Source organism: Cyprinus carpio, chromosome B21 (genome assembly GCF_018340385.1).
Source record: "Cyprinus carpio isolate SPL01 chromosome B21, ASM1834038v1, whole genome shotgun sequence".
Taxonomy (NCBI): Eukaryota; Metazoa; Chordata; class Actinopteri; order Cypriniformes; family Cyprinidae; genus Cyprinus; species Cyprinus carpio.
The window spans coordinates 5256113-5317060 of NC_056617.1; the positions used below are offsets into that span (position 1 = coordinate 5256113).

A 60948-nucleotide genomic window follows, 5' to 3' on the forward strand; every position below is an offset into this window, starting at 1 on the left:
CGTACACACCGCAATTACAGTTCCTCGTAAGGTATTGTGGGTAGCGGGTCTACTTAATGGATTCAAAACACTGAGATGGCAGATTGAAAAAGGGCAATCAGAACGTCTTTGTTCTTGACGTAGAGCCGCTCGCACGCTTGCAAAGAAGATATTCACGCTTCGGCATAATGAGAGGCCACTTCTTTAAGCGTGAAACTCACCATTAGTGCTGTCTAATCCATCATTTGGATCACTTTTTTGTTCAAATCTTTCAGTGGAGAAGCAGAGGGATGCAGTGGATCTCACAGGGCCTGTCAAGAATATGGTTATATTTCAACCCCCCAAAATTATATTGTGCTAACACATTTGCTGTCTTTTTATTATGAAATGTTGAAAAGAAATGTTGGCAACTAAATGAAATAGTTAAAGTGCTCACTAAAACTGAAAAAATGTTAATATAATACTTAAAAACCAAAACTTATAAAAATGCGCAAAACACCAATAGCACATAACAACTAAAAATAAAATTAAAATAAATTAAAATAAGAAATGACAGGAAAAATAAAAAACACAACAAAAAAGATATTTCAAAATACTAATAAATACTATAATACTATATAAAAATACTAAAATATCACTTTGCATACAGAGAATGGAATGATCACAGAGAGTTAACTCTCTTAAATAGTTAAATATTAATCACTAACAAGTCTCATCCTGCTTATAAACATAACATTTAATTTCAACACTTACTCTCTCGAGCCAGTCCATGCTGGGGACTAACATAACCAACAAAAAATGTCTGCATTCTATAAAAATATGTTGCAATTTTTTTTTTTTTATTGGAGTGTGAACATGTTTTTGTGAGATTCACCTAAATAAATTTGGTATCTGAGACAACCAGATACTCAAGTTAGTTAGATCATTTAGAGCCTAATTTTGTGAGGATCTATTTATATCCTTTATTGAAGTCTGTGTCTGATCAATTGGATAAATTCACCGCTGCAGGTTTTTCTGGGATGCAGAGCTTGTTTCCACACTATCTGTGGTTATCAATCTTGGTCGTAAACCTTTCTCTGTTTATATTCCTGTTTGCTGTTCGTATCTCCACTTCCACTTCCACTTCCACAAACACACACACACACACACACACACACACACACACACACACACACACACACACACACACATATATATAACAAACAGTAACACACCAACTATTTCCTGCCGGCTGAATGAAGCAGCATTCATTGTGAGCTCTTATCGGTGCGGTAAACTGCATCTTCCTATCTCAGGCACTGAGGGAATAAAGTTCGTCTAAACTGCAATGAACACACACAAATCCAACACATATACTCATAGGGCCAACTTAAATATCCACTTTATCTCATATGTGTCTCCTAAAGTGACGTGACATACAGCCAAGTATGGTGACCCATACTTAGAATTCATGCTCTGCATTTAACCCATCCAAAGTACACACACAGCAGTGAACACACACACACACACCGTGAACACACACCCGGAGCAGTGGACAGCCATTTATGCTGCGGTGCCCGGGGAGCAGTTGGGGGTTCAGGGCCTTGCTCAAGGGCACCTCAGTCGTGGTATTGCCGGCCCGAGACTCAAACCCACAACCTTAGGGTTAGGAGTCAAACTCTCTAACCACTAGGCCACGACTTCCCCCACGACTGTTTTTATTTCCTTAGAAGAAATAAAAATAAACAAACGAGACACTTTTTCACATATAGTAACACTAATATTCACACAGTAGCACTAATATGGCTAGCATGCACTACAGTTCAAAAGTTTGGTGTTGGTAAGATAATATTTTCAATGTTTTTGAAAGAAGTCTCTCTTATGAGATTCTTATGCTCACAAATACCCCATTTATTTGATCAAAAATTCAGTAAAAACAATAATATTGTGAAATATTATTAAGAATTGTTTTCTTTTTGAATGCATTTTAATATGTAATTTATTCATTTGATGCAAAGCTGAATTTTCAACATCATTACTTCAGTCTTCAGTGTCACATGATCCTTCAGAAATCATTCTAATATGCTGATTGGCTGTTCAGGAAACATTTCTATTATTATCAATGCTGAAAACAGTTGTGCTGATCAGGGTTATTTTAGTTAACTAAGTAATACTAAAACCATATATATATATATATATATTTACTTGAAATAAAATAAACTTTTTGCCAAAATAATAAAATAAAATAAAAATAAAACTTATTTCCCCATAATAACTATAAAAACTATAACTTGATCTTAAATTAAAATGAAAACAGAAAAGTAGTACTCTTTGTTACTAAAATTACAATGGTGATGCTTCATATTTTTGTGGAATTTTTTTTCCAACAAGATTCAAAAAATAAAAAAATAATTCAGCATTTATTTTAATATTTTATTTTAATATATATCAGCATTTATTTTTTAATAAAAATGTCTCTTTAATGCATCCTTGCTGAATAAAAGTATAGTTTCTTAAAAAAAGAACCCCAAACTTTTGAACAGTAGTGTAGATAATTTGTAAAAATGTGAAATGCTTGATATTGAGAAATATTTCATATTGAGATGTTTGACTTTTGTTTGCAGACTTCCTGGCAAATCTTGGCACAGTTTGACACATCTCCTGAAACTCTAAAGGAGATTAACAGGGAAAAAAATCTGGGAAGCAAACGTCAACATTTCAGAAATAATTAAAAATTTTAAAGAGATTTTTTTTCTTCCTGTAGCTGAATGAGAGCAGCCATAACGGTTTCGCTAAATGAATAACAATCTGTTCCTCAGAAATCACTGCAGTGGAGCGTCTTGAGCAAGTCCTTCTCACAATCCTGCTGAGATGGCAGCCGACACATAAGCCTCAGGTGTGTGTGTGTGTGTGTGTGTGTTCAAGGAAATTAGTGTGACGTCCGCTCATGTCCACAGAATGGGATTCTGAGCATAACATTGGACACTCAGTCAATTGTATGAAAGCCATGAGTGATGCAAAGCCTTTCTGAGTCGTTTAGCTTCAGCATGACAAACTCACACACACACACATACACTCTTCTGCAGTCCACCTGCTGTGAAAGTCTATAAAGGTGTGAAAGACACTGGTACTAACTCAGGGTGACGTGACGTTGTTGGCGCTGATAAGCGCTTTCATCTCATGCCACTGGAGGGCAAACCCCACAGAGACGAGCGTCATCCTCTTCGTCACACTCATCATCCTCACGTCACTTTGACAAGTTTTCTTTAGAGGACGTTTGAAAGTTGTCAATTATAGCGTGTCTGCATAGAAATGTTCTGTGGGGGAAATATCAGGGTTGAGGAGATCTAATCAATAGAAATGGACCTCATCTGATTTAATTTGTGAAGCAAATCAACGGATTTGGGTCAGATTCAGCTCAAATGCTGAGAATCAGATTCATCTGCTGTTTCATACTCAATGGACCCAATATTATTTATATATGATAACAGACAGTCTTATATATATATATATATATATATATATATATATATATATATATATATATATATATAATATATATATATATATATATATAATGACAACAACAACAAAAACACAATAACTCACTGATTTATAGAATATAAAACTTTGATATGAACTCAACTTGTTTTTTTGTGGAACAATTGAAAAAAAGGATATTTTAATAAATAAAAATTCCCAAGAACAGCATTTATTTGAAATAGAAATATTTTATAACATGGTAAAATCTTTTAGTCACTTTTGATAAATTTAATCCATACTTGCTGAAAAGGATTCATTTCCTTAAAAAAACTGTTATTGCCAATTTACAGTAAACATTTAACTACACACTCAAAAGAACTGATTTTCTTCAGATACTGATTTTTATATTTTTAGATACAGTTTTAGTCATGCATAAATGATGGTTTCAAGGTCAAAGGTCATACACAAATTGATGTAGGAATATAGTTAAATGACATCAGCTGAATTTATTTCACAATGTGGTCTGAAGGGTTAAAAAAGTCTGATTCTATTTTACACGTCATTCCCTTCATTCCATACTCCATAATTATAATCATCAGTCAATCTCAGCCGAGTTCTGTCTCAGGTGCATTGTTCGTGTGCATTGTGATGACGTTTCCTGTAGTGAGCTACGGAGGCTCGTCTGCTCTTCAAATAGCATGTAAGTGAATAATCCTCATTATTTTCGGCTATAAATACCATTTCTCTCACAGCGTAATGACCCATCTGTGCAGTCTAGTGTGCGCGACAGGACGCAGAATGAGTTTTACCAGAACCTGCTCTTCTTTAGATAGAGCAGCGGGCCGTAACTCAGGTCTAAAACAGATTACAGATGTCCGGAAGGATGGGCGTGGGCAAGATGGATGAAACCGCCCAGCTCTCCGACATATCACTCACTTCTAATGAAGAGTCGGTGGATGATGGGAGTGACGCAATGCCTGACGGAGGAGTGGAGGTGTATAGAGAGTGTGCGAGGAGAGATAAGGAGGTAGTGAGGTGTCTGAAAGTCTTCTAGATAAGGCCGAATGAGGGGTGGTGATTGTGATTATCCCACGGGAACACGCCGGAAATGGATCTCAGAGTGGAGTTTTAATAGGGCCGTGCACACCCTTTTTCATGCACCTCTCTTTTTCCTCCGTTCAAGCACACTGCAAATTCTCCTCCTCCTCTTCTTTGACCCTTGTGTCTGTTGAGAACCGTGATAAATGGCAGGTTCGGCGGGAAGGAGAGCGAGAGGGGGCGTAATCGCTTCCGCTGCTCGTCCTTGTTTCGTCTAGTTTTCTCTTATCGTTGTCACTGGTAAACAGACGGAGCTTCACTGGGCTGGATTTGTCTTTGTGAAGGCCGCTGTTGACGCAAGCATCTCTCTTCTGCAGACGGCTGGAGACTGATGCAGCGGAGCAGAGGCCTAATCTCAGACACCATCTCCCAGAACTCATTCGCTGATAGCTGACTGAAACAGCAACAAAACCAGCGGGATTACACCCAGAGCGCGGTGGAAGAAATAACGCTTCTTTGCGAAACTGAAATGTTCTTATATTACATGATAGGAACAAACAAGGGCTCTTCTAAACTAAAATGATTATTTTATGTTTCTTCTATAACATCACATGGAATTACATGTTCTATGACATGATTTTTTAAAGGTTCTTATGTGGTTCATATAAGGAATATCGAATTTAAAAACTGGATAAAATTATTTTCTTGCATCATATGGAACCCATAATATCCATATATGGTTATTTTATTGCATTATATAGAAGCAAAAATGACCTACAAAAGTGTTTTTCACATGGAGCCTAAAATGTTATGTTGTCAGGGGGAACTGGAAAAGGTTCTTTTGTGGCATGAAATGGAAGTTCCACAAAAGAGCATATTTATGACATACTGTGCCATCATAGATAATGTAAAAAGGTATTTTTATGGCATATAAAAAATGAGAAGATCCACAAAAGAACATTTATATTACACCATTATATTACACCATATGAAAATATTCAAATATGACTCTTATATTTAAAAGGTTCTTTTATGGGATCATAAAGAAGAACGCCATTAAGTTGTATGGCATCATACAGAAAAGTTCTTATGACTGAATGAAAAGGGGTCCTTCATGGAATCTAAAATGTTCTTTCATGGTTCTTTTATCCATGAGATCATAAAGAATCAAATTTTTTAATGGTTCTTCTGTGATATCATATGGAACTTAATGTTCTTCTGTGGCATCACATGAATGGCATTTATAGCATTTCAATGTTCTTTTATGGTTCTACCATGACAATATCAGGCGGTGTGAAGAGTGCATCACATAAAATGCAAACTTGCGTCGTTGTGCTGTTTCTCTCTTTACCATTCATCCTGCATAAATAACCAGGCCTGTGGTTTGAGAAAGCAAATGTTTTGTAAATAATTATGTTGCTGGGTGGTTTGGATAAAGCTTACGTCTGTACATTTTGAACAGAACATTAATAAACAAACCTCGAAGACCCTGCGTGAAATGAACTGATGCATAATAGAGAATTTGTATTACTATCTAAACACTAACATTAAGGCATTAAGGTGCCATTTACTCAGCGAGACCTTTCACTCGGGTGTAATGGAAGAGGATACAAATGGAAGGGGGAGAAAAACAAGAAGCAATGATGAATCGCCAAAAAGAAAAAGACAGAGAATTAGAGGCCATTAAGAGACAACATATAATTATCACATCTCTGCCATCACTGTCAATCATGGCTGATTTATCCACAGAAAAAGCAACCAGAGAGAGAGAGAGAGAGAGAGAGAGAGAGAGAGAGAAGGTGGACTCGTGGAGCATTTATTTATTTGTTTATTTGTTTTTTGTTTTCGGTCTGAAACGTCTCAGGTAACAGCGATCGTCCGGCTCATGAAGGACGTTTCATAAATAGCAGCATGCAGTTCATCACAATGAAACGCGATATTACGGGTCGTGTCTCCGCGCTCAGGTTTGCAGTCACGCTCCTCTGCCGAGATCTTCATTTGTCCTTTATAAAAATACCCGGGCTGATCGACAGCCCTTGGAAATGAGGTCGTGTATCATTCTTACATCAAAAAGCATCATTGCCGACATCACTCTCAGCTCTCCCGAGTGTGAAACATCAACTGTCCGTTAGAAGAAGACACCTGAAGTCCACTCCAGTCAAAGAGGACGGAGGACAAACGCACATCAAACGCAGACACTTTAACCTCCATAGCCTTTATTTGACCGAGGTGAGATCCACAAACAAGCCTCTTTTACAGCAGGGTCATTATTGCGAAACCAAATGCAGAGATAGTGACTTATAATTTAAATAAAAGTAGCAAAAAAAAAAAATAAAAAAAAAAAACACTTGATCTGATCTTTTCTAACAACAACATAAACCTTCAGTTCAAATATGGTTACAATAAATTATAATCACTCAATTATGTATTATTAATTAATAAAACTACATTTTGTTTGTAATTGTATTATTCTATGAATATTTTATCGTTTGTAAGGCTATAAAAGTGGTCATACATTTAAGTATTTAACATAAATATTAAAAAAATTGCTAATCCAATCAACAGTAATAATATCTATTTTTCATGAATAATAAATACAATACTAAAAACTACTAAATCAATGAATACATTTATATATAATGAATACAAAATATGTATTATTATAAATATAAATAATAAATGTAAATAAAAAACAAGAATAATTGAATTATTTATTATTATACAAAATGTAAAAAATAAAGGAAAATATTTATTATGTTATGATTCTATAAATATTATTTTATTATTCTATTTTATTATTCTAGTTTATTACTTTTAAGGCTATAATCTGGGCATGATTTCAGATATTTAACATGGAGCATAATAATACATGACAAATATTTATTATTTTAGTATTCAAAGGTTATAGAATGGACACATACATGTGTGTACACACACACACACACACACACACACACACACACACACATATAGAATATTAAAATAAATGAATACATTTATATATAAATAAATAAATAATATATATTTTAATATCATTATTCAAATATAGTGGACATATATTTTTGAACTGTAATAGTTAAAAAAAAAAAATATATATTTTTTTTATAAATTTTTTGGGAACACTATATTTTTTTTTTTGTTTTTAAATGTGAAGAGATGTGGTAAAAGCCATAAAAGTTTTATTTTAATCAAATTGCATCCAGTCTGAACTGGTCATTGAGCTGAAAAACTGAGTATACGCACCTCAGTCGGAAATGTGCACTCATAAAAATGAAACTCTCTTATCCAATAATGTCATAATGCAATTACAGTATGGTCCCTGTTAATTAAAATGACATTTTTCACAGAGAGCTTCATTATTAGCACACTACACTTATCACTGATAGTGCATGGGACAGATACGGTAGACGCTCAGGAGAAAATGCGTCATACAATGAGCCTAGCTCTGGAGAGAATATCAAGTGCTCTACAGAGAGAAGATGAAGCGCACTGCTGAGGGACAGACAACAGAAATGAAATGTTTCTGAAGTCATTACTGAAGCACAGCAATGTTTGGAGGGAAAACAAGACATCTGTTAAATATCGTGCCTTTTGTCCGATGTATTTCCCAACACAGACACTTCAGACCTTTATGATGGACTATAAAGCACAAGAACACATGGTCATCTAGTGCATGGTTTAACTTTATAGTACTGATACCTGAGGGATAAAGTATTATGTGTTCCTGAATCAATATCATCTAAATGGACAAAATTCCTGTCAAACCCCATAACCATAAAAGTGATCATTTATCCAAAACTGAAAATTATGCCATCATTTACGCACACTCACGTCATTCAAAAGCTGTATGACTTTCTTCTGTGGACAACAAAAGATACATTTGGTCAAAATGAAGAACAGCACATCAACACATAAGTCATGTATCCCACAATGCAATGCTCTTAAAATTAACATTCTATTTACAGTGTGATGAATAAAATTTGTTCATTAATTGACTCACACACACACACACACACACACACACACAGGTTTAAATGCTAATAATGGTAGTTTTGGCTTTAGTTCAGATTTTAATAATTTTCATTTAGTAATTTAGAGCTTCAGCATTCAACATTTTTTCAGTTAGTTGCCAAGGAAATAGTTCAATCTATTTTGTTTAAGTTATTCATCTCATATATATGCAATTTTTTAAAAAGCAGTATTCAGTGCATAATGTACTTGTGAAATGAGAGAAACCACATGATTCAGCTTAGGTTTTATGATTTAATGAATGAAAAAAACATAAATGGAACATAGAAGCAGAAGACATACACACTATCAGATCCACTGTATTCTACAGATATATGATAATAAAGTCCAGCTTTCAGTTTATAAGTACATCCTATAATCTCAGAAAAAACATAATTTTAAACAAATTAAATACATAATTTATTGTTATTTATTGGTCAGTTTGCTTTTGATACAAACCAAGGATTGACATGTGGTCTGGTTCATAACAAACAGTTTAACGCATCATAGAGCATTACACGTGCAGGTTCTTTCATGCATCCGTTTCATTTGCCTTTCTTTTCATCTTTGCCTTTCCTCTTCTGTTGTTCCTGGAAGAAGTCATTGCATGCAACCGTCAGCGCTGCCACCAGCACCACAAACTCATTAAAGTCGACTTCGTTATCCTTGTTGGAGTCCAGATCGTTCATGATCTTTTCCACTAGATGGGGGTCCTTCTGAGACTAAACAAAGGCAGAACAAACAAAACAACTCAGCACAGCATGAAACATATGAATGCCATATTGTGCATTTACACACAAATGATTCTGGTACTGGATGATGATTGGACAAAATGTCCTGAAATAGGATATATATTGAATATTTATATATATTTTTTTATTTTATTTTATAATTGTATTACTTTTATAACGTATGTATGTATGTATATATATATATATATATATATATATATATATATATATATATATTGTTTAGTTTCTCTGCTTCCCATTAACTGTTATATATTCACTGTAAACCACAGCTTATTGGGGCTTATTGCTTTATTGCTATATATATATATATTAGGGCTGTCAAATGATTAATCACGATTAATCACATCCAAAATAAAAGTTTTGTTTACATAATATATGTATGTGTACAGGGTATATTTATTATGTATATATAAATACACACACATAAATTATATATTTAGAAAATATTTACATGTATATACATTTACATATTTATATTCTTATATTTTATATTATATATAAATATATTTAATATATAAACATAACATATTCTTCTTAAATATATACATGCATGTGTGTGTATTTATATATACATAATAAATATACACAGTATACACACATATATTATGTAAACAAAACTTTTATTTTGGATGTGATTAATCGTGATTAATCATTTGACAGCCCTAATAATTATGTATATATATATATATATATATACTGCATATATGACATACTTCAGAAATGATTAAGATCAGACCCTTTTTTCACATATAATGATTTGAGTTATGCTAAAATGCTTTTTAACTTATCTTAATATTTATAAATTAATAATATATATTTTTATTATATTTATTACAATTTTATAAAAAGGAATGCATTTTGATTTAATAAAATATTTATTTTATTTTATATATTTTTTAACATGTTTTATATAATATGTTTCTCCAGTCTGAATTATTTGTTATATTCAGCCTTTACAATAGAATAACGATCACACTCTGATAAAAGCTCTGTGGAACATATTCAAATACACTGATTTCTTATAGAAATTGCTTAATGTTGGGTATATGTTTGTTTTTATACGAGCACTAGTGCTATGTCATTGATACTGTTGTAACAGTCTGTTTCCAGACCATTCAAAAAAGATCATCAGATCCATCTCATGGATGTCCATCCATCTATCCTGACTCCATGTGAGGACTATTGGGCAAAACCCAGTGGCTGTTCGTCCCAGTAGTGACACTGGTAACCGATGAACCCATGAATGAGTCCATCAGCCTGTGGCTACACTGTATGTGTGTATCTGAGTGTGTGTGTGTGTGTGTGTGGTTAACACGTGAAGCCACCAGACACAGTTTAACATCTCACTCATTACTCTTTCTACCTCCTAACGTTACAGTACACACTCCCTGGAGAGTGTGTGTGTGTTGTGGCGAGGGAGAGGTGCGAGTCTATATTGGGCTGTGTTCCAGCCAGTAATTGATGATGCGTAAGCAACAGCCTCCTTCTGATGATGCGTACACAGCTGAGACCCACATCTCACGAAAACACAGCCAGCTCATATTTCATCCCAAAAATTAAATGAAGAAATTAAGAAATTGTGTTACGTAACGGAAAAAAAGCCTGTTTTTTGAACCATTAAAATGTTATTGCATATAGACGTTATTTGCATGACAATTAAGCACATTTGTCCTCATAATGCTAATGCAATCAAAACATTTTACTTTGCAGTTTTCTTTTTTTTCCAGTTGCATTTAACTGTATCATTAGTATAAATTAGCATAATATTTTATTTAAAACTGTATGAACACACTTCAATAAAAACGAACCTGTCAAAATGTTCTATTCAAACAAAATACACACACACACAAACAATTTTTTAAAATGTGTACTATCTACCTATCTGTCTGTCTGTCTACATTTATAGATTTATGCTAAATGCTATAAATTATTAATTATTATTAAATGTATTAAATAATTTTAAACTATAATATATATAATAATATTTATTTATTTCTGCATTAAAATAATGAGAATGTGAATTTTTACATCACAATAATGAATATATAATGCAAAAGTCCTTATAGTCCTAAAAATAGTTTTTTTTTTTAAATAATAAATAATAATAATAAAGTAAAATAAAACAATTACAATTTATTTACATTTTGGTATGATATGATCTAGGTGTGTTCTTTACAGGTTTATAACATTCACTCTAAGAGGGAGGAGAGGCAACTTATTTTCCTCTTGAGACTCACACACACACAGCTCAAATCCCCAAAGATCTGCATGGATACGTCACAGAGACACACCAGGACACTGTTTGACCCAAGCGCTGTTTTCTTGAACTTTTGTCTCATTGAGATTCAGATAAAGTTTCCTAATCATGAATGGGGTCAGTTTTATGGAACGATATTGTATCTGATGGGAAAGGAATAATTCATTTAATGCATTTCCTCAGAATTTTTGCCAGCTCACCAAGTGGCCTGTCCCAGTGTGAGAGCTGGAATTAAACGCCTATGCACACAGGAAATGAATTAAACGCAAACACAGTAAACAACATGAAACGTTTATTGCGAAATTAACCAAATCATTATCACTAGCCAAAAACTCACTCACACGCGCACATATTAATGCTTGCAGTAAGAGCAGGGTGTGTGCTGCATTTCAAGATGAGATCTCAAATCTTAATAGATGGCATTAAAGCATTATGTATGGTTGACTAGCAGTCAGTGAAGTGATGTTATGGTCTGTTTTCTTGAAGGAAAGAGAGCGCTTTGAACTCCACGCCAAGAGATTTCCCTCTTGCTGTCTGTGTGTGTTCGTATAACAACTCTCATGTTATATGAAGTCAAAAGACTACACATGATTTAAATTTATTTCCTGATAAGAAAACCAAAACAAACCTCAATTTCCATAAATGCTTGCAACAAACAGAATTGCAAATGCATTTATAAACACCCATAGTGTAATACATTTGATTTCTATACACACTGCAGAAATCCAAAATAAATCTTTAATATGAAAAATATTTGTTTCTTTGTCAGGCAACTTACTGTAGTAGCTTATTTTATTAATTAAATAAATTTTGATTAACGAAAGTCATTTTTTAAATGTCAGGTCATACATTATATTTATTTTTTTTATTAATTGTTATGTATATATATAGTGTACATTATTTTTAATAATAAATATACAAATTAATATAAGAATATCTTTTAATTAAAAAAATACTGATATATTTTTTAAAATAATAAATAATCATAATTATTATTATATTGTATATATTCTATTTATCAATTAAATAATTGGAAAACAATATATATATATATATATATATATATATATATATATATATATACACAAAATAAAATGTTTAAATATTTCATATAATAATAATAATGCATATATTCAATTCCAATGTATTGTACATTCTTATAAATGTACAAACATAAAAATGTTGTTTTTGTAACTCTCTTTGCTTTTCCAGTTTGGATTAAGATTAGTATTCATCTTACAATACAGGCCCAGCCCATAACAAATGAACTCTGATAAAAGCCAGATCTATTTAAGCTTTGAAATATGTTGTGAAAGTTCTGATCACTAACTGTGAGGAAGTCGGTGAGTTCGCTGTTGAGAAGTTCCTTCAGCTCTCCTTTACTGAGTTTGTATTTGTCTCCCTCACTCCCTGAGTAGTTGTGAAAGACGGTGATGAGTGCATCCATGGCTCCCTCCAGTTTACTGGGCATTACTGCTGCAGAGCACCTGTGGAGCAGACAGGAGACACGTCCAGTTCAGACTGACCTGCTGCAGGTCATGCATAAGTATTTCGTGGCCATATTTACAAACAAACTCTTCAAAAGTATCACAGTATTTTTTTTCTGGACATAGCAGCATGTCTAGACTAGGGCACACAATATAATAATCATTCAGTAAATCAAAGTGCAATCACTCTCCAATGGTACTCCCACAGCCCAGTGACCAATTTTCAGTTTTCAAATATCTAAAGAGGTCTAAAGTTTGCCGGCAAAGAGAAAAATGTGTCTTACCTCGTTGAGAGCTGAGAAGTGAAGTTCTGTGGGTTGGTGAACAAACTGTTTTTAGGAGTGGATGAAATTGTTTTTGAGTAACCTGTGCAGGAGGGACCCTCCTCTGTTGTCGTGACGATGTATGATAGCTCAGGTGTTGCACCATAGTAACCCCGTGATCTCAGTCCGCACCCTTACATACACCTGCACTGAAAACACATTCCAAATAAAAGAGCAGCGGCTTCCCAAGAGCCCTCCACACACACACACACACACACACACACACAAAGCATATGCAGAAATTTACTTTATGAGCCATTTTTTATGAGGTCTTTTAACCTACTGTTGTTTTTGTGATTTTAGATGGGTGTTTTAGGTATATGCGATGGATGTCAGATGTACAAGTGTTCATCGCATTAACTGAACCATGATCCATTAAAGGGATACTCCACCCCAAAATGAAAATTTTGTCATTAAACACTTACCCCCATGTTGTTCCAAACCCGTAACGGATGCGCTGTTTTCGTTCAAATCAAAGCGTAAATACACATAGAAAACATACACAGTTTGCGTTTAGCAGATATTCTCCAAAATGGGGCTACGGTGATGCAGACAGACACATAGGAGACGAATTGTTGAATAAAGTCATTATTTTTGTTTTCGTCGCATACAAAAAGTATTCTGGTGGCTTCATAACGTTACGGTTGAATCACTGATGGCAGATGGACAATTCTGATGATGTCTTTCATACTTTTCTGGACCTTGACACTGTTATTTATTTGGCAGTCTATGGGACAGTCACAAGCCTCCCGGTTTTCATCCAAAATATCTTTAATTGTGTTCCGAAGACGAACGAAGCTTTTATGGTCTTGGAACGACATGGGGTTAAGTGAAATTTTGGGGTGGAGTAACCCTTTAACGTCACAAACACAAAACAGTTTCTCTTCATTGTTCTTCATTCAACATTTTGGAATTTTGAAACAGATACCAAAGGTGCCATTTTCCCTTAAAATAAATGACCATAATCTATTATATAATGTAATGACATATATTCACTATCATTCAGAAGTTTGGGGTCTTATTTAAAGAATAATTGACATTAAAGAAATTTAGAATGTTAAAAAAACTTTTATTTAAAATAAATGCTGTCTTTTGAACTGCTCTTTCCTGAAATAAATGTATCACTGCTTCCACAAACAATATGAAGCAGCACAACTGTTTACAACATTGATAATAATAAGAAATGTTTCTTGAACAGCAAATGAGCACATTACAATGATTTCTGAAGGATCATGTGACACTAAAGACTGGAGTAATGATGCTGAAAATTGAGATTTGCATCATAAGAATAAATTACATTTTACAATATATTCAAATAGGAAATAGTATTTTAAATAATAATAATTCACAATTTTACTGTTTTGGTACAGCATTTCTGATCAACTTAATGCCGCATTGGTGGTCAAATGAAACTCAGTCAAAACCAATAAAAGATGTTACCGACCCCAAACATTTACTAGGCTGATTTACTAGCTTAACCAGCAAGATATTCTTGGTCAATCTGCTTCATCAGAAATATCACGCTGGTTGACAGCACCAAACTATCTATAGCAAACAAACCAAGAAATTCATGCTTTTAAGACTGAACTAAAGTAGAACAGAAGCTAGAAAAATGCAAAGCATTAAAAGAGAAAGGAACAAGACAATGTAATTTTTAAACAGAACTTATTTATAGGAAATGCCTTTGTGATTATGTTGATGGAGATGGCATGACATTTTGGCAATTAGGAATGGCAGAGGCCCCCAGGCATCTCTGGGACCCCACATGGGGCCTCAAAAGGAGTCAAAAGGGCCCACCCCTATGTGTCAATACGGATGGAGTCGTGGAATCTGACATCTCACATGATTTGATTTCATTCATGCCCACAGCACAAATGGTACAGGTTTAATTAAATATAATTTGAGGGAAGCTTTCCTTATCCTAAGTCCCTCTAAAAGCATTTAATAAGCATCTCTGCTGTAGATGGATAAAAGAGCTCTAATTCTGGTCATTAAGTCATTGCAACTGATCAAATAACAAGGCCTATTACCTCTGCCTGGGGAATGAGAGAGTGAGCAAAAGAGAGGATAAGAGACTATTATTAAAATTCTGTACTTGGCTTATCACTTGACTGGAGCTCATTTATTTAATCATGTGATAATTAGTGAATCATAGTACTAGAAGACCAGTACAAGAATCTGAATGCAGAGAGAAGGATATGCTTTATGGTTGTACTTTCAGTTGTGATATATATAGGGTTAATTAAGGATAACTGGGCCATTTCCCCCCTCAGTCACCTCAATGGCAAAAAACATCCCAATTTACCTGAATTCTCCCTATATGGTTGGGTATATGTGACTTAATTCTTAAGGCCCGTTCACACAAAGAACAATTGCTAAAATCATTACTATATTAACTTCAACATGATAGCATTGTGTTTATTATAAGTTTGCGACTCAGTTTCGATGTCTGCCACTTAAAAAGTGTATTTTTGTGACTTTGAAGCCCCTACAGTTAAGCGAGTGGAATTCACTGTCGTAAATATATCACAGTGGATAGCTGTACACGTGCATTTGTTGTGGCTCTAAAGCAACCTGCACTTTTCATGGAATTCCGTACCTGCTCAACATTTGTCTAAAACAATTGTTTGGGGAGAACGCTGGAAAGAAATAAAAGCCATTCGCCATATTAGTTACTGTACTATTCTGAAACTGTTAAAAATTACTTGAGATGCTTGAGCTCTTTAAAGTGACTGTGTTTGGATACTGATTGTATTTATTATTAATCAGCCGGAAAAATCATTCTAAAAATTATTCCGACTGTCCCTTACGAAAATTAACCATGGTTTTATTAGGCCTATAAGAAAAGTGTAGTAACCATGTTTTTTTGGCATATTGATCACCATTTGTATAACCACATTTTTACCATGGTTAAACTATGGCTATAGTGTAGCAAAAACATGGTTAAGTTGTGATTGCCATTGTTTAACTACCATGGTAACCATGCTTTATTTGTAGTAAAATACGGTTATTTTTTGTAAGGGGTGGCTATACCGTTATTACGATGGGGGCTTCCCTCTTGGTAAATTTTAAAGGCCTAGCTAGTTATCATAGTGTGAACAGGGTTGTTATTCACAGTCAGTGTGAACGGACTGTTTTTGTTCTGTTCTTTCTGCATGATTGTCTGGTTCAGCTTGTTCAGAAAGCTTCAGTGCTTCGATTGGAAAATCCAGTAACATCCTCCAAGCAAAGGGGTTTACGTCATGACTATTATTGCTCGAAGGAACAGGACTTGATGACGTACGCAGTGTTCTTGTTTTCCTAAAACTACACTATTAATCCCACAGAGTTACTCTTAGGTCTAAAAGAACTTCAAACCTAAGACTATTAATTTGTTAAAATCAATATTTAATTATTTAATATTGCGTTTCAGACAGTTTTTACCCCCGTAAATGATAATAGTGTTTCGAGATCTCTCTTTCTCTCCAAGGATGAAGTTAAGTCTATTTTTAACTCCTGATCTCACGGGAGAGCAGGGTGGTGTCAGGACGAGGCTCAGGTGTGTTTCACCCCAACCCTGCAAGCAAAAAGTGTTTTCCGTTCATTAAGATGATGAAACGTTTCCCTTCTAAGTAGGCTACTGTGTGTATTAGAGTGAGAGAAACCTATTGAATTTACTGTGCTTGGAGGCCAATGACCCTTATAGTCACACACAAATCTGTAATTTGTTCATATAATATCTCAGTATTCATACTACTGCAGCTGTCTAAACACCATTAAAGTAAACAGCATGGTAGTGTCATCACATCTTGAGACAACAGGCAGCTCCTTGCAATCTGCTGTTTTAATGGCAATGTGTTTCTGACCTCTAGTGGCTCAGCTTTGGTAATACCAGTGATACTTCAGTATCCTTGATACACTCTGGAAATTTGTATTCAAATTTTGAATTGAAAACAACTGACACTACCATTCAAAGTTTGTGGCCAATGAGATTTAAAAAAATATGTTTTTAAAAGAAGTCTCTTATGCTCACTAAAGGCTGCATTTATTTGATCAAATATACAGTACAAACAGTAATACTGCGAAATATTATTACAATTTAAAATGTATTTTTAAATGTAATTTATTCCTGTGATGCAAAGCTGAATTTTCAGCATCATTACTCCAGTGTCACATGATCTTTCAGAAATGTGCTGATTTGCTGCTCAAGAAACAAACCAGTTATCAAGTACATAAAGTCTGTTCATCTACAAAGACAATCTGTTTTACCATGTAAGAGAACTTGGTCCCATAACTAACCCATAATCCTAATTTAACAACCTAATTCTCGTACAGGTAAATAAATATTGCTACAGGTCTTTTACAGTGTAAATACCTAAACAGCAAATGTGAAATGTCTGTATCATACTGCATGTTATGTAAGAGCTGCATGCTCTTGTTTATCGACAACTCACTGCAACCAGATGATGATGAGCAACTTGAGCAGCTACAGGCCCGGACAGATAATCCTGGTGCTCCTGAAGGCTCTTCCCAGAAATTTAACCAAGCTGAAACCTCCGTCAAGCTGTAGTGGCTTTGACTGAGCATCTGTGATGAGAAACAATGCCAATTCAAGTCTCACCAGAACACAAAATACTGAAAACTTCACTTTTATGTTAAAGGAATAGTACTCACCCTCAGGTCATCCAAGATATACACGAGTTTGTGTTTTCATTAGAACAGATTTGGAGAATTAGCATTACATAACATAAGCATTACACCAATGGATCCTCTGCAGTGAATGGGTGCCGTCAGAATGAGAGTCCAAACAGCTGATAAAAACATCACAATAATCCACACCACTCCTGTCCATCAATGAAATCTTTTGAAGTGAAAAGCTGCCTGTTTGCAAGAAACAAATTCAAGACATTTTTAACTTCAAACCATGGCTTCTAACTAAAATATAACTCGTCTGTCCATAATATTGATTTCTCCAGTGAAAAGGTTGTCTTGTCTGAATCAGTAGAGAAATATGCACAGATCAAGGACTGTTTATAACTGTCCAACAGTTTTACATGAATACATTAGTGGATTTTGAAATGAGAGGATAACTTTTAAATAAATTTTTAATGGATTATGGACTCGTATTTTGGCCAGGAATGATAGTTTAGAGTTAAAATGCCTTAACAAACACAGCCTTTCAAAAAGATGTTAATTGATGAACTGGAGTGGTGTCGATTACTTGTGGATAATTGTGATGTTTTTATCAGCTGTTTGGACTCTCATTCTGACGGCACCCATTCACTGCAGAGGATCTATTGGTGAGCAAGTCATGTAATGCTCAATTTCTCTAAATCCATTCCAATAAAGAAATAAACTCAGATGGCCTGAGAGTGAGTACATTTTCATTTTTGTGTGAACTATTCCTTTAATGCAAAAACATGTATACATTGTTATGCATTATAAAGGAACAGCTGACTTGAAAATTAAATGTACTTATTTCAAACCTGCATACATTTTATTTTATAAAACAATAAATAATATATTTTTATACTTCATATGTTCTGGCTGGAATACACAGTCCATGCAAATTAATCACTATAATTTATATGCACTGATATGAATAGCTTACATCATGTCAATTAAAAGCTTAAAAAAATTACACTTCACCTTTAAGCATTAACGCACTGCATCTCATTGTCAATCAGCCTGTAAATGACTCACAAATGATTCACATTTTTATTCAGTGTTTGCATCCAGCCTTTCACACAGTTTTCTGTGATTTATTCATGCATCCTGTACTAACAATTAGTTTACATACATATACACTGAAAACAAATCATACAAATACAAAAAAATGCTGTTGTCTCTATCATGGAGGATGTTTTTTTTTTGCATGAGAAGTGGATCATTAATGACTCACAGAGACCAGCTCTGTGGCCGTCTGCCCTGTCCTGCTCTCAGCTTCTTTCTGTTCGAACAAACCAACTTTATTCTGTAGAGAGATTTATGCATGACCACAGTGACACCCAACTGCAACTTCCTGGTCTGAAAACATCAAAACATAAACAAAGGCTTTTTATCTCTGTGAAGGTCTGACAGAAAAGTTATGATTATGAGAGAGAGACAGAAGAGAAAAAAGCGAGAGAAACTAGGCTGCACAGGCCTACTCATCCTTATACAGAGATGATGTTTTGGAGAAACTTCTGAAATGCTGTAATGTTGAGGTCAGTTGCTATATATGCTTCAACATCCACCGGTTACATAAGTACAACTTAAAGCAGTTAAAGGAACAGATCACCTAAAATAGAAAATGTCTCACAAAATGCGAAAACAACGTCTAATACGTGAACAGGTTCATAGTAAGTTCTGAACTATTGTTTACTGAAAATCATTATCTTAGCTCTCATTGGTGCATTCATGACAGAAGTAACAAGTAAAAATTTATGTTTCTCATGCAAAACTATCGTATGCCTTCAGCTAGGACTTGAAATACAGTGCACGAGTTGTATGTACCAGTTTTCTAATACCTTTGTGGTTCTTTTGCATTTTTTGATGCTTAAAAACTCTAGTCTCTATTCATTGCAAGTGCATAAAACGAGCAAAGCCTACATTAATAGGGACATCGTCTATTAAGGAATTCACCTTATCCTTTTCAAAGATGAAATTTAAATAGGTTTAGAAGAAAAAAACATTTTAAAGTGTGCTATAAGTGAACATCTCAAGATCTAATAAGTATTTTTTACTGTTATTTTTTGTATTGTTTGTACTATTATTGTATTTATTCATATTTTGAATAAACTTTTATTTTTAGATTTTCAATAACAAAAAAAGAATTCACTTTTAATAATTTTTTTTTTTGCCATTTTTATAACTTTTTGTTTTTTAAATATTTCTATATAGTTTTAATGTATGTTTTTTTCGTAGTAATTGTAGTACTTCAAATGAAACTTTTTTGAAGTATATAATTATTTTTGTTTGTAATTTACATACATTTTTGCACATCGTTTGAACAGCAATGCATCGATGAAATCAATGTCCATCTCTGGTTATTAAAACTAAATGCAGATGATTCAAATCAAATAGACACTTCACAGATTATTGAGACATCTCTGCATTTTTCTCCCCACTTTCTAGGTCAGAAATGAGTGGCGCAGGAATGTTTTAGCTGTTCAAATGTTGGATCATCCTCAAACTACCAATGAAAAATGCGTCCTCACACAGACACACACACACACACACACACACACACACACACACACACACACACACACACACACACACACACCATACCAAGAGAAGAGGAGTGGGGGGGGGGGGGTGAGAGAAAGAGAGAGAGAGAGAAATGCTACAGATGCAGGAGGTGGTGCTTGGACACATTTTAGAGGCGTAAAGGCCTGCCTCATTTGGCGCAGATCAGATCTTTTACAAAAAGCCACATCCAGCACTCAAAACAAGAGAAAGTCGCCGCCGGCCGCTGCCAGCATCCTCACCCCCCGCCCGCAGGAGTAACAGCGGTCTGGCTGTTGCATCAACAACACATAGCTGGACATGATTCCCGGCAGTCTGCGTGGCGTGCTGGATGTCAGCAACACAACCTGGGCTCTGTCGGAGCACTCCGTGCTGCAGCCCATGTGGGATTACCTTCAGCAGAATCACGAGAGCACCTTGCGCTCTCCGCTGTTTCCCGTCATCATCTCAGTGTCCATGTACCTGGTGCTAGTGTTCTTCTACACCGTGCTGGACCTGCTAGCTCCCACCTGGCCCTCCATCCGACGCTTCCAGATCCACCAGGACCGCACCGTCACCTGGTCCAACATCGGCTCCACTTTGGCGCTCACCACGTACAACCATCTGCTCTACATCATCTTCCCCGCCGCCATAGCCCAGTGGCTCTGGCGGCCGCCCGTGCCGCTGCCCCGCGAGGCGCCCACGCTCACCGCCTTCCTGCTGGGAATCGTGGGCTGCACCGTGGTGTTCGACTTCCAGTACTACTTGTGGCACCTGCTGCATCACCGTGTCGGCTGGCTCAACCGCACTTTCCACGCGCTCCACCACCAGTATCGCCAAACCTTCAGCCTGGTTACACAATACCTGTCCGCTTGGGAGCTCTTCAGCGTGGGCTTCTGGACCACCGTGGATCCTTTGCTCCTCCAGTGCCACTGTCTCACCACCTGGGCATTCATGCTGTTCAACATCTGGGTGTCCACTGAGGACCACTGCGGGTATGACTTCCCTTGGGCGATGCATCGTCTGGTTCCCTTCGGCCTTTGGGGTGGAGCGCTGCGGCACGATGCTCACCATCAGCAGCCGGGCACCAACTTTGCGCCTTTCTTCGCTCACTGGGACTGGCTTGGGGGAACCGCAACCATGCCGGCTCATGTGAAGACAAAAACGCGAAAAGAAAGGGACGAAAAGGAAGCCTGAGGCTCTGCTTTCCCTTTCACACCCTCGCTCTCATCTCTCTCTTCACTCCATCTGTCCGCCCTGTCTCGCACATTCCCCGGCGCTATTCATCTTCTCCCTGAACTGCAGATCAAGTGTCTTACTAACAAACCAGTAGAGAAGCAAGCAGCACATTCCCGGCGAAAGCACCCTGCTCTTTGAATGTATAAAGTATCTTTTCTTGCAAATCTCTCTATTTTTCTAAATAATAATAAAAAAAAACTCTTTAGCATTTGATGGCCAATTTGTGGAGTTTTGTGGCATATCTCAGGTTTGTAGTTTTGGCCCAATGTCTTTCAAAAAGATTATGCGTGTTCAAAATGGCTTGTATTCCAATGCTTGTCATTTTTAACTTCAAACCATGGCTTCTAACTAAAATATAACTCGTCTGTCCATAATATTGATTTCTCCAGTGAAAAGGTGGTCTTGTCTGAATCAGTAGAGAAATATGCACAGATCAAGGACTGTTTATAACTGTCCAACAGTTTTACATGAATACATTAGTGGATTTTGAAATGAGAGGATAACTTTTAAATAAATTTTTAATGGATTATGGACTCGTATTTTGGCCAGGAATGATAGTTTAGAGTTAAAATGCCTTAACAAACACAGCCTTTCAAAAGATGTTAATTGATGAACTGGAGTGGTGTCGATTACTTGTGGATAATTGTGATGTTTTTATCAGCTGTTTGGACTCTCATTCTGACGGCACCCATTCACTGCAGAGGATCTATTGGTGAGCAAGTCATGTAATGCTCAATTTCTCTAAATCCATTCCAATAAAGAAATAAACTCAGATGGCCTGAGAGTGAGTACATTTTCATTTTTTGTGTGAACTATTCCTTTAATGCAAAAAACATGTATACATTGTTATGCATTATAAAGGAACAGCTGACTTGAAAATTAAATGTACTTATTTCAAACCTGCATACATTTTATTTTATAAAACAATAAATAATATATTTTATACTTCATATGTTCTGGCTGGAATACACAGTCCATGCAAATTAATCACTATAATTTATATGCACTGATATGAATAGCTTACATCATGTCAATTAAAAGCTTAAAAAATTACACTTCACCTTTAAGCATTAACGCACTGCATCTCATGTCAATCAGCCTGTAAATGACTCACAAATGATTCACATTTTTATTCAGTGTTTGCATCCAGCCTTTCACACAGTTTTCTGTGATTTATTCATGCATCCTGTACTAACAATTAGTTTACATACATATACACTGAAAACAAATCATACAAATACAAAAAAATGCTGTTGTCTCTATCATGGAGGATGTTTTTTTGCATGAGAAGTGGATCATTAATGACTCACAGAGACCAGCTCTGTGGCCGTCTGCCCTGTCCTGCTCTCAGCTTCTTTCTGTTCGAACAAACCAACTTTATTCTGTAGAGAGATTTATGCATGACCACAGTGACACCCAACTGCAACTTCCTGGTCTGAAAACATCAAAACATAAACAAAGGCTTTTTATCTCTGTGAAGGTCTGACAGAAAAGTTATGATTAATGAGAGACAGAAAGAGAAAAAGCGAGAGAAACTAGGCTGCACAGGCCTACTCATCCTTATACAGAGATGATGTTTTGGAGAAACTTCTGAAATGCTGTAATGTTGAGGTCAGTTGCTATATATGCTTCAACATCCACCGGTTACATAAGTACAACTTAAAGCAGTTAAAGGAACAGATCACCTAAAATAGAAAATGTCTCACAAAATGCGAAAACAACGTCTAATACGTGAACAGGTTCATAGTAAGTTCTGAACTATTGTTTACTGAAAATCATTATCTTAGCTCTCATTGGTGCATTCATGACAGAAGTAACAAGTAAAAATTTATGTTTCTCATGCAAAACTATCGTATGCCTTCAGCTAGGACTTGAAATACAGTGCACGAGTTGTATGTACCAGTTTTCTAATACCTTTGTGGTTCTTTTGCATTTTTTGATGCTTAAAAACTCTAGTCTCTATTCATTGCAAGTGCATAAAACGAGCAAAGCCTACATTAATAGGGACATCGTCTATTAAGGAATTCACCTTATCCTTTTCAAAGATGAAATTTAAATAGGTTTAGAAGAAAAAAAAAACATTTTAAAGTGTGCTATAAGTGAACATCTCAAGATCTAATAAGTATTTTTTACTGTTATTTTTTGTATTGTTTGTACTATTATTGTATTTATTCATATTTTGAATAAACTTTTATTTTTAGATTTTCAATAACAAAAAAAGAATTCACTTTTAATAATTTTTTTTTTTGCCATTTTTATAACTTTTTGTTTTTTAAATATTTCTATATAGTTTTAATGTATTTTTTCGTAGTAATTGTAGTACTTCAAATGAAACTTTTTTGAAGTATATAATTTTTGTTTGTAATTTACATACATTTTTGCACATCGTTTGAACAGCAATGCATCGATGAAATCAATGTCCATCTCTGGTTATTAAAACTAAATGCAGATGATTCAAATCAAATAGACACTTCACAGATTATTGAGACATCTCTGCATTTTTCTCCCCACTTTCTAGGTCAGAAATGAGTGGCGCAGGAATGTTTTAGCTGTTCAAATGTTGGATAATCCTCAAACTACCAATGAAAAATGCGTCCTCACACAGACACACACACACACACACACACACACACACACACACACACACACACACACACACACACACCATACCAAGAGAAGAGGAGTGGGGGGGGGGGGGGGTGAGAGAAAGAGAGAGAGAGAGAAATGCTACAGATGCAGGAGGTGGTGCTTGGACACATTTTAGAGGCGTAAAGGCCTGCCTCATTTGGCGCAGATCAGATCTTTTACAAAAAGCCACATCCAGCACTCAAAACAAGAGAAAGTCGCCGCCGGCCGCTGCCAGCATCCTCACCCCGCCGCAGGAGTAACAGCGGTCTGGCTGTTGCATCAACAACACATAGCTGGACATGATTCCCGGCAGTCTGCGTGGCGTGCTGGATGTCAGCAACACAACCTGGGCTCTGTCGGAGCACTCCGTGCTGCAGCCCATGTGGGATTACCTTCAGCAGAATCACGAGAGCACCTTGCGCTCTCCGCTGTTTCCCGTCATCATCTCAGTGTCCATGTACCTGGTGCTAGTGTTCTTCTACACCGTGCTGGACCTGCTAGCTCGCACCTGGCCCTCCATCCGCCGCTTCCAGATCCACCAGGACCGCACCGTCACCTGGTCCAACATCGGCTCCACTTTGGCGCTCACCACGTACAACCATCTGCTCTACATCTTCCCCGCCGCCATAGCCCAGTGGCTCTGGCGGCCGCCCGTGCCGCTGCCCCGCGAGGCGCCCACGCTCACCGCCTTCCTGCTGGGAATCGTGGGCTGCACCGTGGTGTTCGACTTCCAGTACTACTTGTGGCACCTGCTGCATCACCGTGTCGGCTGGCTCTACCGCACTTTCCACGCGCTCCACCACCAGTATCGCCAAACCTTCAGCCTGGTTACACAATACCTGTCCGCTTGGGAGCTCTTCAGCGTGGGCTTCTGGACCACCGTGGATCCTTTGCTCCTCCAGTGCCACTGTCTCACCACCTGGGCATTCATGCTGTTCAACATCTGGGTGTCCACTGAGGACCACTGCGGGTATGACTTCCCTTGGGCGATGCATCGTCTGGTTCCCTTCGGCCTTTGGGGTGGAGCGCTGCGGCACGATGCTCACCATCAGCAGCCGGGCACCAACTTTGCGCCTTTCTTCGCTCACTGGGACTGGCTTGGGGGAACCGCAACCATGCCGGCTCCTGTGAAGACAAAAACGCGAAAAGAAAGGGACGAAAAGGAAGCCTGAGGCTCTGCTTTCCCTTTCACACCCTCGCTCTCATCTCTCTCTTCACTCCATCTGTCCGCCCCTGTCTCGCACATTCCCCGGCGCTATTCATCTTCTCCCTGAAACTGCAGATCAAGTGTCTTACTAACAAACCAGTAGAGAAGCAAGCAGCACATTCCCGGCGAAAGCACCCTGCTCTTTGAATGTATAATGTATCTTTTCTTGCAAATCTCTCTATTTTTCTAAATAATAAAAAAAAAACTCTTTAGCATTTGATGGCCAATTTGTGGAGTTTTGTGGCATATCTCAGGTTTGTAGTTTTGGCCCAATGTCTTTCAAAAAGATTATGCGTGTTCAAAATGGCTTGTATTCCAATGCTTGTTATTGTATTTTGACACTTTTTACTAAACTTGAGTCAATAAAATGATGTGTTGTTTGTTAAGTTTACCTTCAGCTGTGTTGATATGCATTCAAGGATGTGTTGTAACCTATGGATTGCTCCACAAAAAACAAAACAAAAAAAAAACCACACTGACAGTTATAAACGTTAGAGAAGAGGAGTGTATGAAGTAACTGTGTGGCATGTTGGCTAACACAGTTGGCTCACTGTGATTGCTAGAAAGATCTAAGACTACTTACATCATCATCCCTGCTGCTGTTTGCATTTGTTAATATAAATTCAAAATGTTCAAAATACAGACAGCATGAGTAAATTTGAGCATGATAATTTTGACACAGTCATTGTAAAGTTTAAAGGCACAATTTACTAATGTCATTCTTTCTTTCATGAAACACAAAATGAGATGTCCGAGCTGCTCTTCCAGCAAAAGTGGACAGTGATTTATTGGTAAAAACAAGACAATATGCACTACATTCCATGCCTTCTGAAGCCATACAGTATATGTGTATGACAAACAGACCAGAATTCAAGTCACCAGAGCTCTGAAGATTGTGTTTACTTTAAAAATGATGCATCATACCTGGTTGTACATCATTGAGGCTTAATACTATCCGTTCTTGAACATCACATGACCGATCAAGTAAAAAAAAAAAAAGTGACTGTATATAACATTTGAGACTTGCATAAGGCTTAAAGGAATAGTTCATACATATGTCATAATGAAGAGTTCAGAGTTTTCATCTTAAATGAGTATTTTTATCAGGCTCTTATGTTTAGGTTCAGTAATTTTACTGAAACATTCTGATGTTTGAGCTGTTCTTACAGTGAAAATAGATAGTTTTACACTGCCAAGGTGTTAAAAAAAAGTCTTTTGAGCCATAAGATAGATTTGTGTGAGAAACAGACCTCACTTTTTGATATATCATGCCAAGTGGTATGTTACAATGGCTGAACAATATTGGTTGACACTTGAGAACTGCATTAAACTTAAAGAGACCCAAAAATGAGCCAAAAATTTGGTCATAATTTACGCACCTTCATGTCATTCCAACTCTATATCCTTCTTACTTCCATGAAACACAACATGAGACATTCAGCAAAATATCTGAGCTGCTCTTTCATTGAAACTACATGGTGATATTTTGCCAGACTTTAAAAAAAAAAAGACAAAAAAAGCACCATAAATTGATAGTTGTGCACCATATTATGAGACTTCTGAAGCCATACCATAGATTTGTGTCCAAAAGAGAGCTCTGAAATCTCATTTGCAATTATGGTAAATATAAAAAGGCACTTTTTGACTTATTGGATGTTAATGCTATTGGTTCTCATATATCACCCGACCAATCAGGCAACCGCAAGTTTAATAAAAACTCATTTTAATATTTTGTTATTTTTCGACAAATAAGATATTTTAAAGAATGCCAGAGTCCAAAACAACATTTTATCTCATTGACCTTAAAAGCACAGACAAAACACTGTAAAAAATATTTTCTTAGTGTTTTGCAGAAGAGAGTCTGGTTTGGAACAACATGAGGGTAAGTAACTGAATTTTTATTTTTACTTCAAATATTTCTTCTTCACACTAAGGTATCACATGGCTTCAGTAGACTTGGAATATAGAGTATGATTCATATGGACTACTTTAATGGACTGAAATGAGCACAAATTAAGACCAAATTCTAGAACTATAGAAAGAAATGTGAAAGTGTAAATGTCTTTAAACTTTAGGATATGGATGTCCGACTGGCCTGAACATACTCCACAGCATGCATTGTTTGTTTTCAGCCATCATTCGGTTCTATGCCACACTGTGTTATTCGACAGTTTTACATAAGAGAAGCCCGTAGAGAATCTGGGCTGAGATCAGTCTACAGCCAAAGCGGAGAGGCAATGCTAATTAATCATCTTCTCTTTCAGCCTCCTACTGATCCCTCTGGCACATGGAGAATAGCTCTCCATGCTTTAAAAGAGAGCGGGAGAGAGAAGAGAGAAAGAGAAATTCAGATCAAGTTGGCTTATGACACCAGGAACTGAACAATTTCTGATATGATTCTGATTTTTCAGTTTAAGATACCAGCGTGCAAAGTCATAAAACACAGATGACCTTTCGCATAGGGGGCGGTGGTGCTATCTGCAACCTTTGGCTCGCTCGGAGGAGGCCAAACAAACATGAAAGTCGGAGCTTTGCGGCGTTTGTGCATGCGAGGCTGAGCGGTACTTGGCTTTCGTCCAGCAGCTCAGTATCTCTGAAGACCTCAGGCTGAGCTCTCTGAACAGTTAGTTGTTATCTGCAGCTCAGCACAGGAAACACTGGAACATTTCCCATCAGGCACTTTTGTGGACGCCTCCCCCTCTGGCACTGCAACAGAGGGGTCCTTGAGGAATGTGGAAACTGGGAGAAAATGTGGACTGTGTTTTAAGCAAGTAGTTACGCAGGAGAGATAAGACAATGCTTAGACAAATCAACGAATTGTCTGTGAACATCAGAGAGCTCACAATAGAAATGATTGCATTCACATTTACACTGAATAAGATGCATCAACCACCTAAGTTGACAAGAACTAAACTCAGTTCTTTACACTAAATAATATAATCACAGAATAATCATCACAGCTCACCGTGCTACTTTTATTATTTCTGCATCATATAATATGTATATTTTGCACAGTATGCATATTTTATGTATGCAACGCTCTGATTACCTATTTTCAATAAAAACTATAGCCTACCGTATGTAATGCACAATGTAATGCATTAGACTTGACCTTCCAATTCCACTGTGTAAAATGAAGTAATATTAGTCCTCATCTCCTACCAAAAGTCATTAAAAGACTTTTTTTTTTTTTACCCCAAATTGTATTAAAAAGGCAAAATAACTTTATAACTTGCACACAAAATGAATTGTGCAACAGAGATGCACAAATCTGCAGCAGACAACCATTTGAAACGTTTATAGTTCAATATTGCATACTATTTTACACATTACTTAAAAAATAGTACGCAGAACTAATACTTCATTCTGAACAGCCACTGAATAGGCTACAGGAGTGCTGCACTTACCAGATCTGTACAGTAGATCTCGCTGTGTTCCATACGCTTCCATCAACGTTAGAAACGGAACTCCAGTCCTCGCGCCCCCCTGCTCTGCACATTTTGTATGTCTCTGCTTATCACTTCAGACATTTGTTCTATTCAAATGTAAGTTCCCTGCGAAGTGGACATCACAGGATATTCCGCCATGATTCAAGTTCGAAGTGAATGCGAATCTTTTTGGAAAACTGGGACGCCATGTCATCCGGACTAAAGAGGACAAGGACAACCCAAGTTGTTATCAGCGCTCAGTTCAGAAGCCTGCATCTCTGATGGTATGGGGTTGCATGAGTGCGTGTGGCATGTGCAGCTTACACATCTGGAAAGGCACCATCAATGCTGAAAGGTATATCCAAGTTCTAGAACAACATATGCTCCCATCCAGATGTCGTCTCTTTCAGGGAAGACCTTGCATTTTCCAACATGACAATGCCAGACCACATACTGCATCAATTACAACATCATGGCTACGTAGAAGAAGGATCCGGGTACTGAAATGGCCAGCCAGTATTCCAGATCTTTCACCCATAGAAAACATTTGGTGCATCATAAAGAGGAAGATGAGACAAAGAAGACCTAAGACAGTTGAGCAACTAGAAGCCTGTATTAAACAAGAATGGGTCAACATTCCTATTCCTAAACTTGTTCAACTTGTCTCCTCAGTCCCCAGACGTTTGCAGACTGTTATAAAAAGAAGAGGGGATGCCACACAGTGGTAAACATGGCCTTGTCCCAACTTTTTTGAGATGTGTTGATGCCATGAAATTTAAAATCAACTTATTTTTCCCTTAAAATGATAAATTTTCTCAATTTAAACATTTGATATGTCATCTATGTTGTATTCTAAATATTGAAATTTGAAACTTCCACACCATTGCATTCTGTTTTTATTCACAATTTGTACAGTGTCCCAACTTTTTTGGAATCGGGTTTGTATTTATATCTATTGTATTTGTCTTATGGTTTGTAATTTGCTTCTTTATTTAAATATATGTGGTACATATAGTGGTCATATGTCACGACAGACAGATAGATAGATAGATAGATAAAACCAGTTGAGTTGAGCATGTTGAAGATAGACAAACAGACAGACAGACAGACAGACAGACAGACAGATAGAGAGATAGATAGATAGATAGATAGATAGATAGATAGATAGATAGATAGATAGATAGATAGATAGATAGATAGATAGATAGATAGATAGATAGATAGATAGATAGATAGAGTGTAACTGGGACATGACCACAACCAACAACAAACCTGCTTCAACATGCTCAGCTCAACTGGTTTTACCAGTCGTTGTGTTTTTCCTAAACACAGACACAAAGAGCTTCACAGACTGGTCCTTTTAAAATACAGGCCAACACACATCCGTCAAAGACTCAAGACCCTGACAGACACAGCAGTGAATAATAGATAATTGTGTCTTGAGAAGTGATCCTGAATCTTAAACTGCAGGTGGCGGTGCATGGGCACATGCAATTGAACAGCCGAATGAAAGACAAGGAGACTGAGGTGTACTGTTTGCACAAATCCACATACATAGGTTATCTGTTCAGGAAGCAATCCAAAATGTCACTCACTAATACTCAACATCTCACAGGTTATCACATATACCTGTCCCGCACAGTATCATGCTTCTTCTACTCTGCTTTATGCATCCCTGAGGTTTGTTCGGGCATGGGAAAAAACATAAAGCTGAATAACAGGTTGTCAGACACATGGAGGGAGTAAAAGGGGGAGTGAACAGACAAAGAAAGAGAGCAGAGGGAGGGAGAGATGACAGAAAGAGAAGTAACGTCTTCTTTTCTGTGCTGTAAGCGTTATGCAATGGGAACTTCTTGCTTTAAACACTGCTGGTCTCTCATAAACAGAAAAGGCCGAAGTCCACAATCTTTCTGTCTTTTAACAGCTAGTTGTTCGCTTCTCACCTTAAAATATCTGTACTGGAAAACTTAAAAGTGGTGTTTTGCTGGGCAAGTGCCACTATTACTCATACCTCAGGTTAGAGATTTGAACAGACATCCAAGTATTAAACTTTTATGCTGTACCCTTTATGCCACAGACTTCAATTATACCTCAAATATGTTGCTTTCAAAGGAAATATTTGCTATTATTATCCTTATTACAGTTGATGATAAAATGGGCTAAATAATCTATTTGCAGTGAAGGAGGGACTGCATCTAAAGAATATCAAAAAGAAAGGTTATTTTGAGTAAGTAACCACTTAGCAACATGCTAGAAATAGCCTACCCTAAAACAAAGAACATAGTGGCTAGTTCTGCATGGGCAATTTTCTTCACAAAACATGAAAATCTAAATTTATTTGAATTATTAAGGTGTGGTCACAGTAACCGATGTTCAGTGAAATTTCCAATCCAGTCATTCACATAGGGAACAGCCAGATAGGGAGCAGTATTGCCAGTGTTGCCAAAGTTCACGGTTCTCCCGCAGAATGTGATATTTAGCCCCAGGAGTGCACATTTTACCAGGGGAACCCCGTAAAAAAAACCTGTATATTTTACCCCGGAACGCGATTGGGCTAGTTTTAAGTAGCAATTGGGCGGAAACCAACTTGCCAACTCTGCTTAATAAAACTAGCCCAGTCACATTTTTCTGCAGGTTTCCACTCCGTCTTGGCTCCAAAATAGCATGTCTAATCACTTACCTGTAACTAAAAACTAACAAAAAATAACCCGTGGAAATAGTATAAAAGTAGCAAAATTCCATAGACATGGCAACACAGATCTGGAGTTTTTCTTGAGGATGAAATTTCGCGATGCAAATTTTGGTCGTGTTCAGGACAGGTGAATTTGCCACACTGACCACCAGAAAGCACCCTGTGCTTCTTACATCTCTATACTACTGACTGTGGACAATATGCATGTTTTTACATGCGAAATTTAACTAATTTCACCTTTATGCTATGTAGCCTATAACATGACATTGTCACTGAGTTTACCACCTTCACCTATACCATAGTATGCTGCAAAAACCCACTTGTCAAATGCATCCTCTTATCACACATCAAATAATTATTCCAATGATGCCAGTAAGAAACTGCAACCTAAATGCCACAAACAAGACCAGTGTAGTATCCATAGCAACGTCAAAAGGCACACACATCTAGAAACGGTCAGGAAGCTGTGAAGTCTTGGATTGAGATTCTGTGTGTGTGAAATTGGATCATCGGAGAGTGAGACAGCGTGAGAAAAAGAGGGAGGGGGAGACAGAGAGTTTGTGTATCTTATTTAAAGCTTTGGATGGTCGCAGCCAACCCGGAGGCTACATGTATCTGACCCCACACATTATAGTCACCTGAGACCGAGGGAAATGTAAATGAGCGAGATGAATGGACACTTTCAGATACTGATGCTACCTGAGGGGCTGGAAGATATGGAAACCTGTTTCCACCATGGGTACAAATAAAACGGTGATTGTGAGCAGGGCCGGCCCGTGGCATAGGCGACACAGGCAGTTGCCTAGGGCGCAGCTGCACGAAAGATTTTTCCCCTCTTGAGACCACCGTGCGCTCCTACGCCCATATATTAAGCAAATAATGACAATTAAAATTTAGTACTGATCAATCATCGAACTGATTCAAATAATGTTAGAATAAAATAAAATTGACATCAACGAAAAATAATCAGATTTGACAACATGTCATGTTGGACTAATTTAAACACTTTCTGCATCATGACATATCTATTATATATCATCATAATGCATTAATTATGCATGGCGCATGCACAGTTAAAAAATGAGTGAAAAAAGAAAATTATCAGGAGCACAAGGCAGGGAGCGACGCAAATAAGAGGAGCAGGGAAAAAAGAGCAATATAGAGGTAAGAATCACAAGTTAATCACTGTGTATTTGCCCTTGATACTTATGCAGTATTTTGAATAGCCTTTTTAGAACATCTTAACTGGCAACACTGACACTGTGGAACGTTTTTTCTTGAGTTAACTGCTTATTTAATTTTACTTTATTTTCTTTAAAATAAATGCAAACTTCTGTAATGCTGTTTTAATTTCAATTACATTGCTGCTTGCTTTTAATTCACCAAAAGAGCACTAAATGTCTTTTGAAAGAGACCATGACTAGCATTCACGAATTTAAATATTTTAAGTTTATGTATGCCATTTTCCACTGTATGCACAAAATGGAAATGAAATGGGTATGCTAATTAGATTATCTAGCAAGCTTGCTGTTTAACACCTACACATAAATTACAATAGGTAACATTGATTTTGTTGCCTTTGTTGTCTGACTATTTTAGGCATTCCATGTTTCTCATATTTCTTTTTGTTGTATTAAGTACTTGTCACTGTAGGCATAGTTGTGGTTTGTCACATTTGTCTGTTTGGGTGTATAGCTTATGTCTGGTCTCTTCGATATTTTAAAAGATTCAATCAGAAAATACCTACAAATGTAATACTTTTTTCTTTTGCACTTTTTTGTTAATTTCTAATTTTATTTTTGTGTTATTCTTCAGGTGACTGTAAGTCACATTTGTTCATTTATTATCACAATTTATTTACTACTTATGTTTATACTTATCAGTATGTTATGTTGTTATATTATAGATAAGTTTTGCATTTTCTGAAATTTATAATGGGTGTGTGGGTGTGTGTGTGTGTGTGTGTGTGGGGGGGGGGGGTTAATGGTAGAAACATGCTCGTACTAATCAAAGCAGTATAGACATTTAAAAGTGCTATATTCATTAAAACAAAAGCAGAATGAATTTTTGTAAATTGTTGTGTAAACAGCTTTGCATTTACATTTAATAATGTTCATGAGGCACATTTTGTCCCCACAAAAGCACAAAATGTTTAAACAAAGGAATGTAACATTTTGTGGCCGAAAGATAACACCATGAAGTCTTACTTCACAAGGTTAAGCTTCATGGTTTGGGTTGATGACACAGTTTGTCATAGTTTCCACAAACAACATATGACTCACTTATAAAAAATGTTTTGTACTCCACATGTGATCCAAGGTACTCAATTATTAATAGGAAACTAACAATTCAGCAGAAAAACAAACTTTCAAAGCAAATAATACTTTTATTTATGAGACATTGTGCCTTTAGGGATAAAGTGAGTAAACTTGTGTTAACAGCTGCATTTCCTTGTTAGAGTGACATCTGATAAACAAGGTGTGAATGAAACACTGAACTGACTGGTTATTCTCTAGAACACCACTTTTGAGATAACAAAGTTACAGTTGAATACAGTTACAGCTGAATTTAGAAAGTGAATCTGAATGAATTCAGAAAAATATAATTCCAACATGTGCATCACAGACAAGAATAGTGACCAAATTACGGCTATATAATACAGTAAGTTATAAAAAGAAGTCATTGTGACTAACAGGCAAAAACAAAAATATCACTTTTTTTGATACAAAAGAAAAAAATATTAAAAACAAAAATTCTGGCTAATAGATTTGTTAAAATAAAGCCTTTTTTTTTTATTAAATTTTTTTACCCATTACAGGCTGGCAAATTCACACTAAATATTTCACAAAGCCCACCTGAACAATATTAAATATAACAACAGAACATTCTGGCTGGAATGCTTGTTGTTTATGAGACTGCTTTGGCTTCACGAGCCCGAGTTTTAGACATGCGACAGAAACAGAGATCGTTCTGTTCAAACTCCTTCTTCAGCTTTGGGGTTTACGAAGGTCTCTGAAGCTAAATGTCTTCATAAACACTTCAATCTGCTCTCAGACAGTTTCAGTATCATCCAATGCAGAACATAGAGCGTGAATATGAAGTAAACTGAAGTATGAAGTAAACTATATTCCAAATATACATAAACTCTTGTCCATCATAGTCCATGTCCATCTGCTCTCAGCAGTTGCTGCTTTCTGTGTTGCCTGTGCTGGACGTATATGTCTTGGTCCTTTGAGAATACTTCATTGAGCTGAACGAGACCCTCATCCTCTTCACCGTTCGACTGCTACGGCACAGTAACGCGTTCTTGACGTGCTCCCTGAATTCATCCGAGACGTAATAGTAGATGAAAGGGTCAAAGCAGCTGTTGAGACTGGCCAGGCACAGTGTCATGATGTAGAAACCATAGCCGTTATTGACCAAGTTGTTTCGCAGGAGAGTGTAATGCACGACCAACATCACATTACTTGGAATGAAGCAGACCAAGAACGTTATGAGCACAGTTACGATGAGAACCACAGCTCGTTGGCGGCTTTTTCCAGCATTGCCCTCAACTGTGGGATTCCCTAGTGAGCGAAGGAGAAGAATATAAGCTGCAATGATGACCAACATTGGGATGAAGAAGACAAGACCTGCCATCACCATAAAATAATAATAAGGCAGCTGAACATCCAGGAACACATTGTCCGATTTAAAGTTCTCCATACTGACAAGATTGACATCGTGGCAGGTGGTGATGTTGAGGTCCGGGAGTTCAACAGTTTGCTGGTACAGGTACAAGGGTGTAGTACTGACCCCAATGAAGATCCAGATACACACAGATACGATGATAGCAAATTTGTTATTTTTTCTTTGCTGGGTGAGTGGGTGAGCGCAGACCCAGTACCGCTGGATGCTCAGACAAGCGATGAAGAGGATGGAACAGTACATGTTGCCGTAGAAGAAACCCACCAAAACTTTGCACATCCCTTCACCAAAAGTCCAGTTATTTCCTTTCAAATGGTAAGCGATCTTGAGAGGCGTCCAGATGACAAACATCAGGTCAGCCAGTGCTAGGTTGCCCATGTAAATGGTACCAGGGTGAATTTTCTTTGACCTGAACACCAAGACATATATAGCCATCGTGTTGGTTGGCAACCCCACAGCCAAAATAATTATGTAAATAATTGGCAGGAAGATAGTTGTGAGACTGCTCTGTAGTGTATCTTTAGCGAGCTGATTAATGGAGAGTTTGTCTGAATCTTCATCCACCCAGATTATTAAACCTCGTCCTTTGCCTTTAGCTGAAACAAAACACATCAATGGTGAATCTGATTGTGAATTCTAAATGACTGAATTACAAACAACAGTAGGACTACATTAGAAAATCAAACAGCCTAAGCTACAAAATTTGTTAGAAAAATACAGACGAGTTAAAGCGACTCACCTGGATCCGCCGAAGCAAAAATTAGCCCTTCACACACGAAAATAAACAAGATGCTATAACTTGCAGAGACAGCCATAATTCGTGTTTTTCAGACTTCTCGGTATTTCCCAAAGTGAAAGAAGTCCTTCTCTTGGAGCGTCGTATGAACTCTGCTGTTCCTCTAACTGAAATGTTTTTGGTCTATCTGAAAGAAGTAAGGACACACCTTCAGAGAGCGCGCGGTGTCTCTTTACCTGCATGTCGTCACACGCTCGATGCACTCCGGTGGGATCCTGCTGCTGCGCGTGAGTTTCGAGTTCTGATCGAAATCAACGTGAGCTGAGCGTGGGAGGACAGAGAAACCGATTAACATGACCGTTTTAACGACAACAGATACTGCTATTTAAAGAGAAGGTTATTTACGTGACATTTTTTAAAGCAAGTCAGGTTCTTGCCAAATGTACTCTTTCTTTTGATTTGTCATCTTTATTTCATCAAAATGACATTACATGGTCACTTCCCTGTTCTCAGACAACAACATATTGTCATTGTAACTACTTATACTAAAACTAAAATGATTAAAAATAGCTAAAATATAACCTGATATTAAAAAAAAAACGTGGAGTAAAATTAGACATGTTGTCTTAGCAACTAGAATATGTTTAATCATGATATTGCTTAAACTTAAACTGAAATAAAAGTAAAGCCTTTTGGAAATATTAAAACTTAAAATAAAATCAATAACAACTGAAAAATATAAAAACAAATAGAATCAAAATATGAATAAATACTATAATAGTATATAAATAATAAATACTAAAATAATAATAATAATAATAATAATAATAATAATAATAATAATAGTATACTAAAAGTACATGTACACTATTGTCCTGAGGCTAATTTAAAATAAAAATACACAACCTTTTCGCTAAGGTTGGATAACTGTCTGTATTTTGTCAAAACCAGATCAGATATTTATAAAAACTTTTATCAGATATTTATAAAAACTTTTAAGTCTTTATCCTGAAGGTCCTTTTTTCCATATGTCACCTACTATGATTTCAACAATGCACACAGGCTCTGGTGGGATTTGTAGTTTTGCATAATTTTAAGTAGTTGTTCTTATATTTTCTTTTCAACCACTCTTTTTTTAATCAAAAATATTAAATTGCTACACAAACTTTTATTTTTGACCTATGTAGCCTTTACTGTCTTTTCAGTAAAGAGTAATTTAAAAAAGGACAATGAATTGTAAATGGTGTGTGTGTGTGTGTGTGTGACAAACAAATGCAAATAAATTTTATGATTTGGCTAGTTAAATAAAAAGTTGCCTTGTGGACTTTAGTCATGTTTTACCTGCTGCCTGTCTCATTTAGAAGAGACATCTAAAATTGGTCACTGGTGTGATTCACATAACATTTCACATTATTTTAGAGATATTTGTACATGCATTTATGCAAACAGGAATAAATGCAAAATGGTTTCTGTAACAGGTGCTTAAAATATATTACAGCTTCAGTTATTCAGTCAACTTCTAGTCTGTTTCCACCGAACTCCAGGTCATTCTGAAATATGCTACTAAACCAAACAGACTAAATAATTTTCAGATCTTTACATTTACATTTAGTCATTTAGCAGACGCTTTTATCCAAAGCGACTTACAAATGAGGACAATGGAAGCAATTCAAAATCAACAAAAGAGCAATGATATACAAGTGCTAAAACAAGTCTCAGTTAGCTTAAACGCAGTACACGTAGCAAGGGCTTTTAAATAATATAATAAATAAAAACAGATAGAATAGAGAAAGAATAGAGCAAGCTAGTGTTAGAGGTCTTTTTTTGTTGCTTTTGTTAATTGTATAATAAATGAAAAGAAAAAAGATAGAATACTAAAAGATTAGAAAGCTAGTTAGTTTTTTTTTTTTAAAGAATAGAATTAGAATAATGAGCGCTAAAGTTAGAGGGTCAAATAAAGATGGAAGAGATGTGTTTTAAGCCGATTCTTGAAGATGGCTACAGACTCAGCTGCTCGGGTTGAGTTGGGCAGGTCATTCCACCAAGAGGGAACATTTAATTAAGTTTTTTAATTAGGTCTTTAAACCCAAAATGAAGCAACCTGTATCTAATGATGTAAAGGCAACACAATAATAAAAATTATTCAATATTTCCATGGTGACCATTTCAAACAGATGGCCAATTTGTAGTTCCAAGAAGTGAGAACCTTTGGATGTCCTTTTAAGGTCTTAAGATCTTCAAATATAGATGTAATTCCCATATTTAACAAGATAAACAAACAAACAAAAAAATAATTTATTTGATTATGAAAAAAAGATTTTTAATTGTTGACTCAATTACATGTTAAATGTTGCAAAGTATAAATCAGTGCATGTTTCAGAAACTTGTTCCTCCAGCCCTTACAATATTTAATAATAAAATAACAAAAGCTTATATAGTTTTCAAGAGGTATTGTAGAGCATCAGAGCATAGCACAGATTCGTTAAACAGTTCTCCAGATGCCATTCTTAGTAGGTACTGCTCTGCGTGTTTCCAGACTCTGATGTGTAGGTACTGCTTTTCTTTGAATACTTCAGTGCGCTGAAAGAAACCCGCATCCTTTGGGCGGTGCGTTCGCTGCGGCAAAGAAACGTGTTTCTTATATGTTTTCTGAACTCATCTGAAACAAAATAATATATGAATGGATCGACGCAGCTGTTGAGGCTGGCCAGGCATAGCGTTGTAACATAGAAGCCATAACCGCTGTCTTGTACTCCTATAGAAAGCAGGGAGTAATGCACCATAACCATGATGTTACTCGGGGTGAAACACACTAGGAACATCACCAGCACCGTGACGATGAGGATGACAGCCTTCCTTCGCTTCTGAACGATGTCAGCGTCTGTCATCGAGCTCTTCAGGGCACGCAGCATCTGCACGTAGGCTACTATACATACTATGCAGGGAACTAAGAATCCAACAACTCCCATAATCAGGAAGTAGATAGAAGGGTAGCGTGACTGGCTGGGGCGAGTGACATCATGGCAGGTAACAATATCCATGTTGGTGACCTTCACGGTCTGGTCATAAAGATAAAGAGGCACAGTAATGACCCACACAATCAGCCACACACACGCAGCAACACCAGTTGCCAATCGGTTGTTCCTTTTCTGCTGGGAAAGAGGATGTACTATGGCCCAGTACCTCAGGACACTAATACATGCAATGAAAGCAGTCGAACAATACATGTTCCCATAGAAAAAGGCAACCAAGACTTTGCACAGGGCTTCTCCGTAGATCCAGTTATTCGCGTTAAAATGGTATGCAATCTTTAGGGGAATCCAGATTACGAACAGCAGGTCAGCCAGTGCGAGGTTGGCCATGAAAATGGATGAGGGATTTTTCTTCTTTGTCCTGAAGAGAAACACCCAGATGGCCATTGCGTTGGTTGGCAAGCCCACACTGAACACAATGATGTACACCACTGGGAAGAAGATTTGCGTGAGCTTGCTGTCCAGTACAGCAACAGCAGTGGATGTCACCGACACTCCATACTCAGTTTCAACACCAGTAAAGCCTCTGACCCGGTTAGAACCTATAGACAGATAGAACGACAGAAAATAAGAAGATCGATCAATGACAGACATACAGACAGACTGAAAGACAGAGACCACAAATTTTCATTCGCTGACGACAGTTTGATAATTACCATTAGGGCTGCACAATTCATTGAAATTAAATCGCAAAGACAATAAATTGTGTTTAGGCAGAAGCTGCGATTGTCATGCGTATGTGATCAGCAGTAAATCTCCATCTGAAGGCCAGAGGGTGCTCTCACGCTGAAAACCCAAATATGCCCCGAAGAAGAAATCGAGGAAATGCTGAATAAACAGAAGATTTAACTGCTTTCATTGATTCACCATGACTAATAAACACAACTATAAAATAATAAAGTATATCTATAATGAAATGCTAATCAACATAGCCTTTATCACTGCTTAAAATACAAGGAAATATTGTGTGCCTTAATTATACTGTTTAAGAAGCCACATCATCTCACAGAAGAATTTATTTTAAACACTCGACTGACGTTATGAAGTGAATTTGGAGTTAAAACATGTTATTAAATGTGGTATTTTCATGTGCTCTCAGATGTAGCAGCATTTACTACACAGAGCCATAGTTCACTGAGAACATACGCAAACAGCTTTCATAATCGAGAACGATTTCATGATCCTCCGATTATGAACGCAATATTGCATAGCTTGTCAGAGAACTATGGCTTTGTGTAGTAAATGCTGCTCCACCTGAAAGCAGGTGATGGAGATTTACTGCTAATCACAGAACCAGCTTTACTGACTAAATGCGCATGACAATTGTTATTAATGCAGCCCTAATTACCATTTCATTTCACTAGTTGAGAAATTAGTGGTGAAGGTATGAGATCAGAACCTGGAAGACGCTGCTGGTTCCTTTTAGATTTTCCAGTGGGGTTTTATAATGGGGTTGTTCAATTTATGAGTACAATAAAGCTTGTGGTAAACATTAAATAGACAATGCAGTGTTGTTTTACTCTAAAATGTAAACTGCACACACTCACATTGAAAATGTAATTTTTGAAGCAGTAACATTTATTTTCAAAAACGTATATTTGTAAAAGGTAACTAGATAAGACAGTTTGGATTGTGAATGTGTGCGGTTTACGTTGTAGAACAAAACATCAACGTATTGTCAAGTTATGTTTACCACAGGCTTTATTTTACTCTACTGAAAACCCTATAGGAATTAGTTTTACATATCATATCTGCACCACTATATTTCTTTTCAATGCACTTAATTCACAAACGTTGAATATTAAGATAATATTAATGTTGGCAACAGATACAGAAGAGTAAGTTCACCCAAGACCGGAAGAGTGTATAGACATTTCTCAATACTTGTCTTTCTTTGGACTGAATAAAGTCTATGCTTCACATAGATAGATAGACTGCACTGTTTTTACAGCAAAACTCAGCGACACCCTTATTTTTATTCTTCAAGCTAAAATTTAGCCTGTAAGGTGATTTGATTAAGTGATTAGATGTTAGACTGTTGCCTTGAACATGAGAACATGATGGCATGGCACTTCTCATCCGGTGTGCATTATATCTGAAGTAAGTGGTTTACCACTGGGTTTCGGTTTTCTGAACAAATTCTACTGAAAGTTGAGTCACTGTATAATTTAACCGTAGACATGTTGCTTCATTACAGTTAATCAGATAAAACATACAAGACTGTTTCAAATTTAGCACATTATACACTTTTTTAAAAAGATTTATCCTTGGCATTTTTGCTTTTATTATGACAGGACAGATAATAACTGACAGGAAGCGAAGTGAGAGAGAGATAGGGGGCCGGATCGGGAAAGGTCCCTGAGTCGGGATTTGAACACAGGATGCCCGTATCATTACACTACTGTGCTAGAAATACACGCAGTCACAGTATCGTGAGAAAAATTGGACCACATTTGCCAAATTAAACTTGTTGTTATGTAAATTATCTCTTCTATCTCTATTCAGGACCAGGGCCATCCTTTGGGGGGTGCAACTGGTGCGGTAGCACCGGGCCCCGCGGCAAACAGATCGAGGCATGAACCGCCATTTTAATTTATTCAAATTCTGAATGGATAATATAGCCTAGAAAGGGCACATAGAGCGCTCCCTTTATAACCACTAAAATCTCTCACTCATCTTAGTTCACTGTGATCATACACAGTTCCCTTATAAATTAAAATGAAAGAACATTAGATCGATTGATGACAAATGGTAGATAGACAGACAGACAGATACTGTATAGATAGACAAACAGACAGACAGATTTACTCCACATGCATCACTTCAGTGCTTTAAGGATTCATACTATATATAAATGAATCATTACAAACTAGTGTCTAGTACAGAGATCTTCGTATAGGGCTCGACATAAACACTTGTCCGGGATAAGTGGATTTTGTGAAAGAGAATTTTAGTTGCCCGACTGGATAAGTAACCTGATAATAACAAACAATAACTAGGGCAGCACTGAAACTTTGGCGAGAATGATTCTGATTTTATTACTTTCATTGTAAACGGTGACTAATAACGGATAATGTATTGACAGTTGAGGCTCGTGCAACCTGTTTGACTTAACCGGCCACCTCCCGCTCTCTCTCTGAAGCCAACAAGGAAGTGACTTAAACTGTAATTCGTCAACTGGCCGCTAGAGGCTGGCTGCAAAAGGGAGTCAATCCCATAGACTTCCCATCTTAAAATGCAGACAAAAAACATGTTTACAGTCTGGTTCAAAAAATAATTTTGGTCTATATAGCTAATTTTGTCGTTCATGACAACTGTGAGGGGGTGAATTTTTTTTTTATAACTCATCCATTTTAATTATATTAAGCCTTAAAAGTTCTGCATAATTAAGGATCTGGCAACTTGAGTGACAGGTGGATTGCCGCTGCTGACACTGCCGTCGAGCTAGGTGGGCATGGCTTCAGCAACCAGCTCCTGCCTTTTTTGCCCATTTTCAATTATTCAATTACTTGCAGAGAAATCAAAACTATATGCGCAACAGCACACACAAGAAACAAACGTAAACAAAGATACTGCGGTAGAAAAAAAAAGATAAATATTCTATATAATATAGGCTATACGTTGACTTGCCACCACCTACTGGTGGTTTAATTTAATATTTAAAAGTATCAGTGCATTTTTCCAACATTTCATATTTGTATGTCAAAAAAGTAAAACATTAATCTTATTAGGGCTGTGCAATTAATCGAAAAAAAAAAAGATTCGATTTCGATTTTGGCCTCCAACGATTATGAAAATCCAATAATCGAGATAAAACGATTATTGTGCTTCATTCCCGCCCCTTTTGCAGAGCTGCGCTTTCGTTCCTCCATAAAAGCCCAATTTCCCATGAAAATCAGTAAAATCATGTAACGTGACATTTGCAAAATGGGACGTGCTTGAATTATCGAAGTATATTTATTCATGTTTTTAAAAGCGTGAAATAGAACTTGCGCTGCTCCTCAGGAAGAGATGCGCTCAGAGACACAACAGAACACGGACATGTAAAGTCATCTTTTAGCTCAAGGTGCGCGCCTAATCGGTCACGTACATGCAAAAATGTGTCAAAATGCTGCGCTTGGTGATTTATTCATGTATACTTTCGTCGGTCATGTAATAAATGAATGTAAAGAGTTGAGAATGAAAATACGCGTGTAACAGTAATTTGGATCCGTGCGGCTCTTAAAGTGACAGCGGGCTATGTTTTATTTTACATTTGATTATTAATTTCTGCAGTAGGCTGACCACTACATGAATCTTTTCATATAAACTGCAATAAATACAAAACTAAAGCCAAACTTGAACTGAAATGAGACATTAATAATAAATGGAATAGTGAATAAATGAAATAATCATAGGCTACTGCTTGAGACTTGCATAAAAAAACATTAGAGCACAGTTTGTTTAATTTGTATCTTTTTATTCTATTGTATTTGTTCCTTTGCTTTTTTATTACTGACAGTTTAATTATTTTCAATAATTTTGATGCCTTTTTGTTTGTTTGAAATTCCGCTGGTCTCTAGCAAGTCAAGTCAAGTCTGCTTTATTGCCAATTCTTCCACATGTACAGTACATACATACAGAGAATTAAAATTGCGTTACTCTCAGACCCTTGGTGCATACAGATAACACTAACAGTAGAACATTAAATAAATATAAAATACAAAGTACCAATATACAAATAGGTAATGTAAAAAGAAAGAAAAGTAAAGCAGCAAAAGGCACATGGCAGACAGAGTGCAAACCAGTGAAGTAAACAGTGCAGATATGATTGTAGCAACCTTATTTACAGGAAATACATATTTAATATGTATCACTATCTTTAAATAAATCACTCATATAAAGTTTGTGTCACATGGCCCCCTCATAATCATGTTAAATAATCGTGATTACAATATTGACCAAAATAATCGTGATTATGATTTTTGCCATAATCGAGCAGCCCTAAATCTTAAAACATTATTTATGCATTTGCAATTTTAAGTAAATGAATTTATGGAACCTCTTCATTAAACAGTCATCTAAATGGCACTTTTGGTGCTGATTATGTTTTTATTGTGAGTTGGAATGTTGGAGTTTGTTGACACTGAGTGATTTCATTTGTATAGTAACAACCATATAGTGTCTTATTATTCTAACTTAATGTACTGATCAAATGTAAGAATTTGATGTAAATGGTGACACGTACATTTAATCAGGTTAGGAAAATACTGTCCTTCATAAAGGTAAAAAGTGTAAAAGCAATTAATTTAAGGTAAATATCACAAATATGCTGATTAAAGCAATACCCGATATAGCACTGATGAGATTGTTGCTTCAGAATAAACTACATTTGCGCAAAAAAAAAAAGAAAAAGAAAAAGAAAAGTAACAAGTAACTTTTTTACTAGGACAAGTTTGCCCTTTATACTTATGCAGTGTTTAGCAGTAGAATTTTTATGTAGTGTTAAATTGAAAAGTTGACGATTTTGTATTTTTTTTATTTTTTTGTATTATTATTTAATTTTAACTTTATTTTCTTTAAAATAAATGCAAGCTTCTGTAATGTTGTTTTAATTTCAGGTACATTACTGCTTGCTTTTAATTCACCAAAAGAGCACTACATTTTTAGTCTTTTGAAAGAGACCATGACTAGGACTATAATCTAGCATTCACAAATTAAAATATTTTAAGTATGCCATTTTCCACTGTATGCACAAAATGGAAATGAAATGGGTATGCTAATTAGATTATCTAGCAAGCTTGCTGGCTAACACCTACAAATAAATTACAATAGGTAGCATTGTTTTTGTTGCCTTTGTTGTCTGACTATTTTAGGCATTCCATGTTTCTCATATTTCTTTTTGTTGTAATAAGTACTTGTCACTCTAGGCATAGTTGTGGTTTGCATTTGTCTGTTTGGGCGTATAGCTCATGTCTGGTCTCTTCGATATTTTAACAGATTCAATCAGAAAATACCTACAAATAAAATAGTTTTTTTTCTTTTGCACTTTTTTGTTAATTTCTAAATTTCATTTTTGTGTTATTCTTCAGGTGACTGTAAGTCACGTGTTTATTATCACAATTTATTTACTAGTTACTTATGTTTATATGTATAAACATCTAGAAATCAAATTTTATAAACATTTATAATCAAATAAACGAGTTTCATATATGGAGTGTAGACACTTCTCTTTAAAAATAAACAAGAAAACAAATTCTTACTTTGACTGGACAGGTTGACGCTGATTAAGGTAAGCAAAGCGTAAATCCAGATCAATCGGTGCGCCATTATTCCTGCGAAATTAACGGGAACGACTGTGTTTATTGAAGTGGACTGTTTCCGTCATGAATATAAACAAAATCAGCTCTTTATACTCAGGTGAGGAACTCACCGTCCATCAAAGACATGTGACTTTAACATTACCTGGGTCACGGTAACACATTTACATTTTATGTAGACAGTTTATGTATATTACCTCAGTTATAACAAACACACAACGTAAACATACCTGACATATGTCAGAAAAGTGCGCTGTTTAGTCACTCTTCATTTTTCTTAGCTAACGGCACTAGGTGCCATAGGAAGCGTTCACGCCTCTTATTTTTTTATGAAGATATCACTCCGCTTTGACGCGTGTTCCGCACCAGAGTGCGATACAGTTAAAAAGAATATCCATCCGCGATGTCAGCTGTAAAACACGACCAGTCACTCAGCTTGTCATCTCACTCAGCGGGGAAGCTACACAGAAAGATGACAATTCCAGCGAATTTGTGATTTGGTTACCAGATCAAGACTGCATTAAAGGCATATAGTCTGCTGGTTATGGTGCTTGGTTAGACACTGTTTTTATACAGTCTATGGTTAGACATAGCTTAGAAAAAACACCGCCACCTAAAGGACTGCTTTATCACAGCTTTTGTGTGTGCTTCTATCACAGCTGCTGTGTGTAAAATAAGTGGTAGGCTAAATATTGTGTACATTGTTTTAATAGATCTGTAAAGCAAATTACAGCGTTAAAATAATAAAGTTAAAATGATCGAATTAAAAATAATCACATTAAAATAATAGACTACGTTAAACAACGGATTTGTCCACCATAAACTGTACGGTTTATTTACGTTGGGTAGACATATGGATAAACATCGCCACCTAGAGGATTGTTTTTAATAGATCTTTTTACAAATAAAGTATTAGAACAATGACTGCGTATTCTCCATTTGTCTAACACAGTAGTATAGTTACAATCTCTGTTTCACATGCACGTTCACTTATTAGAGAGTAGATGAATAAATAATCATTTCTGCAGACTAAGTACTAACTAATGTAACCCCTTAAGGCAGAGCAAGCTGCATTTAATAAAAGTGTCTACCGAATGCAATGAATTTAAAGTGATATCTGCTTTTTATTTAGGCCATTTATTTATTTTACTCTCTTTGCCTTGGATCTGCTGTCTGTACTAAGACAAGCCGTAGTAGTACAGCAGAGGGTCCAGAAAAACACTTGAGCTCTCCAAACACACAGCCAACAGGAAAGCCAAATAGGTATCCAACCCATTGCTTCCCATGGCTATACAAACACAGTGGTACAACAGGAAGCCATTGGATGGTGCAAAGCACACCACAAAGCTTTGCACAGCAGTAGCCATAATCGCTGCTCTCTTTCGGTTATCTGAGGAAGATGTTGATGATGTTGCTGAGTGATCATGTTTAGCATGCTCCTCCAGGTCAGAGAGGCGATCGGAAACACCACGGCCAGCAGCCTGTCCACACTCATGTACATCATCAGCAGTATGGAACAGTACATGTAGCAGTAGTAAGCTGCACTGAGCACACGACACGCCGCCTCACCAAACACCCAATCTGAAGCGTTCAGCTGGTAGTGGATCTTCAGAGGCAGCAGCAGGGTGAAGAGCAGGTCCACACACGCCAGGTGAGACATGTAGATCACAGCTGGTTTCTTCTCTCGAATCATACAGGTGAACATCACTATCGCCAAACCATTTAGGGGTACACTAAGGAGGACGATGAAGATGTAGATCGAGGGCATGACACGTGTGACCAGCAAGCCTTTAAAGAGGAAAACGATCTCATGCGGGATAACCAGCAGCCCAGAGGATGGTATAATTTGGTTATTGCAATTCACTGCACTATTATTTCTTTTAAACATTGTTACAAACGTCTGATTTGCCTGGTTAAGAAAGCCTGATGGAGAAAGCCTCATGAGGCAAGAATCTGTAACAAAACATAACACAGTCAGTCCTTTAATTTACTGGCTTACGTGTAAAACAAAACCCATCTGACAATAGATCTCACTTACTGTAACAACTACAGATCACCAGACTTATAGATACCTGTTGCACTCTTTTACTTAATAAGCTATTTAAACTCATTTTCAGCACTTCAGGAAGTCGCAACTGAAAATCATGTCACTCGTGAGATCACTAATGTACTTACCATTGAATGTATGATCTGTAAATGAAGTAAAGTCCACCATGATTTCTGATTAATTGTCAGTTTTAAGTATTTTACAACTCGAAATCATCAAACTTTAGAATTGGTAGAAGGTAAGATATGGCCATACAGTGTTGTGCTGAAGAAAGTGAACGCTAATGTGCGAAGATTGAAGGATGCGGTTTAATGTGGTGACATCACTGAAGCCTTCAGTTAGTGAGATGAGAAGAGAAAACAGATGTTGATCGGTTTGGGTGTGGCGCGCTACCACTATTTCAATACATTTTCTGCTCTGCGAAACATCCCCTCACCTATTAAAGCCTATTGTCAGTTAATTCATTCTAAAGGTCTTTGTATTAAAAGGATGAACAATATAGTTTGTTTTCATTTATGAGTTTGTTTAATTTCCAAGAAAGATGGTGAAAATTTACTCAGTTTGTGTGTTTGTGAGGGTATTGTCTTTTCAGCCCTGTACAAGAATGGAGTGGAACACATTGTATTATACTACAGGTAGTTCTGCAAAACATATTATACACAGCACAAGGAGAACTTAATGGACATACTGTAAACGATAGCACTTTTGTTAACAATACACACTGAAAACAATAAATAGATAAATACATTACTCAATGCATTTCAGGGTCTTGTGGTCTGAAGCATTGCACTCTTCTAACCATACATTGATGCATGTGGTTAGGACACAAATCTCCACAGAATGTATAAGAGCTCAAGTGGTGTTGCCTGTAATGAGCAGATCTAGAAATTAGAGGCTAATGACTGTTTCTTTTAGAAGCCATTGATGTGTAGTGGGAAACTGTCATTCTAGAACATCCTGAAGTGATGTGCACGTTCATAGTGTCTGCATGTGTGCCAATACCAGCAGCAAGAAATAAGTCAGTTTCAATCAAAGGTTTACAAATAATATTACTATTAATATTCCAAAGTAAAAAAAAAAAAAAGAGAGAATACATAAAAATAGCCTGTCATGCTTTGACTGTGACACTGAGAACTAACTGTTTGGTGAAGATATAAAAGTGGGATGAGGAACATGTGCCAGGACTCAAACTCATGTAGAAACAGGATGAACTTTTACAGCTTTATTATAATTAATGATGAAAGAATAAATGATAAGACAAGAGTACAATCAATCAGCTACACAGCTACAGTCAAATGCTATTACAGGTTTGATTACTTATTATTTTATTAATTAGGATAAATAATATGTTATGCATTATGAAAAACATTCTCCAAGACCTTCTCTGACACAATACAATAGCTACATATTGTTAATAGTGTGCATACAGAGACAATGAACACTTACACTTTATTCCATGTTGGTTACAACAGGCAGATAGTGACATTGTGTCGAACTTGTTAAGCAAACAAAGAATACAGCTCAGAATATGACTAGTTGTTGTTTTAAGAGAGAGATATACTTTTCATTTTTATTTTTTATTGTGCAGCTGTAGTGCAGTGAAAGGTTTTTGTATCTGACTGCGTTTTTGCCCTCTTTTTTGCTTTATTGCACCAAAACACAGAGCGGATTTGCTTTCTGCATTGAGACGAGCCGTAGTAGTACAGCAGAGGATCCAGGAAAACACTTCCACTTCCCAAACATACAGCCATCAGGTAAGCCACATATGATGAATCTCCCTCGCGGCGGCCTCCATTAGCTAAATTAACATAGTGGTACAACAGGATGCCATTGGTTGGAGCAAAGCACACCACAAACTCAAACAGCACAGCAACAGCCATAATCACAGCTCTCCTTCGGTTGTCTAAAGATGAAGTTGATAAGCGATCAGATTTTGCACTTAGTGCATATATGAGGGTGGAGTAGCTCACAAAGGTGATGACCAGAGGCAAGAAGAAGTAGAGGCAGGAAAGAATGGAGAACAAATACACATAAAACACTACTGTAGGGTCATTTCCACGTAGTACATCATGGCAGGTGATGCCCACATCGTTTATCTTGAATGTTTGCGTTATGGAGAGAAGTGGCACTGTACCAGCGAGCGCCAGCAGCCAGACCAGCACACACACACATGTGGCTTTCCTTGTGCTCCTCCAGGTCAGAGAGGCAATGGGAAACACCACAGCCAGCAGCCTGTCCACACTCATGCACATCATCAGCAGTATGGAGGATTACTTTTTGAGGTAGTAAGTTAAGCTGAACACACGACACACCACCTCACCAAACACCCAATCTGAAGCGTTCAGCTGGTAGTGGATCTTCAGAGGCAGCAGCAGGGTGAAGAGCAGGTCCACACACGCCAGGTGAGACATGTAGATCACAGCTGGTTTCTTCTCTCGAATCATACAGGTGAACGCTATGAAGGCCAAAGTGTTAAGGGGCAAACTAATGAGGATGATGATGATGTAGAATGAGGGCATGACGCGTGTGAACAGCAGGCCTTTGAGGAAGAGAACAGACTCTTCTAAGATGTTTAATGTGTCAGAGATTTGTGCAGTTTTGTGATTATATAATGCTGTATCTGGAGTACTGCTCTTATATGATGGTTGAGACTCCTCATTACTGCCTAAAATCACACCAGTGTCATGTACTGAGTGTTCAGGAGCTGTAACCAACACCAAACATCATTAGTGATGTTCACATACTACTACCAGACAAAAATAAAATCAGCTTTAGCACATGAACAGCTACATATGTTGAATGAAAGGACATAACCAACATCAGAGTGTCTCTATATTTTGAAGTGGCAATTTCATATGAATTAACACAATGTGAACTGCATGAAAAAATACTACTGTTAAAAAAACTTAAGGATGAAAACACATGAATGAGACCATACGAATTCATACAAATGTAAAATAGTTATGAACTGTCATTAGAATTGCCATACAGTGTGTTGCATATTACTCTTACCTTCTGAAGAATGGTTCAGAGTAATTCTTATATTGTTGTAAGTTTCAGGAAGCAGAACAAAGTCAGAATCTGTAATCAACACAAAAGACAGTTAAAACCCTCATAATACCATCAGACAATAATTTTAAGAACTTGGACACATTTGCAAAAAAGACTTCGATGGACATTATTTATTGTAAAGGAATTTGTGTTCAAGCAAACTTCCTTCAATGCCAACAAAATCCATCAAGCCAAGAAAAAAAGTTGTCTCATAATATGAAAAATTACAATGTATACGTTTATAACATTTCTATCACCCAACTGTATTATATACAGCACGGTGTTGTTATTGCTAACTAACACTAAAATTAAAACTATTAAAAATGTTTTTCAATATTGAAATAAAGCTGAAATAAAATATAAATATTAGATGAAAAACTAACGACTAGCTGAAAATTAATTTGAAGTACTACAATGACTTAAATGGAATGAAAAATAAATTATAGCAACATAAAAACTAAACCCAATAAAAAGCACCATAATTACTACAAATTAAAATTAATACTGAAATTATTATTACATTCTATAATAGTATATAAATAATTCTAAATTAACACGTCACTTCAGCAAGACATAACTGACAAAATCTTACTAAAAAGTACTAAAAGTACTTACCATTGCTTGCAGTGCATGTGTCCAGAACTATAATTAAAAGCAAGATCGTTTTCACTCCCATGATTTCTGATCAGCTGGCAATTTCTAACTCTATTAAATGTACATTATAGAACAGCTTAAAATGGTAAGATCTGTAAACCCTAGATGGAGGCACAGCTGCTCAGTGTTGTGCTTGATTTCTGAGTGTGAAAATGATGATATCACTGGAAACTTCAACCTCAATCTAAAGAAATTATTAGGAGATAAATTATAAATGATTATGGATGCTTGGGTGTGACTCCTGAAAGACTCTATGAAGGTCCCCTTTATTCATCCGGATGTTGCATCTCCATGAAGAAAGGGTGCAAAATTGCTCAGTCTGTGTGTTTATCAGAGTATTGTATTTTCAGATATATTAATTAAGTTGATTGTTTTACACTGTTTTAACATGGGTTTGCATAAAGATGTAACACAAAACCATTCCAAACTGAAGTTAGAATCCACCATGGCAGTGCTCATTGGTTACTCAGGAAAAGGTGGAGAGGACTGCTTTATTGCAGTCTCTGTGCAAATGTAGAATGAAGTCAATCGCTGATCAAATGGCTTCAGTCAAATGGAATAACAGGTTTTATTTATTAGGTTTTATTTATTATTAATGTTTTTTGTTACATAAAGTGTAATGGATGACATGCAATAATGTCTATAATTACAGTATATGTAAATAATATGCATTATAAACAGTATAATCCAACAACCTTCATTGACACAACACAATAGCTACATAAAAGTGTGCATACAGAGACAATGAACGCAAACACTTTAGGAAGTGGGACCTTTTTTTTCACTTAAAGCATAGATAAAATGGTGAAGTAAATTCTCGAATAATCTGTTTGCAAATATTATTTTAAAATATGCACACATGCACTTAGATGCAAAATGTTTCTTGTAACATTCAGTTAGAAATTAGTCTACATGAATCATGTAGGGATACTGTCAATTCAGTTAAAAACAGCCATATTTGTGAAAAAAGTTGAGCAGTTTACATTGCTAGATATTACTGTTGATCATGTTTCAAGGGTTAGTTCACCCAAAAATAAAAATTCTGTCATTAATTACTCACCCTCATGTCAATCCAAACCCGTAAGACCTTTGTTCATCTTCGGAACACATATTAAGATATTTTTGATAAAATCCTAGAGCTTTCTGACCCTGCATAGACAGCAAGGGGCCTACCACTATCAAGGCACAGAAACATAATAAAGATGCTTTTAAAATGGTCCATGTGACATCAGTGGTTCAACTGTAATTTTACAAACAAAAATAACAAGTAAACAAAAATAACGTCTTCGAAAGGACTTTAAAATGTTCATCCAATCATATCCCTCGGTAAGTAAATATTACACTAGATTCACTGCATTTTTGTTGACTGTTCTAATGTATGATATTTATGAAATGAGAATTTACATTTAATTTTTAACTCTTTTGTCCTCACATTTATACAGTACATATTTTAAGTACAGCAGATTATAAACGGGGAAATTACACTTATCAGCATTGCTACAGAACGCACATTGCAACAAAAATCATGACTGATTGCCATGCTAATTTTACAGGCACCTTCATTTTTGAGATACAAACTAAATGCATTTCAATTGTTGTGTTAAAAATACAATGTTTTCAAGCTTTAGGTGTGCAACATGATTGTATACATGCTATATGCTATTTATATCTATGTACATGCAAAGACCAACATTAAAAACAAACATCATTCCAGTAATTTTAAACTACCACAGACTATGAATTTATAAATGTATCTTTAGTACAAAACAATAACCATCATTTCACACCTTAATGTGAGACTGGGTGTACTCGTAGCTCAGGTTAGAGGATTTTGTTTGACTGTTTGTGTTTGATGGTGTGGTTGAGCTTTTTGTCTTCCTCCACCAGATCAGAGAGCTGATCTGCTGTCTGCATTGAGACGAGCCATAGTAATATAACAGAGGGTCCAAAAAAACACTTGCGCTCCCCAAACACACAGCCATCAGATAGTATTTCCCCTCCTCACTGCTGCCTCCAGTGGCTAAACGAACACAGTGGTACAACAAGATGCCATTTGTTGGTGCAAAGCACATTACAAACTCCATCAGCACAGCTATAGCCATAATCACAGCTCTACTTCGCTTGTTTGTGTATGATGTTGCCAAGTGATCATTCTTTGTAGTGAGCACATATATGATGGTAGAGTAACTCACTATGGTGATGATCAGAGGCAAGAGAAAGTAGAGGCAGGAGAGGATGGAGAACAGGTATGCATACACCTGTGTGTGATACAGCACATCATGGCAGGTGATGCCCACATAGTTTATCTTGAATGTTTGTGTTATGGAGAGAAGTGGCACTGTACCAGCGAGCGCCAGCAGCCAGACCAGCACACACACACATGTGGCTTTCCTTGTGCTCCTCCAGGTCAGAGAGGCAATGGGAAACACCACAGCCAGCAGCCTGTCCACACTCATGCACATCATCAGCAGTATGGAGCAGTACATGTAGCAGTAGTAAGCTGCACTGAGCACACGACACACCGCCTCACCAAACACCCAATCTGAAGCGTTCAGCTGGTAGTGGATCTTCAGAGGCAGCAGCAGGGTGAAGAGCAGGTCCACACACGCCAGGTGAGACATGTAGATCATTGCTGGTTTCTTCTCTCGAATCAAACAGGTGAACGCTATGAAGGCCAAAGTGTTAAGGGGCAAACTAATGAGGATGATGATGATGTAGAAGGAGGGCATGATGCGTGTGACAAGCAGGCCTTTGAGGAAGTCGACAGACTTTTCTGAAATGTTGTATGTGTGCTGTGTAGTCTTGTTGCAATCCACCACATTCAGATCCGTGCTGTTACATGGCTGGTCTTCAAGAATATGGATAATGATTGGATCTGTAAACAAACATGCAAAAATAAACAAACAAATAAATAAAAACAACAACATTAACACTTCTCAACACTACCAGATAAATATACGTGAACAGAAGGCTTTTCATACTTGAAATAGTTAACACGTAGTCAATCTAAACCCCAGGTGTTAGTGTCATTGAATGGATGGTCAATGAAATAATTAATCCTCATATTATATAATGTCGATTGTACTACCAAGTTTTTCTGAATAGATATTTTGCACTTTAAAGGTAAGAACACTGTACAAGTTTTACACCACAAAATCAATGCTAACTCCACTCTGGGCAAAGTTTTATGTTTTATGTTTACTTTTATGTTATACTGCAAGTGTGAAATGTTATTTTACCCAGAGTTAAAAGCAGCTGGGTTTAGGCAAAGACTATAGGATACCCAAGACGTGTCACTTGTATAGTTTTGAATGGAGAAAACTGCAATGCTCAATATGGTCGCTACATTTCATATACAGTAAAAATACTGAATCAGAACCTATGTTTTCTTTGTGACTTCTGTGATTCCAGAATATTTAAAATATCCTCAAATCCTCTTAATACTCAAAAACTGGCCAGTCATTTACTGTAGAATATGCATAGCACTTCCTTTTAGAGGAAAAAAACAAATTGCTTCTGGATGTCTGGAAACTTTACCTGAAAACACTCGTATGGAATCGATAATGAATGGGAATATGGAAAAGTTTTTGGAATAATGTAGAGGATAGCCTCCAACATAGTCTCTGGAATAATTTCCATACAGCTTCCCATCCGAAAAGGAATCATTTTCTATTGTCTCATAGGTCTCTGTCATAACAGAGAAGTTGCGTCCAGATCCAGCTGTAACAAAACAAACAAAACGTTAAAGGCAAGGTAAGAAGATTTGGTTCAAAAACATTTTGGTTATGCTGGTTGAAAATCTCTTCACATCCCGATAGCAATCACTAAGTTAAGTGCTATAAATGTATTTATATCATCTGTGGAAGGCGTAGGATCATAAAAAGTTCTTTGTACTGTGATGCTTTCTCACTGATGAGTGAGACGTGAGGTAATCTGAAGCCCCTTTCACACTGCAATTCCAGAAAATACACGGGTAATGCGACCCAGCAATTGTTCCCGGTTTGCTAGATTTTGCCCCTTTCAAACAGCCAGTGATTTCCCGGAATATGTGCGTGCGTTCACACACAACTCGTAAAGGTCCCAAAATGACATGTGACATCAGGATGCGACGTGTCGAAAATGCTAGGCACGTTAACTTTCACTTAGGCTGGCGAACAATCTCAGCTTCAGCGCGGATAGTGAGGAGCTAACTGATCTCTGCTTCATTACAGTTTGCACATAGTTTTCTTTTTGTTGTGAACGTTGATTTGCCTTCAAAACACCTGGTAAAAGAGTCATCACTACAACACACCCTTTACGGCATTGGTTCTGGCTTTTGTTCACACAGAGCTCGATCCGGGACTAAACCCAATCAATGTTACTAGGTCCCCAACCCGGGTTCGATCCTGGAATCAGTACCGGGACGTGTTTGCATTCACAAAGAAGGCGATCCGGCAATTTTATGGGACCAACATGCAGAGTGAAAGGGGCATGACAGTGTTGCATTCACTCCTCCACCAATGCCATTTCTAATCATGTCGCAGGTTAGTCTCTGGTCTGCCTGAATGTGTTTGTGTGTTTTGGGGGAGGTGTGTCTTTGTAGAGAGATTATGCAGGGAGGGTGGGGATCTTGCTTTAAAAGCTAACTTGCTATTGCTAGCCTTTCCGAAATCCCCTACACTACTTTTAAGTTTTGATGGCATTACCAGACAAACAGAGTCGACTGTGACACGTTTGCTACAATGAATGAATGAATGTGGGATTTATAAAGTGCTTTATTGTGTATTGCTGTACACCCAAAGTACTTCACAGAGGGAATCTCTCCTCAACCACCACCCGTGTGCAGCATCCACCTGGATGATGTGACAGCAGGCAGAGTACAATGGCGCCAGTGTGCTCACCACACACCAGCTACAGGTGGAGAGGAGAGAGAGTGATAGAGCTAATTCAGTGACACATTCAGTGGCCATGATTGACAATGGCCAGTGGAGGGATTTTGGACAGGACACCGTAGATACACCCCTACTCTTAACGAGAAGTGCCATGGGATTTTTAATGACCATAGAGAGTCAGGAACTCGGTTTAAGAGGCCTTGCAGAAACACAAGGCCATCTACTGTAAATAGTACTGTTGGAGTAAGTAAACTTATGTTTTACACTTGTGAATTGATTGCATGCAATGACATACTTGCCAAAATGTTTAAGAATGGTTGTGCTCTGTGTTTATCATCAACTGCTTAGAACAGTCAGAATTTATCAAATGTGAAGAAAATATACCAACAGGATTAATTTATTACAGCTTCTGTGCGTCATGTTAAAAATAGACCTAATAATAATAATAATAATAATAATAATAATAATAATAATAATTATATCCTGTTATTATTATAATTAGCATGTAGCCAATTCCTAATTTCCCTGTTTTCCCATGTTCCTTGTTTTTCCTTGGACTGTCTATCTGTTTTTTTTATTGCTTGCTGCCTGCCCTGACCATAGCCTGTTGTTTGGATTACTGTACTCTGTTGCCTTGCCTGTGCCATTGACATGGTTTTTGCTGGTGTTTTGACCCTGAATGTTGTTACTACACTCTTAATAAAGCCTTGCATTTGGATCCTCCAACTCCATTGTGATGCCTCCCACTGTTACATTAACAAATGTGGAAGTGAAACGTTATCTAAAGATTGCAAAATACATGTATAACTAGACAACTGATACATGTCCCTTCTGCTTTGAATCAGATAAACACAACAAACAGTGGTATTTTAACAACTGATGTAAGATGTAAACTTAGAACTTACTCACCTAAACTTACCATTGTGTGGTTAAAAAACACAAGATTTGTATTCACCTTCATATTTTAATGAAACCTGAGAGGTTTCTGTCCATCCATTGAAAGTCTACACAACCAGCACTTGGGAGATTCAAAAATGCTTCGTAAAATGAATCCATAGGATTTGAACCATTTAATCTGGTTGAATTAATTCTTGTGAAGAGATACGTTTTCTGGCTTTATATGATGAACACATTCATTTTGTGTTAATAATTTAGGTGTGGACATTCATTGAAGGGAGCGAAACTTCTCAGGTTACAATATAATTTTTTAACTTTGTGTTTTCCAAGTCTTTTGGGTTTGGAACAACATGACAGCAAAATTGCGGTAAACCCCACCTCTACCTGGTAAGCCTGAACTGAGCTCATCAGACGTCTGGGTTGAAGACTTGTCATCAACTTGCTCATTAGTCTGTTCAAAGCTGTTTACAGAGCTCTCTGCAACCAAACAGGCCAAAAAACCATCAGTGAAAACACACAAGCTACTTAAGGGAATTGGATTCCATTTACAATGTTGAGCTAAATCACTTCCTGTGAGCACTATTATCAGCCCATCTCTTAGCAGTCGGTTCAGTGGCCCTTAGCTCTGGGCCCATGTGTAAAAAACATGTGTATGGGCCCCTCCAAACATTATAGGTTGATGTGGGCTCCAGTGCTCCTTATTGTTGACTTTTCTGAGGCAAATAATATTACATGACTATTCACAAGCTGGTTTATTGATGGAATAAATGCTTAGAAATAATATTTGACGTTCTTTATTTGTAGCACACCAGCCAGCCAATAATCGCAAGCATGTTTTTTTTTTTTTTTACTTTTAATTTAGGGCATGATGCGTTATACTGTAGGGCATGTCACTTTTAATATAACACAAATCAATTAAATTCTGTAAATTTTGTCATGAAACACAAACAATAAATGTGTTTTTCCACTCTTTAATGTAGTGTGAGATCACTGTATTCACTTCAGTTCAGGTGGCATGTGAATCATTCATCTTTTTTCTCTTTTCTACAGCACAAAATAAACATGAATGAATATCAGAAGACATGTATAAAAAAATCAGAACAACTTAATAAAAATGAATGCTTCATGTAGGCTAATTGATCAATCAGTGTCAATAAAACAGCTTGTGAATAGTCAAAACAGACAAACAGTATTACCTCAGAAACACCAACAATATAACTGTGCCAGCATTGTTTTATTATTTTCATAAATCAGCCAGGAGTAGGATGAATTTTCATATTAATTCATTTAATTCATGCAATATAAAAACTTACAATTTTGACTTTATTCAAAAATTATCATGGCACTAAATGCTGCCATATTTACTAAATTACTTAATGCAAACACAATCTTGGAATAACGGACCAAGATTCAAAAAGACAGAAAGAAAGAAAAAAACTACTCACTACTCACATTTGTGTTGCAATTTATTTAATTAAATTTAATTCTCTGGGCCTTTCTTATGGCTTATTCATTACAATGTCCTTGGTGTTTAATTTAAGGCTTTTTGTATTCTCAATGGAAAGAATGGCTAATTTTGATAGTCTTTTGATAAAATATAATTAAAATGAAAGAAAGAGAATTAAAATGGTGCGGTTGTCGCTGAAGCGAAATATGATACAGTCTTTTCAAGTTCAACTAGCTAGCTACCAAACAATGCAGTGTGGCAATGCAGTGTTTGCACATAGGTTTATGCTGCAGTTCTACAGAAGTCCTTTGGGAATTTACTGGCTCTTATGTAGGTATAGTTCTTTTTGGTTATATTAAATGGGCAGTCTTTGGTTGGTTAATTTTATGCAGATTGTTTAAGATTTTGAAGAAAAACAGAAAACAAACTCTTAAGACATGCAGGCTTACAAAGCATTCCCTAAGAGTCCAGTGCTCACAGGAAATTACCATATGATGTTACTTAAATGCAATGAAGGCTCTATATGTAAAATATAAAGTCAGAAAGTGAAATTACAGCAACACTTTAAATTAATTTATCAGTGTGTTGTAAATAATTCATATAAACTTCAAGCATACATAAAAGTTAAAATAGCATGCAGTATTTGTCAATGGTGGGACATTCAAATTGATAATTCACCAAATTGATAATTCACCCAAAAATATCTTCAGTATCTTAATATTCTTAATATTTTTAAGAATATTGGTAATAAAACAGGTGTGGCTAGCACCAAATATCTTATTTTATTTTTCAGAGAATAAAGAAAGTCATACATGTTTGGAACAACAATAAGGGTGAGTAAATTATGAAAATAAATTTTATATTTTGGTAAACTATCTTTTAAGTGCAGTTTAACCTTGTTGTTCCAAGACATACATCACCTCACTGAATTAAAATGTCTATTTAAATTTGTTGCTGACACTTGTTTTTGTAGAACCACACACATAAACCTGTGTACATAAATGTGTACAAAATATTACTATGATGTTTGTACCATAGTAATATGGTATTTTAAGTTAAAATGGTAATTTGAGTACTACAAAAATACTATAGTAAATGCAAATTAAGGCAGTTTAAAGTAAAAAAAAATACTGTAGTAAATAAAAATGATACCATAGTATATGAAAAAGAAACCAATTTAAAGTAAAAAAGATTCTTTCTTTAAGCTATCACACAATTTAAACCAGCAATACACAAAACAAGCTTCCTTACACACATAAAGTCAAGGTTTCTTCAAAACACAATCAATAGACTGTGATTAAAAGTCAAACTTCTGTCATGCACTGCTGTACTTACCGTTAAAGGTGGCCGTGCATGCATGCAGAAGGATAATGGAAAACAAGATAGTTTTGACCCCCATGAGTACCGATCAGAGGTCACGTCCTAACTATACAAATCTCTACAGACAGTGCTTCTTCACTCTCTGAGTGCTCAGTGTTCAGTGAGGAGAGGCTTGAAATGTATATCCTGTGACATCACTGGGTATCCCCCATTCCTATTCATTGCTACAACCTGCAGAGTGAATGAGAAATCAAGCCGTAATTAACAGACATCACAACTCTGAATGAGACTTAAATGAATGATGGTTTATTTGGGCTTTTTCCCTAAAGCTCCAACATGATTTCATTATATAATGCCTTGATGTGCCCAAAGACCTGCCTTTAGTATTCAGTGTTTGCGGTTTATTTGGCTGCCAGGAGAACTCTGTCATTTTTGTAATTTATATCATCACAAGTATTTAGAATTTAATTTTTAATTCAGTTTTGTTGTTCATTAGTCCATTATTACTCCTTAATGTTAGTCCAGCACAGTTGTTCACAGGCTGCATACATGCATCTTCATAAACCTTCTTAGAGAGCCTGACTGTACTCGCAGCTCAGGTTGAAGGATTTTGTTTGACTGTATCTGATGGTGTGGTTGCACTTTTTGTCTTTCTCCACCAGATCAGACAGCTGATCTGCTGTCTGCATTCAGACGAGCCATAGTAATATAACAGAGGGTCCAGAAAAAACACTTGTGCTCCCCAAACACACAGCCATCAGGTATATTGACTTTTCAGCCATATACAGGAATGGAGTGGAACACACTGCATTACTACAGGTAGGTCTGCAAGACATATAACACACAGCATAAGTAATAATTTATGGACATACTGTAAACAATATAATTGATATTAAACAATAACACTGAAAACATAAATAAATCAAAAGACAATGAATGGAAAATTACACAGTGCATTTCGGGGTCTTGTGGTTTGAAGCATTGCACTCTCCTGACCACACACTGATGCATGTGGTTAGGACACAAATCTCCACAGAATGTATAAGAGCTCAAGTGATTTTGCCTGTAATGAGCAGATCTGGAAACTTGCAAAAACAACTACATCTCACCTCACAAATTAACCTGTAAATAGCCTTCACTCTCATAATATGAATAAATGTAAATATATAAAAAAGATTTATATGACCCATCTGTATCATAAACATCACAGTGCTGTTAT

The 60948-nt window shown here is 36.6% G+C and overlaps 6 protein-coding genes, 1 long non-coding RNA gene and 2 pseudogenes across 13 annotated transcripts; 3 read left to right on the forward strand and 6 right to left on the reverse strand.

Annotated features, from left to right (window-relative positions):
• Positions 1-8740: 8740 nt before the first annotated feature.
• Positions 8741-36620, reverse strand: LOC109082216 (protein S100-A1-like). 4 transcript variants are annotated; one of them, XM_042747776.1, is made up of 5 exons: positions 36348-36620; positions 17740-17872; positions 13268-13455; positions 12827-12983; positions 8741-9209 (listed from the first exon to the last, which is right to left on the reverse strand). In XM_042747776.1, exons 4-5 carry the CDS (start codon positions 12965-12967, stop codon positions 9033-9035), a joined length of 318 nt encoding a protein of 105 aa, XP_042603710.1. In that variant the 5' UTR covers positions 12968-12983; positions 13268-13455; positions 17740-17872; positions 36348-36620; the 3' UTR covers positions 8741-9032. The 4 variants fall into 4 exon arrangements, with proteins under 4 accessions (XP_042603710.1, XP_042603712.1, XP_042603709.1 ...); XM_042747778.1 differs by lacking the exon at positions 36348-36620 and adding an exon at positions 19188-19367 and having other exon boundaries at positions 13268-13450; XM_042747775.1 differs by lacking the exon at positions 36348-36620 and adding an exon at positions 19188-19367.
• LOC109082232 (cholesterol 25-hydroxylase-like protein 2) lies at positions 20771-22061 on the forward strand. The gene has a single exon (XM_019097130.2). The coding sequence runs from the start codon at positions 20816-20818 to the stop codon at positions 21689-21691; it is 876 nt and encodes a 291-aa protein (XP_018952675.2). The 5' UTR covers positions 20771-20815; the 3' UTR covers positions 21692-22061.
• On the forward strand, positions 24412-25588 carry LOC109062966 (cholesterol 25-hydroxylase-like protein 2). The gene has a single exon (XM_042747774.1). It carries the CDS (start codon positions 24661-24663, stop codon positions 25531-25533), a length of 873 nt encoding a protein of 290 aa, XP_042603708.1. The 5' UTR covers positions 24412-24660; the 3' UTR covers positions 25534-25588.
• On the reverse strand, positions 34055-36359 carry LOC109082227 (proteinase-activated receptor 2-like). The gene is made up of 2 exons (XM_019097124.2): positions 36115-36359; positions 34055-35971 (listed from the first exon to the last, which is right to left on the reverse strand). The coding sequence occupies exons 1-2, from the start codon at positions 36188-36190 to the stop codon at positions 34866-34868; spliced, it is 1182 nt and encodes a 393-aa protein (XP_018952669.2). The 5' UTR covers positions 36191-36359; the 3' UTR covers positions 34055-34865.
• A 1465-nt stretch (positions 36621-38085) lies between the features above and the next one.
• Positions 38086-45816, reverse strand: LOC109082228 (proteinase-activated receptor 2-like). Of its 3 annotated transcripts, none has more exons than XM_042748270.1 (3): positions 45556-45585; positions 45386-45457; positions 38086-39685 (listed from the first exon to the last, which is right to left on the reverse strand). In XM_042748270.1, exons 1-3 carry the CDS (start codon positions 45569-45571, stop codon positions 38619-38621), a joined length of 1155 nt encoding a protein of 384 aa, XP_042604204.1. In that variant the 5' UTR covers positions 45572-45585; the 3' UTR covers positions 38086-38618. The 3 variants fall into 3 exon arrangements, with proteins under 3 accessions (XP_042604204.1, XP_042604205.1, XP_018952671.1); XM_019097126.2 differs by lacking the exon at positions 45556-45585 and adding an exon at positions 45673-45816 and having other exon boundaries at positions 38087-39685; XM_042748271.1 differs by lacking the exons at positions 45386-45457; positions 45556-45585 and adding an exon at positions 45673-45808.
• A 57-nt stretch (positions 45817-45873) lies between these two features.
• Positions 45874-47646, reverse strand: LOC122141221 (annotated as a pseudogene).
• A 1420-nt stretch (positions 47647-49066) lies between these two features.
• LOC109082206 lies at positions 49067-51216 on the reverse strand (annotated as a pseudogene).
• A 1202-nt stretch (positions 51217-52418) lies between these two features.
• On the reverse strand, positions 52419-59931 carry LOC109082205 (proteinase-activated receptor 1-like). Of its 2 annotated transcripts, XM_042748465.1 has the most exons (4): positions 59745-59931; positions 57347-57439; positions 54732-54914; positions 52419-54069 (listed from the first exon to the last, which is right to left on the reverse strand). In XM_042748465.1, exons 1-4 carry the CDS (start codon positions 59806-59808, stop codon positions 52976-52978), a joined length of 1434 nt encoding a protein of 477 aa, XP_042604399.1. In that variant the 5' UTR covers positions 59809-59931; the 3' UTR covers positions 52419-52975. The 2 variants fall into 2 exon arrangements, with proteins under 2 accessions (XP_042604399.1, XP_042604400.1); XM_042748466.1 differs by lacking the exon at positions 57347-57439.
• Positions 53672-56174, forward strand: LOC122141330. The gene is made up of 4 exons (XR_006157713.1): positions 53672-53806; positions 54878-54947; positions 55522-55717; positions 55976-56174. It is a non-coding gene; the product is annotated as an uncharacterized LOC122141330 (long non-coding RNA).
• Positions 59932-60948: the final 1017 nt, after the last annotated feature.

What these genes read in the sequence shown, in the direction of transcription:
- LOC109082216 (XM_042747776.1), bottom strand. Translation starts at nt 12,967, where the DNA reads ATGCCCAGTAAACTGGAGGGAGCCATGGATGCACTCATCACCGTCTTT. An exon ending in AACTCACCGACTTCCTCACA is followed by an intron (nt 9,210 to 12,826) that starts GTTAGTGATCAG and finishes GCCTTTGTTTAG; the next exon opens with TCTCAGAAGGACCCCCATCT.
- LOC109082232 (XM_019097130.2), top strand. Translation starts at nt 20,816, where the DNA reads ATGATTCCCGGCAGTCTGCGTGGCGTGCTGGATGTCAGCAACACAACC.
- LOC109062966 (XM_042747774.1), top strand. Translation starts at nt 24,661, where the DNA reads ATGATTCCCGGCAGTCTGCGTGGCGTGCTGGATGTCAGCAACACAACC.
- LOC109082227 (XM_019097124.2), bottom strand. Translation starts at nt 36,190, where the DNA reads ATGGCTGTCTCTGCAAGTTATAGCATCTTGTTTATTTTCGTGTGTGAA. An exon ending in TTTTGCTTCGGCGGATCCAG is followed by an intron (nt 35,972 to 36,114) that starts GTGAGTCGCTTT and finishes GTTTTGTTTCAG; the next exon opens with CTAAAGGCAAAGGACGAGGT.
- LOC109082228 (XM_042748270.1), bottom strand. An exon ending in CGTCAACCTGTCCAGTCAAA is followed by an intron (nt 39,686 to 45,385) that starts GTAAGAATTTGT and finishes ATCTGTCTATAG; the next exon opens with GTTCTAACCGGGTCAGAGGC.
- LOC109082205 (XM_042748465.1), bottom strand. Translation starts at nt 59,808, where the DNA reads ATGGGGGTCAAAACTATCTTGTTTTCCATTATCCTTCTGCATGCATGC. An exon ending in GCTCAGTTCAGGCTTACCAG is followed by an intron (nt 54,915 to 57,346) that starts GTAGAGGTGGGG and finishes GTTTTGTTACAG; the next exon opens with CTGGATCTGGACGCAACTTC. An exon ending in TTCCATACGAGTGTTTTCAG is followed by an intron (nt 54,070 to 54,731) that starts GTAAAGTTTCCA and finishes GTTTGTTTACAG; the next exon opens with ATCCAATCATTATCCATATT.